Source organism: Ixodes scapularis, unplaced genomic scaffold (genome assembly GCF_016920785.2).
Source record: "Ixodes scapularis isolate PalLabHiFi unplaced genomic scaffold, ASM1692078v2 PGA_scaffold0__279_contigs__length_252992795, whole genome shotgun sequence".
NCBI classification, from domain to species: Eukaryota; Metazoa; Arthropoda; class Arachnida; order Ixodida; family Ixodidae; genus Ixodes; species Ixodes scapularis.
Genome location: NW_024609835.1, coordinates 67,366,593 through 67,438,681, shown reverse-complemented (window position 1 = coordinate 67,438,681; position 72,089 = coordinate 67,366,593). Strand labels below are relative to the sequence as shown.

At 46.6% G+C, this 72,089-nt stretch overlaps 1 pseudogene; it reads right to left on the bottom strand.

The window, feature by feature from the left end:
* Positions 1 to 36,064: 36,064 nt before the first annotated feature.
* LOC120840057 lies at positions 36,065 to 56,442 on the bottom strand (annotated as a pseudogene).
* Positions 56,443 to 72,089: the final 15,647 nt, after the last annotated feature.

Genomic DNA, 72,089 nt, shown 5'->3' with positions numbered 1-72,089 from the left:
GCAGTTTGACGTCGTCATCAGATCATGCCATTATAAATTTATTAAAGACTACAATAAAGCTGACTATGATACAATTAATAGAAATCTTCAACAGTTTTATGATACCTTTCATATCAACTTTTATCAAAGAACAGTTGAGGAAAATTGGAATCTCTTTAAAAACAAGGTAACAACTCTGACTGACACGTACGTTCCAACCATCAGAATTAAAACAAACAATGCAATGCCTTGGTACAACAAGAAAATCTCTAAATTAAGTGCTCGGAAGAAACGACATTTCAAGCAAGCTAAAGAAAAGGACAATACTATTGCATGGGATAATTACAACGCGTCTGCTAAGGAATATAGAAGAGAAGTGAAAAATGCAAAGAACAAATTTTTTAACTTCGACCTTCTTAACATTTTAAAGAATAAGCCTAATAAGTTCTGGGAGATCATTCATCCTAAAGAGCATAAATCCATCCACCTGACTAATATGAATGGAACTCCCGCGTCTGATTGCGAAAGCGCCTCACTAATAAATACCTACTTTAGCTCAGTATTTACACTAGAAAACAATGACAATATTCCTCTCCTAAATCACCTCTCTCATTCTGCTATGCCTTCTATCGAAATAACATATTTGGGTATAGTGAAAGCAATAGAAAATCTAAAAAATTCTGCCAGCTCCGGTGATGACCAAATAAATTCTAAATTGCTGAAAAACACAAAACATATCTCATCCCAATTTTTAACCCTTATTTTTCAACAGTCACTTGATGTCGGCAAGCTTCCGTTTGATTGGAAAATTGGTAGAGTCATCCCTATTTTTAAAAGTGGGGATCGTAATGTTGTATCCAACTATCGCCCAATATCTCTCACCAGCATCTCATGTAAATTACTAGAGCACGTCATTTTCTCTTCTATCATGAAATATCTGGAAAATTACGATCTGCTTTTTAAAAATCAGCATGGTTTTCGTAAGACATATTCGTGTGATACCCAGCTAATACATTTCATTCATGAGCTTCACAGTAACCTTGACAAGAGATTACAGACCGATGTCATTTTCATAGACTTTTCTAAAGCATTCGATAAAGTTCCCCACCAACGTCTGCTACAAAAACTAACCCAACTGCGTATTCATAATTCAGTAATCACTTGGATAAAAAATTTCCTAACCGATCGTACACAATATACTGTTGTAAACGAGTCCCGTTCACCTCTTTCTCGTGTAACGTCCGGCGTACCCCAAGGTAGTGTTCTTGGCCCCTTGCTGTTTTTAATATACATTAACGACCTTCCTGCTAACTTAACATCTGAAATTCGCCTCTTTGCTGACGATTGTGCTCTATACAGACCGATAAGTAATAATAATGATCACCTACACTTACAGGCTGACTTACTAATAATAGAAGAATGGTGTCAAACATGGCAAATGACAGTTAATGCAAATAAAACGAAACTAGTGTCTTTCACCAGATCACAGTCCCCATCACTCTTTTCATATCAACTCAACGACACAATAATTGACCCCTGTACATCTTATAAATACCTCGGCGTTCATTTAACCTGTGATCTATCTTGGGCAACTCACATTAATTTTATTTTATCTAAGGCTAATTCATCATTAGGATATCTTCGGCGGAACCTCAAACTTGCCTCACCTGAAATTAAACAACTATCATACATAACATTTGTTAGATCTCGTCTAGAGTATGCGTCTTCTGTATGGTCCCCATGGCAGCATTACCTAGTTATGAAATTAGAGGCAATTCAAAACCGAGCTTTAAGGTTCATTTTTTCAGACTACTCTCGTTTCACTAGCGTAACAGGCCTAAGAAGCAAAGCTAACCTTCACGCACTCTCATTCAGGCGCATTCTTTCTCGACTAGCCCTGTTTCATAAATTATACTATAACAATGCCTCTATTAGAACATCCCTCTTCCTTCCACCCCACAGCATATCTCTCCGCCATGATAACTCCCGCAAAGTTCGCACGATTTTTAGTTCAACTGTATCATTTTATAATTCCTATCTGCCCATGACAATCAAGGACTGGAATAAATTACCCGATAGCGTTGTAACCGAAACTAACTCTGATAGATTTGCCGAAGAACTGATCAATTACCTGGAACTTACAAACATGTCTATCTTCTAATTTTTTTTCTTCCTTTTTACTTTTTACAGTGCATACGGTTAAAATATTAATAATATTGTGTAATGTTGATAACTTCTTGTATTTGTTGTTCTTTGATTCATCTGTATTGCTGACTTCCTCTCTTTGAGTGTTAATTTATTTTAATCTGTGATTATTAGTGTGTTATTGACCCCCCTTGTATAATGCCCTAACGGGCCCTCAAGGAATAATAAATGAATAATAAATGAAAGCGCATGTTCTCTCGCAGTAAGCCTTCCGACATTGCACCGGTGTATGCGGAAAGCACCAGCTCCCTTTTGGTAACCTTTCCCGCGCTGCGCCGGTGCACGCGGAGAAACGCCAGCGCTCTCGTGGTTAGCTTTCTTGTATTGCTCTGGTGCACGCAGAGAAGCGCTAGTGCTCACGTGGTAAGCCTTTCTACATTGCACCGGTGCATGCGGAAAGCACCAGCTCCCTTTTGGTAACCTACCCGACGCTACGCCGGTGCACGCGGAGGAACGCCAGCGCTCTCGCGGATAGCTTTCTTGCATTGCTCCGCTGCACGCAGAGAAGCGCTGGGCATTCTTTGTGGAATAGGTTCGTCGTTTGGCTTTCGAGGCGAGCAGACGTATCGCAATGAGCTCCGTCGGAGCGGTATCAACGGCCGCTGATAGCCGTGGTTTCAAGGATGAACGCAGCAGCGAGGACTACAGGATTATCATGCCCCCGATTCCGGCGGGCGAGCATCTGCTAAATTCTGTCTTTTTGCACGCCGATATCGGAGCAAGGCCGTACCGTATCGAAGATTTCAAGGCCGGGCTGGAGAACGCAGGAGTGCTCAAGGACATAGCTGCGTTTGGTTCATTTCAGATGAACCACGTATGGCTGGCGACCCTGAAGACACCCGCTGCCAAAAAGAAGTTGGCTGACGTCAAGGCCTTCGAAGTTAAAGGCAGGCAGTGCATCATCCTCGACCCGGACCGGGCGGAAGTGCGCCTCAAGTTGCATTGGATTCCGTTTTACCTGCCCGACGACTGTGTAAAGCGAGCCTTGGAACCTTTCGGCAAAGTCGAGGAAGTTTCCCGAGAGACCTGGCGCGTCGGCGGATTCGAGGGAGTCCAGTCGACCACGAGGACGGTGAGACTAACCCTAAAAGAGGGCGTCACCATTGAGCACCTGCCGCATCAGCTCCGGCTCGTTGGCTGCACTGCGCTGGTCCTGGCGCCAGGACGTTCGCCGCTCTGCCTTCGGTGCCGCAAGACCGGCCACATCCGGAAGGAGTGTCGTGTGCCCCGCTGTGAAGGCTGTCGACGCTTCGGGCACACTAGAAGCGAGTGTGTCAGGACATACGCTGACGTGGCTCACGCGGGGGCGGAAGAAGACCTGGCGGAACACATCATGGACCAGGTCGAGGCGGAAGCGGCGACGGCAGAAGCCGGAGGGACCACCATCAACCCGGAACCTCGGGGTCAGGGTGGAGCATCCGCAAGTACTTCTTCAGCCCAACCCCAAGTACCCCCAGCTGAGGTGAAAACCCAAGCGAACGTCACTCCAACGCAAGAAAAGGCAGGCAGCGGGCCTACTCACCCTCTGCCGCCCCAAGAACCTGACGGCAAAGAAGACGAACACTGGGCACACCGGGCGTCAGTAGCCCCCGCCCAAAAGGCGGACCGCGAGGATGACGGCGTCCAAATGGAGGCCGTGGACGGCTCTGCCAAGCGGCCTCTCCCGCCATCAGCTACACCGGACGACGAGCACCCAGCGGGGCTCCAGAACACGGTGCTCGAAAGGTGGAGAACGGTCATGTCCAAGAGGGGCAAATACCAAGGAGGAAGGCCTCGAACCTCGGTGGAGGTCAAGCCTCAGGAAGAACCGCGGTGAGGCGTCCAGAAAAAAGAACACTAGGGTCGTGAGTGGGTTTTTTCTTTGTCTGATTGACAGTGTAGTTGTACGGTTTTTGCTTTAATCTCCGCAAATTTTAATATAGCCCTCATATTTGCCACCCTCAATATACGTGGTTTAAATTCGAGGAAGAAGCAGTACCAGTTGCAACGCTTGTTATCTGACGCAAATCCGGATTTTCTTGCAGTGCAAGAAACTAAAATGGAAAGTGATAATGACATTGCGATTGCGCTAAAGCCTTTTCTTTTCAAATATGAAGTGTGCGTGAGTCAGGCGCTTGGTTTTTCGGCGGGATGTTTCCTTTTTCTGAAAAAATCCATCAATCTTTCGAACTTACATGTGACTACAGACGATCGCGGACGTTTTATTTTATGCGATTTTAATTTGGCAAGTGTTCAGTGGCGAGTTATATGTGTATACGCACCGAATAATGCGGGAGACAGAGAAACATTTTTTCAGTTTCTACATAGTTACGTATACTGTGACAGAACAGTTGTTCTGATGGGTGATTTTAACTGTGTTTGCGATGAGAGCGATAAGTCCTCGCAGACAGCGATAAGTGATAACAGCGTGAGCAAGAGACATGGTAATCTCTTGTGGCCTGGATGACGTAGGCAGATCGTGCGCACCAACGCATAGTCTGCGCTACACCCATTTTCAAGCTTCTTCCCACGCTCGTCTTGACCGTATTTATTTATCGTGTGACCTATTACAACAAGTGCGTGAGTATAGCGTCCAACCAGTTTTTTTCTCGGACCATTGCCTCGTAAGCTTTAAAATAGGGGAAAAAGAAAGCGCAGCCTCGAAGTTCAATTGGGGCCTCTGGAAAATCAACAGAACACTACTTAAGGACGAAACGTTCATTGATACTGTAGACGGACTACTGCGTGACGTTAGCAAAAGGGGCGGCGACTTAGGCGAAATGTGGGAAGTATTAAAAGAGGAAGTGAAATTGGTAGCGATCGAAAGATCGAGCAACATTCTTTTTCAACGCAGAGAGCGCGAAAAACAACTAAAACGGAACCTGGAAGCACTTCACCGCTTAGAGAGCCAAAAACCAGGAACAAGCATGGAAGATATACGAAACATTAAAGCAGAGCTAGACAAAATATACCAAGAAAAGTACAAAGGGGCAGTAATACGTTCACGGTCTGAGAAGTACCTATTGGGGGAGCAGCCCACCAAGCGAGCTTTGTCCGATGAAAAGAAATATGCGTTGTCAAAGGAAATCCGTGAAATTGAGGTCAATGGGGCAATAAGCAGGGATAAAGAGGTCATTCAGCAAGGCTTTGTCGACTATTATAATAAGCTCTTTGGCGAACGGTCGCCTCCTAAAGGTTTTCAAAATCTAGATGACTTCCTTGCTGTCATGCCCCAACTAAGCGAGGACGCGAAAACATGGCTAGAAGGAGACATAACTGTAGGAGAGATCGAGCTAGTTATTGATTCGTTAGCGCGACAGAAAACGCCGGGGCCCGATGGCCTGTGCGCGGAATTTTATCAATGTTTCAAAAAATCTGTCAGCCCCTTACTGCTTTCGATATTTCAAGAAGCCTACAAAAAGTATAAACAGCCACGTTCATTTTCTGAGGCCCATACAATTTTTATACCGAAGTCGGACGACGAAGTCAAAAAACGCAGTGTAACAGGATATAGGCCTATTTCGTTGTGCAACACAGACTATAAAATATTTACAAAAGTCCTCACGCGCCGCCTTCAGAAAGTCATCGTTGACCTTATTGGAGATCACCAAACTTGTGGCATACAAGGGAGGTCTATACAAACAAACATACACGTAGCAAGGAGTATTTTAGAAACAGTGGGGGGTAGCCGCGTGGCCATGATTCAGTTGGATTTCGAAAAAGCTTTCGATAGGGTTCGGCACGACGTGCTGAAGCGGATTTTATCACACGTAAATGTCGGGGACGTAATTTTGGAAGGCGTGACCATGGCTTATGATAACTGTGGTACAAGACTGGTAATAAACAATTCTTTATCAAGACGCATAGAAGTCAAGACATCGGTGCGACAGGGCTGTCCTTTGTCGCCTCTACTTTTCTCACCATACTTGGAACCTTTTCGCCTGAAAATTGCAGCCTGCAAAAGTATTCGAGGCTTCACCTTAAACACGGTGGAAGTTAAAGTATCAGCATATGCGGACGATGTTGCCGTTTTTTGCAGTGATAAAGAAAGCGTAGAGGAAACTGTGAAGATCACAAATGAGTATTGTGATGCCACAGGAGCCGCGGTCAACTGGGGGAAGTGTTGCGGGTTCTGGCACGGCAACTGGACCTCAAAGCCATTGTCTTTTGCAAGAATTGACTGGACAAGCACTCCAATCACCTATCTCGGAGTGCCGTTACAACACTACAAGGACAGCACACCCTATTGGACCGAAGTTTTGGAGAATTTAAAATCAAAGACCGCCACGTGGGTTACTCGAGATATATCTATTTTCACCCGTGCCACGGTATGCAACATCTTCCTCATAGCGAAGCTATGGTACGTTTTACAGGTTGTGGCATGTAAACGCATAAGCATCCAAAAGTTTCATAGAGTTTTTGCCACTTTTATATGGAAATCCAGCTGGGAGAGGATGCGAAGAGACAACCTCTTTCGCCGCGTCAAGACCGGGGGACTGGGACTCACGCACTTGTACGTTAGACAACTAGTTTCACGTTTCTGTTTTCTGCGTGATCAGAACCACCCGTTTCTGCGCACTGTTATCCAGATGAAACTAGCTAATTCCCTGCCCGCCATGTTAGTTACCAGTCATTGTGGTAAACCTCTGAGTCTGGTCGGATTTTTGAAAGAAGTGAAGGATGCTGTTTTATTTTTACAATTGCGATTTTCTCTGGAATACCTTAATAGCGTCAAGAAAAAGAAGTTGTCAAGGGATTTAGTTGAAATTCTTTTTCCCACGCCCCTGTATCGCTCAGTTTATAGCCATTGTCCGGGTCAAGATGTGTTGTGTCGCGTCAAAAAGATGGCTGTCCCGCCCGTTGTCAAATGTTTTTTCTTTAAACCTCATAGCGGTACTTTGCCTGTCAACCCATGGTCGGACGAAAAGGGTCTTTTTGTTCCTTGGTCGATTGATTGTCTCCTGTGCAAGACGCCAGAAACAATACAGCACATTTTCATTTATTGTTGGGACGCGGTCTTCTTTTGGGACATACTACAGAGAACGTTGAAAAAGGACTTGGTTATAACGCACGAAACAATTCGTTTCCTGCCAGTCGATAAAGGGGACACGGTTCCCTATGATATGTTTATAGTCCTGGGTCTGTTTAGTCTATAGAAAACCCGAATGGAACTGCGTCATGCAGACCCGCACGTTAAACAGGCACGTTTTCATTTTATTGATGTGGTAACTCAGGTCCAGTCTGTGTACTGCAGGACTCCTGACACAGCGCCTGACTGGGCACACTTGTTTGAATTGTGTAAACATATGAAGGACTTTTAGTTAGCCCATGAGTTTTTGGGCGGTTCGTATGAATATTGACATGGCATTTGTATGCTGCACATTGTGTCCAATAAAGAAAAAAAAAGCATTCTTTGTGGAGTACCAGAAAAAGGGTCCTATGTGCGCTAGCTATTGTTGGGGCAGGATTGATATCAGATGCAGTGTGTTAATGTTATTACTAAGGTATAGGACAAATTGGCACCCCACCAAATGTAAGTGAACGATATCAAAATTAATGTGTAATGTGAAACAATTTATTCATATTATAACACAAAATTCTGATTTCCCCGTCTCACTTCAGACTCGGAAAAAACCCTCGGACTGTACAGTATTGCTTAGTTGTTGGTTTCTTCAGAACTGATTTGCACAAGTAGCAACCTTCTCAGTCTTCGAGGCATCAAGCTTGCCTCGTTTTTGGAGCCTTCTTGTCACCAGATGTGAGGCCCGCAAACGTTTTGCTATAATTTCCCCAGCCGTCGCCTTGACACAAAATAAAGGCAATCTCTACAGAATAACTATGTGGTCAGGTTAACAAAACTCTGCTGGAAAGGTCTGAGAATTCTGAAGAGACAACTAGGTAGGCACCCTGAGATAATGCAGCAACATAACCTGTTCGGCATGAGAAAGATGATGCTATAATGTTTTTTTGATCAAGAATGTCACAATTGGGAAAGCAAATAAGCTTTTTTTTCATTTCACCATAATGGATGCTGAATCTATCAGCAAAAATGACACGTTAAGAATATGCAAACAAAGTGGAGAAATAGCCCATAGGCAAACACTGCAGGAGATCAGCCTGCATGGTGGCTCGCGTGCAAGAGGGTGAGACAATAAATCATAGCCAATATTGTGAGCTTAAAAAGCAGTCTCCTGTTCGAGACTTCAAACACGACAGAATCATTAGCCTCTGCGTAGGCGTGGTTCGCTGCTTCACACAACACTCTTCAATAAGTTCGTTCTAACACTAAAAAGCCTGGTGGTCCATAGGCACGAACGGTTATCCTGTGTTTGGAAGCTGCTTACACAGCTTCATTGGCACAATATGGCCCAAGCTTTTGTTGCACCATTAAACCCTAACTATCATCCTACACAACTTCCTAGCACAGAACATTTCTCTATCTGCCACCCGAGAATGCGCTCCCTAGCGCATTCTCGGGTGGCCGAGAACCTAGCCGAGAGACCTAAATTAAATAAAAAAAGAAGATTAAAAGCATCAAACATCAATAGTGAAAATTTAACACTATTAGAAGAAAGGGCCATGTTATGTTCCAGAGTTGAGAAGTAGTTGTAGAGCTAGTAATTAAAAGTTGACAAATTTTAGCTAATTAGCCAACTGACTGTGATGGATATTTCACCATTCAATATCTGCAGAGCTCAAGAAATGGACCAATTAACACGGCATCAATACAATGGTCATCTCAATTAAATCAAAATTAAAACATCTAGAGTCAACATCACAAAGGCCATGGTGGCGACTAGAAAAAATGCGAAATTAGGTAATTAGTTAGCTAAGAAACTAAAATTATTTAATTCAATTTGTAATTTTTTACTTGAGGACACATATTGCTTTGGGGAATGGACCTTTTTTTCAAGTAACGAGCGCCGTCTGGGTGGTTGTCTGTGAACTACAATAGAAGATCAGCCCAACATGCTTCCGCCCGTCAAAACGCATTAGCATTATGCCGTTGTGTCAGTTTTCAGTGCTTTTTATACCCCATACTACCGATACTAAAAAACAAAGCGTCAAAATATACTAAATACGCACGAAGATTGATGCTGACAATGTTGCTGTCGATTTTGCGGGGCACCGTGTACCGATGTCCCGTGAAAATGGCGACAGCGGGAGTGTACGCATGCGCAGAAACTTACTGGAAAAAAGGTCCATTGAAGCTTAACCTCAATAAGTTCTAACAGTGCAGTCAAATTTTGATAAAAAAAAAAATTTGTAGTAGGTGCTACTGGGTCCAGAAATGGCACCCTGACACACGGCATCCAAACTGAACCTGAAACACTGTGCAAGAGCGCCGGTGAAGTTATTGTTCCGCTCTTTCCTTTGCGTACCTGCGGCCTGGCACGTGGATTGGCGTTATCGCAGCCGGCTCCGCTCGAGCAAGTGGAGCCAGCTGTGGTAGCTCCGACCCACGTGCCTGCGCCGTAACATAAAGATGGTGTCACTGGTACTCTTGCCCTGGCATTGTCTCCTTGGGGTCCTGCTGGATCCTGGCCTTGGCCATCTTCTCCAGGATGTTCCGCACTTGCTTGCCCATGAACACAGCGAGGACTTGCACACAGTACTTGACATTAGCACCAAAGCTGACTGTCAGCCCAACCTTTTTAGCTGGAGCCACCTCAGTCGTTCAAATTATTAAGTAAGATTTCACAGATAAGGTGCTGTGCCTTTAAACTCTACAAGACACCCACGCGAAAATGTCTAACTGGGACAGGTTGGCATCTCAATTGGTTTAAACTAGTACTTGCTGGTCCCAAAACGGAATCACCTGGGAGGCTGGGACAAATAGGAGTCTAACTGGGACTAGCTGAAAAGTCAAATGGCTTGAACCATTCCCAATCGGGAGTCAACGGATTTGACTACGCCCAGCTGGGGATAGGGTAGGGCTGAACTGGGACCAGTTAGTCCCTGTTGAAACCAGTTGAGGTGCACCCGGTCCCAGTTAGACATATGGAGTTGGAGTGTAAATGGTTTTCCCATTCCTAGTTGGGGTACGTATAGGCACTTCGAGGACAGAAAGATGCATTTCAGCGATCGGAGGGCACCCAGGGAAAACCAAACGGAAAAGAAAACCGCGCGCAGGGCACAACAGTTAAAATGGCGGGAAGTCTACCTCGAAAATATTTGACTGCTGTGACTTGCTGGGTGGGTGTGCTGCCGCGTCCGGTCAGGACTTCACCTGTGCAACGCGGAAACAAGGTTGAGCACCTTTCTTCACGCGAAGGGGAAAAAATCTGAGAACTTCCCTGATGCTGACAGACGCCAGCGGCTAATCTTTCACCTTGCACAAATGCTAGCTCTGAAAGGGCGATTAAATCGTCGCAACTGGCTCACAAGACAGCTGAAGCGCATGGGCGTACCAACCGAGGAAGCAAGGGCGAGCTTGTCCCGCTCCCCAGTTTTCAGAGGGGAGTGGGGGCAAGGTATCGTTTTGCCCCTCCTGAAACAGCAGCCACTGGGCAGGGCAAACACTGGCCGGCTGCACCCAAGGGATGCCAAGGGCACCGCCCCCGGCCCTGGGGGGAGGGGGGGGGGGGGCGTCTGGTTTGCTTTCCCACTCAAAAACAAGTTGGTACGCCACTGCTGAAGCGTTCCTCACCGAGCTGCACTAAGTTTTCTTCAACGCGGAAACGTGGACTTCACCGAACCTATTATTTATTTTTATCCTCATTTTTTGATAATAAAGACTGGTCAACCTTCCATTTTGTGCAGTTTTGGATCCAACCAACATTCTAGCTCGCCACGTCCTCGGGTCAATTTTTAGGTCACCCTTTACGGCCATCCTGGCCGTTGCCGTCCTATATTCGCGCTCTTTAGTGCAGCGGCATAATGCACGTTCGTACCTTGTCGCCCATCCGGCTTGGGTGGACGTCGTCGCGGCCGATCCACTGGCGCCACTCGTCAGCCAGCCCGTCGAGGAACCTGAACCCTTCCCTGCGACACGACTCTCGTAGCAGCGAGTTCACCTCTTGGTATCGATTATTCAAAGCCTGGATCTCTGCAGCGTGACTACACTGCCATTTCAATTAGCAGGACCTATTCTTCCGTCTCGAAAAAACGGCAGAAAAGGCGATCGCCTCATTGGGTCGCGTTTACAGATCTGAACAGCTAGACGGCGATATCTGTCGATGTACACGCTTGCACTAATATTGGGGTTAGTAGTGCCAACGTGCAGAATGACAAGAAAAAAATCGGGTCGCCTCTTAGACGCCTGGGAAAACAACTGCTCGATCCTAATGCCACTACACGCCGCAACCGCAACAGCCATCCGGTTATTCAATGGGAAGTTGAACTCGAGAACTCGAGGTATAAATGCTAAACAAAACGCTTCAAATAGTGCGAAAATCAGTCAAAATAGCTTGCGTGACTGGAGCCGACGGCAGCGCGGGCATGAAGGAATGGTACGTGCAGTACGGGTAGTACGGGGCAGGCGGAACCAATGGTCTCAATTGTCATTGAGATCAGTGGGCGGAACTACCATAGAGTAATATAGTAAACGTAAAGAGAGGACACAGAAGCCGATTCGCGGCCCTGATAGAGCGTTTAATACTGCTACGTGGCGCTTTTCTGTAATTTGGTTAAAATTAGTTAGAACTCTTTCTATGAGAAGCATTCATTTTTTAAATTGTTATGCTTTAGAATTATTTAAAGAACTTAAAACGACATAATACTTTTAATCTAATACGTCACAAAAATCACGTGAGGAATGACGCCTGTCATGGAATGCCGTGGGCCAGCCCGCCTGCTTTCCTGCACGCTGTCGCCTCAGCATCATTCTGCATAGCCTCTGCTCGTTCGTGCGTCGTTCGTCCGGCAAGCGCGTGCCGTCCGTCTGTGCATTCTGCTACAGTGTGGAGGGTCTTGCAACGAGTTCGGTCGGCTTTGCATCAAACAAGGTGACGCATGACTGCCCGCGTGCTCGCATACTCGGGTGAGTTTGTGGAGCCGAGCGGCTTGAGCTTTTAGCAATGTTGTTTCCGTTAGGCTGTCGGGCTGCAATCGTATGTGACCTTGATTTTCGATGAGATTTCTTTGAAAAAGGACGTGACTTTTGACCCCGCGAACGACATCGTCCATGGATTTACAGATGACGGTGTTGAACCGTTGAACGTTGTTGCATATAGCGCCTTGGTTGTTGTGCTCTCCGGAATTTCCAGGAGGCGGGTTCAGCACCGTGCATTCGCTGTTGTGCACACTTCAACCACTTCAACGCCGTCGTCTCTTATCCGCAGTCTCCTCATTTCTCTCACTGCCGGAGCTTAAGACTGCTGGCTTCGCAGTAAAAGCTTTAGTCGGTGATCGGGGGCTTCATACATAAGCTTGAACAACCAACTTGGTGCGCCTGTGGGTAAGCCATTTTTGAAGTTGACAACAAATATGTTTAATTTATCTTTGATGTCCCGCACCTCATCAAAACAACCAGGAACAATTTCCAAGCACACAAATTTTGCATTGCAAATGAGGTCATTGAGTCGTTCCATACTGTTAAACTTTATCGTCCTGCCCATGAGATGAGGTTTAGATTGGCTCCGAAACTTACTGAAAGACACATCTTTCAAAGCCCTTTCAGTAACATGAAAGTAAAGCGTGCCGCACAGGTAATGAGTGTCTCAGTCTGTCTTGCAATCCTATTCCTTGTTTAGGCCAAGGAGCTTCCTGAGGCAGATATGGCTACAGCCAATTTCTGCGATAGGATATACATACTTTCTAAATAGCTCACAATTCGAGAAGACAGCGCAGAAGTTCCGTCATGCCATTCTGAAAGGAGAATCCGAGGTACTCGATTTCCTTCACCTGCAACTTGGATGAATTTCAGCATGGAAGTTCCCAAGTTGAAGGCAGCCACAAACCACCATAGAGGCAAGTTACTATAAAGAGTGTCCTCATGCTCTGGGAGGAGCTTTCCAACAGCCATGACTTGTAAGCTCTTACTTTCACGACGCCTGCAACAAGACCCACTTGAGAACGTTATTGAAGTTATATGACAAATGCTGGGCTGCAATACAAACCCAAAAATGTATCAGTTCACCTTAGGACTAAAACACAGGGATAAAGAAACTGTCCAAACTGTCGATGAGAGGATGACAAGGCTGACCTCCTCAAGGAGTTGCCAATATTTTTGCACCATGAAAGTTCAATTGCAGATAATGTGGAATGTCTTCCGATTAGTGCGGGGAATGTCCCCGCACTAGAGGATATTTCTGAGCTGACATCAGCCATCAGGTCTAACATATTTGATAACTCGTCCACTTCTTACATTTGGGGCTATTTGATGAAGCGTTTCTTTGAACTGACAGCCCACAGCTGTGGCTGTTCTCAGCTGTTGAGGGAAAAGTCTGACAGCTTGACCAGGCCTCACCAGTACTTCCCTGTGCTTAAAGCATACCACGTGCCTGGAAAACTTTTCTGGAATCTAGTATACCATCCCAGGCTGCCTTTAATTTCATTCAGCTACTAGAAAATCGCTTTCTTGCCGTCCTGGAGACTGTGGCGAATGTTCGAGGAGTGTGCGCTGTCTTGTATCGCACACTTTCAGGTCTGGGTAGTTTTAGCTTTGCTCAGAGTACCACAAATGGTTTTTGAATATGTTTTGCAGAATACACTTGTGTTGGCATGTTCGAGTTCTTAACCGGAACTTGGACACAGTTTGGTTGCACTCTTCAGTTGCTGTAAAACAACTAGACAAGTTTAACTGTTAATAGTGTAATGATGGAGGTGGTTGCCAAATCAAAAACAGAAAGTGATTATTAATTGAGCGGTGCAACTTGCACTCCAAACATTTCCAGCAAATGTGTATCACGGCCCTTTTGCAAAAGTATTTATTTACTTTCTACAGAATTTCTATAGAAAATAGTGTATAGAGGCTTTAGATATTAGAAAGAAAATGTATCCATTTTTATTTCCACTGCCTATAGTTTTTTAGCAGCTTATTTTTAAGCCATACTTCCTTTCTGATCAAATGTATTTTGGAGAATGTTTAGCGACGCTGAATCTTCTCAGATTCCGAATGGAGTTCTCATTGTTTGGTAATGACTCGCCCGCAGTATGTTTCAGGCTATGCCAATTCGTGTGTTTTATATTAGCCTGTAATTTGGAATTTGTACTCTTCGATGTGTGTTTTGCACTCTTATACTCCTATGGCTGGAAATGATAGCGAAGTATCGTTCTGTTAAGAACGACAAATGAAGCAGTCCGTACACTTGGATGGGATTAGATCAACTGCCGTCGTCGTCGTCTTTATTGGTGTTGCTCGTGCATCGTTCATACCGATACATCCTCTTTTCTCCAGCTCTTTTTTTTTTTTTAATGGGGATACAAAGAAACAAACAAAAACATTAGAGAAGGAAGAACGGAAGGAAACAGAAAACAAAAGAAAAGGAAAAAAAAAACTACGCAATCTGCTGAAATGTTTCATCATAGCTTAGTCTACGTGGAGGTCGTCTTGTTCTGCGTGACGTGCCTGAGGTGCGCTCATTGAGCCTTTGATTTTGCTCGACGTACTCATGCGGCGTCCAAGCTTCGTGCTCATCTGTATTGTCTGGTCGAAGTGATTCCGATAGTCCCTCATCTTCCACTTCTGAGTCGTCGTCATGGTCACCGTCATTTGTTCCTTGAACGTATTTTTCACATGTTTTCAAGAGATGTAGCCTGTTGCGGCGGAACGTCCTGCCATCTTCTGTGATGACGCTGTATGACCTTGGGGCTACGTATGATTGCACCCTGGCTTTTGTGACCCATTTTCCGTTATTTAGAATCCGCACAGTGTCTCCTGGCTGCAACCGTCCTAGATGTCGTCCTTTTTGAAGGTTCTGTGCATGTTTTTGCACAGGCGGTGCTGGTTCACTGGAGAAGTCTGGCACAAGTGTTCGAATTCCGCGACCCATAAGAAGCTCTGATGGTGAGCGACCGCCCTCCAGCGGAGCCGTGCGGTAGCTGAGAAGACCCAGCCAGAAATCCTCCCTGGTAGCCTGCGCCTTTTGGAGCAGCCGCTTGACCACCTGGACGCCCTTCTCCGCTAGGCCGTTGGAACGGGGATACCGAGGGCTAGACACTGTATGGATAAAGTCATACCGCACAGCAAAGTCTTTAAATTCTTTCGCAGAAAACTGTGGGCCTCCGTCAGTGCAGACCTCTAACGGTATTCCATGACGCGAAAAAATCGCAGAAAGTTTGGCTATCACGCAATTAGCAGTTACGTCCTGTAGCTCCTCCACTTCCGGAAAATTGGAGTACGCATCATAAACAACTAGGTAATGTCTTCGAGCCAGTTCGAACAAATCTGCCCCAACTCGGCCCCAAGGATTTTTCGGTACCTCACGTGTATGCAAAGGTTCATTTTGCTGTCTGTATGCGAAGACTTGGCAAGTCTCACATTGCCTGATTAGTTCAGTGATGTCCGCATTCATTCCTGGCCAATAAACAAGGCTTCTTGCCCTTGCTCTGCACTTGTTGAGACCTAGGTGACCGTGATGTATTCGTTTAAGTATTTCTTTGCGCATTGCCGTAGGAATTACCACTTTGCTTCCTTTCAACAAGACTCCGTTGACCACGGAAAGCTCTGTCATGACGGCCTTTAACTCACCTAGGATTGGTTTTCCCGCTTCCAAACAGTTGATCGCCTCTTGCAGGACCGGATCATTTGATGTGGCGGTCTTTAGGCTGCCCAAAGTCCGGCTGCCTACCAGTGTTGAAAGCACCGCATTTGCATGTATCTCAACGTCGGTGGAGCTTTCTTCGAGTTGTGACTCGCAAGAGATGCGAGAAAGTGTGTCCGCGATCACCAGCTTCTTTCCCGGGACAAACTGCAAATCAAATTCAAACTTCAGCAAACGAAGAAATAGTCTTTGCAACCTTGGTGGCAATTCACCCAAGTTTTTTTTTGCAAGAGCGATTAAAGGTTGATGGTCGGTTTCAACTAATATTTTCCTTCCTAGCACAAACTCGTTAAATTTCTCGCACCCAAATACAATTCCTAATGCCTCCTTCTCAATCTGGGCATATCTACGCTCTGTGTCTGTAAGCACTCTTGAAGAATATGCCACCACTTTCCAATCTTGTCCATCATGCTGGAACAATGCAGCACCCAGAGCAAAGGCAGAAGCGTCTGTTGAAACCTTGGTAGGCCGAGCGGGATCAAAAATTGTCAACACCGGCGCTTCAGTCAGCATTTTTCGTAACTGCCGCCACTCGCTTTCGTGGACCCCCAACCATTCAAAAACAGTGTCCTGCCTAATGAGTATACGCAGGGACTCGGTCTGCGTTGACAGATGAGGCAAGTATTTGCCAAAGTAGTTGACAGCCCCTAGCAACCTCTGAACTTCTTTTTTACTTGACGGTGTAGGGAGCGCTGCCACACACTTTACAAGGTCTGGATTTGGCTCAATGCCAGCAGCACTAATCTTATCCCCTAGATAGGTGATTTCTTTTACCCCAAAGACACACTTTTCGAAGTTAAGGGTTAGTCCTTCAGCTTGTATGGCGGTGAGCACCCCCCGCAAGCGTTAATCATGTTCAGCTCGTGTTGCACCCCAAATCAAGACATCGTCAATATACACCCGGACGCCTGGAAGGCCATCCAGAAGGTAGCTCATGGTACGGTGAAACACTTCTGGAGCTGAAGCGAGTCCAAAAGGTAGTCGTAAAAATCGGTATCGCCCAAAAGGCGTACTAAAGGTGCATATTCGAGAAGTGCCGTCATCTAGCGGTATTTGATGAAAACCGCTGTTGGCGTCAAGCCTGCTGAAATATGCGGCGTGCGCCAAGTCCGCTTCAATTTCCTCTCTTCGCGGAAGTTGAAAATGCTCTCTCTTGAGTGCTTCATTTATATGACGGGGATCCATGCATATCCTCAACTTATTGTCCTTTTTGCGTACTATCACTAAAGGACTCACCCAGTCTGAAGGTTCTTGCGCTTTCACGATGACACCGGCTTCCTCCATTCGATCCAGCTCTGCCTTGAGAGGCGCTCTGAGTGCGTGCGGTACCCTACGAGCTGGTTGTACCACCGGGGTAGAGTTTTCACGAAGAACCATTTTGATGGTCTCTTTGCGCATCCTAGACCACGAAAGAGAGATGGAAACTCGCTTTCTACTTTCCGACGCAGTTGGTCTTCGTGCCCCACAGCGTTGACCCTGTTGATGAGGTCAAAGTACTCGCACGCCTTCAGGCCCATAATGGCCTGCCGTCCTTTCTTGACAACGAAGAAATTCATAAGTCCTTGCTTGTTTCCGATGGACACGGACAACCGGACCTTTCCCAGATGTTGGATGACTCCACCGCCATAGCTGCGTAGAATTGCAGCGGTTGGTTTAGGCTGTTGTTTGGCTCTAATCTTCAGAAACAATGTGCGCGGAAGTAGATTAGCCTGAGCACCGGTGTCTACCTTGAGCTCCACTTTTTTTCCTTCTATCAACGTGGTGATTGTCCAGTCACGGCTGCCTTCGGGCCGCGAGCTGCTGGCTGTTAGAATTTCGAGGGCATCAAATTCGCTGTCTCCCTCACTGGCTTCTTCGACCTCGTGGATACCAGTCGGCTTGGTCTTACAGCATGCTGCAGAATGGTTCTTTTTTGCGCACTTCGAGCACGTCTTCCAATAAGCTGGGCACTGTCGAGGATGGTGAACATAGTTGCAAAAGCCACACTTCCTCTTACCACCGAGCCTTCCCCCGACCTTACTTCCGTGCTTGTTTCTCTCAACGTGTTCCACCTCCAGCGTTGCTTCCCTCTTCTCCTTGACGGGTGTTGCGGCACTCCATGCTTTACTGTGCATATCGGCTATTTCTTCAGCCTTGCAACATTCGACTGCCATTTCCAAGGTTAAATCCTTCTTTCGCAGGAGCTTCTCTCGCAGCTTTCTACTTGACCATGTTGAATATACCTGAGACTGGGGTAGAAAAACATAAAAGTCGAAGAAACAGAACGGGACAGGACGACGTCGTCCTGTCCCGTTCTGTTTCTTCGACTTTTATGTTTTAAAAGTCCCCCCCCCCCCCCCCGGTTGCCACCATGTTTTATGCAAATGTGACTACTCGTCACGTGACCTCTCAAGAGCCGTGACGTAACATGCAAGATGGCAGCGCCCAGAGCTGGCGGATGCGAGTTTGTTTGGTGCGCGGTAGCCGTGATGTGCAGCGGCTTTCCGACGACTTCGGGCTTTTTCGTTCTTGCTGACGCAGGCGTAATGTGAAAATATGAAGGAATGATACTTTATACCCTTTTTGCGCAAGATCGCTCTGGATCATCTGGATATTAACACCTGTGAGGCAGCATCAGCCGTATCGCCGTACCGGAGCTCGGATTTGGGATCTGTTCGAGGATCGATAGAACTTTGAGTGCTTTTAGCATAAACTTTTCGCATTCTCTTAGCTTTGTTTGAGCGTTGGAATGTCTGAAAATCGGCGCGAAATGTATGCGTCGGATGTAGGGCCTACGGGTTTTTGTTTCAGCTCTAGGAAACTGCATAGTCACAGCAAATTTTAGCGAGGAAGCTCCTGCGACCGTTACGTTTTGCACTTATCAACAATTTTACGATATTGCTTCAAGCATAAAATATTCGCATTTTTCTAGCTTCGCTTGAACGTTGGAATGTCTGAGAATCGAAGCCAAAGGTATACGTCGCGTTAGGGCCTAGGGGAAGTTGTTTCAGCCCTGCGTCACCGAATAACCATAACAACTTTTAGCGAGGAAACTCCTGCGATCTTTAACCTTCTGTGCTAATCGACGGTCCTACATTCGATCGCTTTTCTTCCTTTTTTTTTGTAAATGCGAAGTGCACAGTTATTTTCAGCTAGGAGGATGACGTTTTATTGAGTGTGGGTATGAATAAATCGTTGCAGGCACCTGCTTTAAAGCTTGTGACTTGCTATAAGAACAACTGTTTTGGTGTATGCATACATTAACTGCACCCTTTTTCTCTTTTGTAATATTTATTGCAGCAATACTTTTTTCATCAAGAGTGTATTGCATTAGTCGGTCAATTATTTACTTGTTCTAATTACCTGGATAAGATTATTCACGTTTGTGTTCATCCCTTGCCTGAAGAGCAGTCTTGTTGAAAAATGTTGAGCATTCCTTTCGGTCTCTTCAATAGACTTTTTTGAAAAGTGTGGGCGGCCTATACTTCGTATCATTGTAACTTGAAAAAGAGCAACCGCCACAGCCCCCTCGAGCCAATCAGAGAGACGGAGCGAAGGTGTGTGACATATCTGTGCAGACGAGCATTCTGAATGACATGTTGTCATGTGTCTCTCTCCAACGTGCGAATTGGCTCATCGAGACTGTAGCCTTTGCCGTTTGCCAAATTTTGATGAACCGAATTACAGTAGCTACTATTTTAATTACCCAGGCTTTCATACTTTGGGCATTTGTTCGACAATAATGTTATGTCCGCCATCACTGTGAACTCGGCTCAGCGCCTATTGGACTGGAATGCTGCATTAGCATTCGACGTGAACTGGGGCCCAGTCGTGTGCTTTACGCCGAAAAAAAATGGTGACAGTTGCGTTGCTTGATGGGGTTCTGCAAAGGGTCTAGTGTGTCATACGTATAGAAAGTGTCCTGGTATACAACAATGCATCCATACTATTAAACTAGATCCTCAGAGGTTTGTTTGTTTTTGCACTCAACAAGTTGCAGCAATAATTATATCTTACTAGTGTAATATTTATTATCGGTAGCTGGGCCTGGTTTGTGCTCATTAATGTCCGTGTGCTTTGATGTTATCACGTGTGTAGCTTGAAGTAGCCTCTCTGCAATGCCTACAGAGGCCCTTGGAGGGAGTAAAGTAATAAACATCATTTTCACATCACTGGAGTTGGTTTTCGGACGCGCCACATGTTCAGGAGAAGCGGAACGTGTGCAGCCCAATGCAACCAGTCTGCCAGTCTGGTATGTCCCATTAATTAATATTGAGGGGTCAGAGATGCGGGTGTCCTTGAAAGGTCCAGCACGTGCCGTGAAAATAATTCTTTGTGTATAGACTCTGAAGGTGCAAAGGCGAGCGGAAATATGTTTATCTGGTTAGTGTATCAAATATGTTTATTTCCACTTAATTACATAATTATTGATTCTTAGAAAATGGTTCCATAACGAGTTCTTTCTGCGACAGTCTCGTGTCAGGCGTCCGGTCGTAGTACCTGTGCTCCTTGTTGTCGGATGACGCTCCTGGCACGTCGGTGTTCAGTTTGGTCGAGTGGCAGCTTTGACCGACAGATTCGGTCTTGTAATCATACGTCGTGTGCGGCCACTGACATTTGATGCACTGAAGCTGCAGCGCTGGCTTCTAATCCGCAAATTTTCCTGGTAGTTCTCTGTGCCAATGCAGCAAGCTCGGGCATGTAGTGCTTACGTGGCTGTGCCTTTTGCTGTAGTGTTGACTTGATGGCTGGCAACAGGCAACAGTGTTTGTTTGCTATCCAAGCCATTTCACTCCAATTTCGTAATGGCGGTTTTTTTCTGCATCCCGCGACCACTGCAACTTGTGTAAGTCTCGTGTGGCAAAGTGAAGTCGGGTGATGCTTGGTGTCTACTTTTGAGAACAACCAACCATCCTATTTCTTCAAGTCACTCAGCGGCATTCTTCGTCAAAGTTGGAAATTGTGTGCTTCATTGCATGGACACAGAGAAATGGTGTCGGCAAATTATTAAGTATTGTCCTTGGACAACAACCAGCACCAAATCTACTGTCCTTGCATTGCCGCTCACCTGCTTTGTCGTCCTTACCTCCTGTGGAGGTGATGGGGATCAGGAGCTTCGGGGTAATGTCAGCACCAGGGGCAAAGGTCGCCGAAGATAATCCTCAATGTCCCCGCAGGGGGCACCTGTGAAAGCAGGTGTTTGGAGAGTGGCGTCTCCACGGACCCCGAGCCATGCGGGTTCGCCCGCCCACGTCTGGCTGTGCGTGGCTTTCCCGTGTCCGGGGAAAAGGGCATCCTGGTGGTTGAGCCGAGCCCGGGGTAGGTTTGGACCCTTCGGGGCCCCCCGGGTGAGGCAATACACCACTTCGGCCCCCGCTTCTCGTAGACGGGAGTCCTGGTAAGGCCCGGCCAGGATGATTCAGTCTAGTCGCCTTTTCTTCTACTGTCCCCTCCGATCTTTCGCTTTTACCTTTCCTGTTTCTTTTACTTCCTTCTCATTTCTTTTGCTCCTTTTTCACCCCTCTTTGGCGGCAAGGGCTAACCTTGGGTGGCAATAGACCTCTGTCTTGACCCACACTTGGGTATAGTTTCCCGGCAGCATTGTTAGCGTAACGTCTCCAGCCAAGCCCATCTTGTTATGGTGCGTTACCTAACCCCTTGTTGGGCTCGGTGGTGGGCGATGCACCGCGGATTCTGAAGACTCTTTGCCCTCTTATGGCGCCCCACCCCTCCAAACCCCGTTCAGGACACGCCCTTAAAAGGCGCTGCCCTGAACAAAAAACCATCGACAAAGAATGTGAAATAGAAACTTTTGCTAAGTTTTTCATAGTTCATTCGCTGGATGAACAAAAACCTGTTACAAAGATCTCACCTTTTATTGCAGCAAAGGTGCTAGAAAACCTTGTAGGGTTTTCCTACAAGGCTAAAAAACAGCACACTGGAGACCTTCTTGTGGAAGTGAACACAAAAAACAAAGTGACGCACTCCTCAAACTGACTACCATCGTTGATGTGAAAGTGTCGGTGAGCCCTCATCGCACACTAAATACTGTCCGTGGAGTCCTCTCTGAGGACGACTTCTTGCATACCAGTGAGGAAGAACTCCTCGAGGGACTCCAAGGTGCTGGTGTCGTCGCCGTAAAACGCATCATGTTTAGGAAAGATGGCGAACAAATTCCTTCGAGACATGTCATTCTGACTTTTGAAAGGCACACTCTCCCTGAGACAATCAAGGCAGGATACTTGAACTGCCGCATCCGCCCGTACGTCCCCAACCCCCAGCGGTGCTTCCGTTGCCAGCGTTTTGGTCATGGAACACGCAGCTGTCGTGGGAAGGAGACGTGTGCGAGGTGCGGTAGTCAAGGTCATGTTTCCGATACTTGCGAGGCGGCTGTGGCCCACTGCGCTAATTGCGGTGGACCACATCCTGCTTATTATCGGGCATGTCCCTCTTGGAAGTTAGAAAAGGACATCCTTACCATCAAAGCACAAGAAAACATACCGTACCCAGAAGCCAAGAAGCGGTTCTCCTTTTTATCAAAGGGGAGTTTTGCCGAGGTGGTGCGCAGGGGCCCTGCACCACGCTCGGAGTCGAGGGCCACTCAGGTCTCTCCCGAGATCCTGGCGGCCGACTTCAGGGCCCCAGCTCCCCGACAGGGGCAGCAGCTGCTTCCTCCAATCCCTGGCGGTAGCACGCGTGCTGCTCCTCTTTCCAAGGACAGGCCGGCAAAAGCCACGCCTGCCCCCTCTCCTAGGTCCCCCGCTGGGGAGACGGAGCGAGCTTCTCGCTCTTGCTCGCTAGAGAGGGCCCCCCTACCGAAGGAGCAGCATGGTGCCCATGCAGCTCCTGTGAAAGGAGGGGACCGGACGAGGTCAGACGACTCGTCGCCCAGCTCGTCTGCAACCCCCTCAGCCGGTCGTGGCCGGGGTTTGCCCCCCCCCCCCCCCCCCCCCCCCCCCCCCCCACACCTGGCCGGACAAATGCTGCTCATAAAACAACGGATTCCTCTCAGGAGGTGGAGATGTTGACGGACGCTGACAATCTGTCCACTCCTGGGTCCGACCAGGACAATATGGAGGGGGAAACGCCCTCCAGTAAACATAAAAAGAATAAGAAGCCTGTAGTCCCGCCCAAATGATGATCCCAATGTCTTCCACCTAGTTTGTGTTGACTCTACAATCTTACTCATTTTATTAGGTTTATTTTTTCAGCAGATTATTTACATACCTTTTATAGATGATTAAGTTACATTTTATGCAATGGAACTGTCGCGGTATTTTAAGAAATATTGATGATGTGAACTATTTCATGGTTCAGCTTCGGCCCATCGCTCTCGCCTTGCAAGAAACTCATCTTCACACTAATTCCTTTAATATTTTAAGACATCATCAGGTTTTTAGAAAAGATCGCCCCTCTTCCACCCCTTCTGGTGGTGTTGCAGTGGTCGTGCAGAGTGGAGTTGCTTGCTCTCAAGTTCCGCTCTGCACGCCGCTGGAAGCTGTTGCAGTACGTCTCCTTCTGGACCGCCTTATAACAATTGTTTCTTTATACTTACCACCTAACATTCCTTTAAACCTTCAAGACCTGCAGGGACTTATAGGACAGCTCCCGCAACCTTTTTTTAATTTTGGGTGATTTTAACGCCCATCATCCTATGTGGGGTAGTACCCGTCAAGACTCCCGTGGTGGTGTGATTGAACGTCTTTTATTGTCTTCGGGGCTGTGCCTTCTTAACGAGAGAGAGCCAACCTTTTTTAGTGCGGCACACAACTCATTCACATCCATTGATCTTTCTATTGCTTCATCTTCATTACTTCCTTGCTTCTCTTGGAAGGTTCTTCATAACCCTTTTGGAAGTGATCATTATCCAGTTGTTTTAGAGAGTACCGTTCCATTGCCTAATCTTTTAAAGCGGGTCCCTAGGTGGAAGTTAGACAAGGCAGACTGGGCGCTTTTTAATCTTCACTCCACTTTAGATCCTTCGCTTCTTTCGTCTATGTCCCCCGAGAACGCTACACTTTATGTTACTGAGCAGATACTAAAGGCTGCTCAACAGTCCATTCCACAGACATCTGGTAATATACCCAAAAAATGTAAACCTTGGTGGAATAAGGAGTGTGCCACAGCCCGGGCGGACCAAAATAGGGCGTGGGGCAGATTTCGCAGATACCCCACTTCAAGCAACCTTGCTGAGTTCAAGCGACGAAAAGCCAAGGCTCGTTGGACTAGGAAGCAGGCAAAGCGGAAGTCGTGGATGAAGTATCTCTCTTCTTTAACCAGCTTTGTCCCAGCCAAAGAGGCCTGGGACAGATACAGGAAAGTAAATGGGGATTACAGGTGCTTTGCCATTCCAACGTTTAATGCCCCTTCTTCATCACTAAAAGATATTGGCAACATACTTGGGGAACATTTTTATAATTCATCTAGTTCGGCCAACTACAGTGTTACTTTCGGACGGTTAAAAGCTCGTGCGGAACGACAAAAACTTGTAATGTCAGGAGGAAATTCAGCATCCTATAACCAGCCATTTACGCGATGCGAGCTTGAGATGGCTCTTAATGTGACAAAGCTTTCTGCCCCTGGTCCCGATGGAATTCATTATGAAATGCTGCACCGCCTTTCTCCAGAATCCCTTGAAAACCTTCTCCTGTTTTTTAATCTTTTGTGGGAAAAGGCATGTTTCCCTCGGGCTGGGAAACACGCACATATCATCCCCCTCCTAAAGCCTAACAAAGACCCCTCACAACCATCAAGCTACCGCCCCATTGCACTAACAAGCTGCCTTGGGAAAACATATGAAAGGCTTATAAACAGGCGACTGGTCTACATGTTAGAAAGCCAGAGGGTATTTGATAACAATCAATGTGGTTTTCGCCAAGGTCGATCTACCCTTGACCACTTAGTTCGCCTGGAGACTGTGATACGTGAGGCATTTGTAAACAGGCAGCACTGTGTAGCGGTTTTTTTCGACTTAGAAAGGGCATACGACACAGCGTGGAGGTTTGGGATTCTCCGAAACCTGTATGCCTGTAATATCCGGGGCCGTATGCTGCGAAGCATAAAGGAATATTTGACAGACAGGACTTTCCAAGTTTGTCTCGGCTCAGCCCTATCTGATTCCTTTGTTCAACAAAATGGAGTCCCTCAAGGGGGTGTTTTAAGTGTCACTTTGTTTTTGCTAACAATGAATTCACTCGCACAACTGCTGCCACCCTCTATTTCATATTCTCTTTATGCTGATGATATACAGGTTTCATCATCGTCTTGTAACCTTTCTAGTTGTGAGCGCCAGTTGCAGTTAGCCATAAAGAAACTGTCCAAGTGGGCCGACGAAAATGGGTTCAAGTTCTCTGCTTCAAAAACAGTGTATGTTCCCTTTTCTTTGCGACGTGGGCTCTCTTTGGATCCATCCCTGGAATTGAATGGAACTCCTATACCTGTTAGGAAAGAGCACAAATTTCTTGCTGTGATATTTGACAGAAAGCTTAATTTTATTTCCCACCTTAAAGCGCTGAAGCAAAAATGCCTTCAGTCGACAAACCTTCCGAAAGTATTATCTCACAAGTCTTGGGGGTCTGATAGAAAATGTATCCTGCAGCTATACAATGCCCTTGTACGATCCCGCCTTGACTATGGTGCAGTAGTGTATGGGTCGGCTCGGCCCTCTGCCCTTAAGATGTTGGACTCAGTTCACCATCTCGGCTTGCGACTGGCAACTGGAGCTTTCCGGACATCCCCCGTCCTCAGTTTGTATGCAGAATCCAATGAGCTGTCCCTGAACAAACGACGTACGTATCTTAGTCTAACATATGCTTACAAGATTCTGGCCGACCCTCAGCATCCAACTTACTCTTCCCTTACAAGGTCAAGGTTCTATCGCCTTTTTGAAAATAAATCAAGCATTGTAAGACCGCTAAGCTTCCGCATTGAACATCTTTGCTCCTCGCTGGACCTTTCTCTGGACCAGGTCGTCCTCGTTCGGAAAGTCAACGGTATTCCACCTTGGAGAACACAGCGAGTTGAATCCGACTGGTCTCTCGCAAAGTTCAACAAACACGGCATTTCCCATGCTGTAATTAAGCAAGAGTTTGGAGAACTGCGAAATAAGTATGATGGTTATCTTCATGTTTATACTGATGGTGCCAAGACCTCCTCTTTTGTCGGTTGTGCTGTGTATTCTGAAAGCTTCTCCAAGGTTCAACGACTTGATTGTATCGCCAGCATTTTTACTGTGGAGCTCTATGCGGTATCAATGGCGATTGAATATATTATCAATAGTAAAATACTGAGGGCAGTCCTGTTTGTTGACTCTCAAAGTGTGATTCTTGCAGTTTGCTCTCTTAAAGATACTAAAAATATGCTTGTACAACAAATTCGATATAAACCTAACTCTGCTTTGCATGGGGGTCAAAATATAAAATTTTGTTGGGTGCCCAGTCACATTGGCATTCATGGCAATGAAGAAGCCGACAAACTTGCAGGGTCTGCTGGGAACCTTCCACAATCGCTCTCCTGTCTACCCTATCAAGATATTAAGCCCTTGGTGAAGTCCTCAATTCTTCATTCTTGGCAATTGGAATGGGACATGGAGTGCGATAACAAGCTTCATGTTACCAAACCTACATTAGGAGTTTGGGAAAGCTCTTCATGCAAGAGCCGACTTCATGAAACGTTGTTGTGCCGCCTAAGAATTGGACACTCATTTATGACTCATAGGTATCTGCTTTCGGGAGAAGATCCACCTGTGTGTGATCAGTGTGGTGACAGGCTCACTGTTTTGCATATCTTGTGGCTGTGTCCCGGCCTTCAGCCCAAACGGCGCATTCATTTCCCTGAATTTTTCCAATATCAGATCCCATTTCATCCTGCTCTCCTTGTGGGAGAGAATCCTCTAGTCTCTTTTGAACGGGTAATGGAATTTCTTAGCAGTATTGGCCTTTTACACCGACTCTAGCCTTTTGGTCCATCTTTTGTAAAACCTTTCCTTTAGTAAAATGATCCTTACAACTAGTTTGGCGCAGATGGCCTCGTAGCTTTTGCGCCATTAAACCCCAAAATCTCTCTCAATCCTCAATGTCCCGCGGACGCTCCTCGAGACGTGGTCGAAGGTCGTTCGGCACAAACTCTTGCAGGCCAGTTCATTGGTACCGGCACCTCCAGTAGACATGGTTGGCCTCATGCAGTGGTAGCAGAGTGGTGTTCGGTCGACCATTCGCAGCACCTCCGTTTTCCTCGGTGTACTTTGTTCAGCAAGAACCTACACTGGTTCTTTCCGTTGTTGGGAATGCTTCCGCGTTGGGGTGTATCGTTGAATTGGCATTGAATATTAACTGGTAGCCGGTGGTGGACGTCGTGACTTTGTGGCATAAGTCGCCCTCGGTTCGTCAGATGACCCTTTGCTTGAAAAAGTTTTCCGTTGAAATGCCTGTCGAACTTGTTCCGAAACAATCTTAGCAATAAAAATAAAAGCTGGGCAACTGCATGATGGTAGAAAGTAGCTTCCTGATCTCCTCCTGGACAACAATGTGGATGATGTTGCGGATTCCTGGGAGTCTGGCGTCGAAGTTGCAGCTGGATGACTCGAGTGTCAAAACGCTGGGGAGTTGTTGATAGTGACAGGCTCGGGCCTGCAGTGTACATTCAATGTTGGAAGTTTCGGTAATATGAACCCTTTGACTCTTGTCGTGGGGTTGTGGAGAAGGCTGCCGAAGGTGCTGTCCCTAACATTAGGGGCATGGGATTCTTAGCTTCTCGTCTTCTGTAGCACCAGGGTTGGCGTGGGTGCTCGATCAGGCGCAAAACATCCTCCACGAAGGCAACGACGCTCTTGTTGGGGCCGTGTCCTGGACAGGATCTGGAATTCGGCTCTCCCTCGTCAATGTTGCCTGATGAACGTGCACTTCAGCTTGATCTTGCAAACTTCCCATGACGTTGAGGAGGATTCGTGGTTCTCAAACAAGTGCCTGGCAGTTTTTTCCACGAGAAGTATAGGTTCTGCAGGAGCTGGTTGTCTGTCCACCCACTGTGGCAGGCAACACGGTCATATTGTTCTATCCAACCCTCGACATCTTTATATACCATGCGTGAAAAGGCGTCGGAGTGTGAGGTGCGACGGACATACAAACAATGGTGGGAGTGGACGTGGTTCACTGCTACAGGTTTGTCATTGTTGGCTTAGTCAGCTTCGGATTTTTCTGACACAAGACCGAATTCCGGTGGTTCCTGCTGGTAGCAGCGACCGATTCGGATTTCAGGTTCTTCTTCGAGTATTTTCGAGGTTCGTCCTTGTGGTACTTGCTCGTCTTGCGGTCTTTCTGCTGGGCTCGGGATAGTTATTGGTTCACGGCTCGCCAAGGGTTTAAGACGCGGGATAGTCCGCCACCCGTGTCCCGTTATCGGGCAACTCGGCTGAGGAGCCGCCAAGGTGTGCACAGGGTGAAGGGCTATGGGCAAAGTATCCAGCACCTCCACCAGAACATACGATGACAGCTGAGGATGGCCTGGAACTTTTCAGAATAGTAAATATTGATAGAAGATAGGACTGGAGCAAGCGTCCGTGACAATATAACAAAACTTACAGAAGAGAGACTACCCTGGACCACTAAAGAAGCTGCATTGCTTTAGTGGCATTCTGTCCGAATAAATTCTCTCCCTCGGGCTTTGGCGATTGCCGTGGGCGAATTGAACTGAAATGGATGTGGGACCGGTTTTCTGGTAATGAGCCGCAGCAGGCTGTTGTCGCAAAGCGGCGTGAACGGGTGGACCGAGTAGGTAACACGCGCGAGGAAATGTCCATACAGCTTGCAATTCGCGTAACGAGTGTTGATGAAACTTTTGTGTCGACGAAGCTTGCGACAGACCAGCGGAATCAATATCAACTGCAACACTTGTGCTTCATGAAAGTGCACGTCCACGCCGGAACAATTTCGGGAGCAGCACAGCATCACCTAAAGCATCACCTCACAACCTAATTAGACGCTTCACCTGTAATGGTTTTAGATCATATTAAACACTTTTCAGAATAAAAAAAAAATGCACGAAGTTTAGGTTTATAAACAAGTTTTTTTGTTTGTTTTTTTCGCATTTCCACACACAAGACTGAACCCTGTAAGAACTCTAAAACACAGTGTGGATGCATGCAAACAAATGTGGCCATGAAGGAGGAAAATATTGAAGGTTAAAAAGCCTGGCAATTCGACCGAACTAAAATGGCCCGACCGTTACCACTTCATTATAAGGGAAGAAAATGTTAAAAGCTTGCAATTACGAAGCCCGGTTCTTCGGCAGGAACTTCGGGGTTGCTTTGTAGCCGACTCTTCTTCGCCCAGCTCACCTGACAGAAGCTCTTTATTAGCTGCACGGTCTACACATCTTTAAAAGAAAGCCTCTGGGAAGTACCATCTAGAAAGCTTGTGCGTAGCGTATGGCGCGTGTTTTCCTCGCTTTCTCAGGCGACGCACACGCGCGTGCCGGGCTGTGGAGCAGCACACGCTGGGCTGTTGCTTGGAACGCCTTCGTGTGCGCTTTGCTTAGGGTGATGACATGTGACCATTTTGCTCCTGACGCTTTTGTTTCTCTTCTGTTCCCGAGCAAGAGCGTGTCTCGGCCGGCACGAGCGGTGGGCATTGAGTGCTACGGCGGCAGTTTGTAACCGGCTATTTGTATTTTTCTCGAGAGCGCGCGTGCTGGCGGCATCGGGTACTACAATCTTTCTATCCGTAGCTCTTGGCTTCCAATAAACGCTTTCTACCTACCTGCCCACCTACAATGTCATCAGTCATCACCCTAAGTAAAGTGCACACGAAAAAAAAATAGCCAGACTGATGATGCGCTACAGAAAGAGGTCCTGCTGTGGCTACAGCAGCAGCCCAGTTTTTTCTACGCCAAAGGCATCAGGGGGCTGCCGAAACTATGCATGTGGTGCCTGGACACTCACGGGGAATATTATTTTGTAAAGCTGAGTTAGTTTAATGCTTGTCGAATTTTCCATTTCCTCTATAGGAATAAAAGACCTGCTTAATAAGAAGTCAGAATTTTTTTTACGTGCTAGAGGTCTTCAGGTAAAGCTTTCTGAAACGCAAACTTTATGTCTACGATTACAAAAACAAATAAATAATGACACACAAAATCTCTGTACACAAATGTTTATTGATTCCGTAGTCATGACCAAAAGTAATTCTTACCATACAAAAAAAGAATTATGAAAGGGTAAGGTTCAACAAAGGACGTAGTTGAGCCAACAGACCAGTGTCAGCACACAATAGGCGAATAGTACAGTGGCCCAATTTTTTAATAATACCAAGCGAGCGTCGACCGCGGGACGGTCAGTGCCGCGGAAAAATGCGGCGTCACGGGAGAGATTAAGCGCGTGCGCACAAAGCCCTTTCTGGTGGGAACGTCGTCTGCTAGGCTATTCCGGTGACCGCACACAGCCCCTGCTCCGTAGCGAAGGAGGGCAGGGCGCTCGCAACGTCGAAGTGCATCGCCGATACGCCCCTGCTCTTGGAATGCGTTCACAATCCTATTGACGTTAGCCTGTGTAACCCCGACTGTTGTTTCTATATCCCTTTGCGTCATGCCGCCCATCGACATTCTCACAACACGTTCCCGCGTTTTTATGGGACCACGAGGAGGCATAAAAATGCCTGCGCGCGCCCGCTGGTCAAAGAAAACTGACTACCCGGCTACACAGGCTAGATGACAGCAACACCGCAGTTGATAATACGAAATACCAAGCCCCCCAAGCTGAAACCCTGTCTATACTCCGTTTCACTTTGTGCTGTACCGAAGCCGACGCTACGAGTTATCTTAGCCAGTCCATCGCTAAAAGTGAGTCACGTGGCCTTCCCGTTGAGTACAACACGTGGCAGGGTCAAAGCACTGGATTATTTTTGATGCCTCGTAGCGTTGTCTGAGGTATATAGTTTAATGCATCGTTGCATTGTCGCGTCACCGTATTTTTTATTTTTGTTAGTGTTCACAAAAGTGAACGCAAACATGAAATGAACAAAAAAAAAAGTAAATTAAATTCAAGATGACACGCGGTTTTTGCCACGGCCACGCCAGAGCACTATCACGAAAGCAAGCGCTGTTCCTGTTCAGATCTTTGCTTAAAGGGGCGGTGCAACGATATTCAATTGGAATGTTTTTCACTTTACACGAGCTTACTGGCACTAGTGGGACTCAAGGATACTCGCACGCAACGCCACCGACCAAGAAACTCCTTCGTTCCACTGTAATTTCGAGGACAAAATCGAGCGTTTTCATTCAATCTCTCCTTCGCAAAACCTGATGACGTAGCTGGGCGGTAGCAGTACCGCCCAGTGACGATATTTGAACGCGGCTCATAGATTGGACCCGAGCATTACGTGGGCACTCGATTTGGGCTCGTGACAATCTATAGCTCGAGAAGCATTCGGGTAGTGTCCTGTGTCCAATCGCTGCAATGACGAAAACAGCCGAACCATAACAATTTGTCTAGAACGCAGCGCGTGTCCTGTGCCTTGCCAACCCCAGCGCGTGGCTATGACCAACGTTGGCGGCATATAATCGGCTCCAGATCACGTGGCCGCTTGTTCTGGCTGCGAGTTGAGGGAGTGAACTTTGCTCTTTTTTCTTTTTGTTTCTGCAACTTCGATTGCGTGTGGTGAAAAACGAACGGGTATTTTGCAGGTCATTAACGTCAGGGATCTGTGCTAAGCGGTATTTGCGCAAAATACAAAAATCGTTGCATCGCCCCTTTAAAGGCGGTTAGCTACTCCGGCAGATAATGAACAGGGGCTGTGTGCGGTCCACGGAATAGCCTAGTAGACGACGTTCGCAACAGAAAGAGCTTTATGCGCACACGCTTAATCTCTCCGGCGACGCGCATTTTTCTGCGGTATAGCGCTGACTGTCCCGGCGGTCGACGCTCGCTCGATATTATTAAAAAATTGGGCCACTGTACATGCACCACACAATTAAAGGGAAGATGGGGCACTTCTGCATTTGAGAAAAAAAAAAACACTTGTATGGCGTTCATTTGGCCTTTAGAATAACAGATATCACAATTATGTTTCCATGCGACGCGCCGGAGAGCCATCGGAGCAATTCCAAAATAGGGCTGAAGCCCCGCCTCTCTTGCCTTGGCTAGCCTTAAGATCCGTCGATGACGTCACGTACAGCGACCGTCTTTCGCATTTTCTCGCGTGCGTCTATAGTTGCGCAGCAAATGGTTTGGGTATTCGGGTTCACGGGGTAAAATACATCAGAATTCACTTTTTACTCATTTTTTTTTCAAGAACCTCCATAACTTCCATTTAATGATACAAACTCCCTTTTAGAGACAGTCAGATGCAACAACCTCGGTTTCAGTAAAGGTAATAAGCAAGCCGCATCTCCTACGCCTTGAGGAATGTCATAGCAGGCACTCACGGTCACAGATTTGATGCAGCCAAAATCTATCAAAAATGATGTCTGGCTTAATGGTTACATATCTCACGTGCGCACTAAATAAACACTAATCCAGTCCTCAGCGCGGTTACGGCGCTAACGCTTGCAGTTCTAAGCACGCAGTGCTGTCTAGGTCCGAGCGAGTCAAAGGCAAAACAATAAAAGCTAACAATGTAGCGCTGCGCATTGAAACTTGCTACCCAACTCGATGAAACACCACCACCACTCCGATTTACTCTGACCCCGCCACTCTGTGGATGTCCCCCGAACTGTTAAGTAAGAAAAAAAAAAACTTATAAATTGAATATTTCATTCATTTGTATGAATAAACTGTCGTGGATCCTTCAAAGCATGCAAAATAAGCCAAGAGCACAACGGTCCTCCGTTGAAAATCCGCGAGAAACCCCTCTCGGTCAGTTTAGCCAGTCGCCCTCCGGGAGGAAAAGTTCGCGGCGCTCCACATAGATGGCGCCATAGAAAGAGAAAAGCTATGGATAAAACCGAGGAAGGACGCTATAGGATCTTAAACACTGGTTGTAAGTAACCTCGTAGTCGAAGTGTACCACGAAATTGCCAAGTTTCAAAATACTAAAATATTTGTTTCGGTATTTTGAAGCTATGGCAGATTGAACCTTCCCTATGCACAATTTGTTTATCACTTGTCTAGAGAGGTGTTCCGTGTTCGGGAGACTCCTGCCATTACGAAGCTTTCCCTCAAAGACTGCTTTCGAAAGCTGAACACAATCCAATAAATCTGAAATAAAGGATTAAAAATCTCACTAAGCTGCCTTTAGAAGACACGACTTGAGAAACATCACAACCGCCAATGCACACGACTTAACACAGTATCGGAATTTACAATACCAAAGCGATTTTCCTTGTAAAATTTTACCACAGGGTAGAAACGAATGTGCAAGCACAGTCCCTCTCTCGAAGGTTGCTTCTTCCCAAGCACACGGGTGTGCTGCGGCGAAGCTGGATTGTAATGTTTACCGTCTTAGGCGAATTTCAATCGCACAATTCGAAGCCAAACTGTCAAGTATTGTTAATGTTTTATGCAATGATCGAACCGGATAGTACGCTATTTGAAGCAATATTGAGCTCAAAGATTCGAACAGGCCTACCGCAACATGAAAGGAAGAGGTCTGACAAGGTCCTGAACGAGTCATTGGTATAACAATCAAGAAATAAATCGGATTTCTCACATTTTTAAAAATTATGTTAAATCAGCCTCAGCGGGCGTCTGTTCTCTGCTGTAGACGAGAAATTTAGCTAGTGAAGTACCGCTGCCAGCCTGGGATGTTCAATGTGCCCCATACTGTGGCGATACACGACAGCATGCCGGTGGCAAGCTCATCCAAATGGAAACGGGCAGGGGATTGGACCCACGGTCCCCAGGTTCCACAGTGCAAGTTTACGGCCCACATACTCCGAGCTACATCACGTTTTTGGCGAAATGCAACACAGTGTACGGAGGTAACCACTTGGCAGAGACCTTCGTCCGACATTTGAGAACCAATTTAACGCAGCTAACACCTGGACATTCTTGAGGCAGAGCAGGTCGGCCGCAAAAAGTGACAAAGCCAAGGTACGAATGAACAAACTTTTAATTGCGAATCTATACAGTAAAAATGAAGGACGACAGTTCGAGATTGCCGAATAATTTGCAAGGATCACATACCAGTACGAGACTTATAAAAAAGGTACCCCGAAAAAGTGATACTTTCAACAAAAGCGAGGTCAACGTCGGCCGGGGACACGTGAAAACTGGGCAGCTAGGCACTTTTTTTTTTTTTTTTTTTTTTTTGAGGAGCGCAAACACATCTTGCGAGACTAAAAATATTAAATACTCCGGGAAACTAATAAAATAAGCAACTCGATGTAGCGGGTCCATGCACGATTAAATAAGACTCAAGTGCAGGCTAGGGTGAGGCTTGACAGTGGAAACTGGCACTATAGGTTTAGCTTTCTATTAAAAAAATGCTGCCCACACAAAACAAAAATACCAAGCAGCACATTTTAACACAAACGAGTTTGGAAGTAGTGAACACTTCCGCTGGGATCCAAGACAAAGGTAAAGAGCGCTTGCCGAGGCTACACAACTAAACAAAGACAAACCCAATACAAATTATGAGCTCTTACTCTACACCTTCGAAGCATGCACTGCAATCATAGATTGCAGTGTATGATACGAAAAATCCCAGCCAATCCAGCACTGGATTTTCTCCGATGGATCGTAGCAGCTGCTGTGGTCCACCTCAGGATGGAAAGGAGAGAAAAAACTGCACATTCCATGTCAAACAGAGAAAGTAAATGGGGCTCTACGTCCAACAGTCGAAAAAGGTTTCTGTTGAAGGACTTCGACAGTTACGCTGTATCAAGAAGCTTGTAGAAAAATCTAGCGGGCAAAACATCAAGCAGTTTACACAGAGTGTAACCAGAAACTTTAAAAAAATATTTAGAATCTAAACTCACTGCCATGATTGCGGAGCAGGTGAAATGTTATTTGTGTTAGCAGTGCAATTACCTTGGCAATTATCAACATCAATGACTGCGTACAAGTGTGCACACCCGAGAACACTGCAACTGCTAAAATCGCGAGTGGAGGGAAATGATTGACAAGATCCATATTCTCTTGACAAAGGAAATCTAGACTAACCCCAAACAACACGTTAGCCTTGCCTGCGACGTTTTGGATTAGCATATATCATTCAACAACCAGTGCAACCACTAAACTGTCCAAACGCAGCAATTTCAGCTGGGCCGTTTAAAAACCAAGCATAAATATGGTGCTCCGATGTAACACGATAAATTCAAACACAATTGTGAAGAAAAAAAAAGTTTTTTTGTTTGAGAGGTCAAACAAACAGACATTTCCGAACACAACGATCAAAGTCAAAACATCCATAATCAAGTGCTCCAAATCACTCTGCCAGCATTTGAATAAAGTGCAGGACAAAGTCGCGTGTGCCGTGGAACAAATTAACACCCGTGTCGCCCACGTAAAAAAAAAAAAAAAAAAAGCAACCTGCTTTGGCACTTATGTTGATCTTGGTACGACCTGCGCTTTCAATTGCAACACACAGGAGTCGGCTTGCCCAAAAAACCGGTCAAAAATTCTTAGCGCAACCAGAGCTTCAGAAACTGCTGCCAGGGCTGCAGAATGATGTCCTCCTGAAACCTATTGCAGTGATGTTGCAACAACACCCATTTTCTAAAACGATAAAGGTTTAAAAACTGAACGTTTCATCTCAAACACAGAAAAAAAGTTTGGAAAAACCATAGCAAACACCACGCAGGGTTTGCTGCAAGTAATATGGTTCCCCTGTCCACAAAACTAAACTAACAAACACTACGCTACGAACAAGACAGGCACTTTAATCTAACAGGATGTAGGTTACATACGTCATGAATCGACAGCAACAGAAGCACGCACACAAAGGGGTTAGAATATGAAGTTAACAAGTTACAGAAATACTTTAGACAGGTGATGTGGGGACACGTTAAGCTATTTTTTCTTTCTTCCTACCTATGATAAATGCAAAGACGAAGATGACGAAAAAATATGCCGGCAAAAAATGCGCCTGCAAAATAGGTTCGGGACAATGCCGATGTCTTGAAATTTTGATGTCCGATAAAGAGAAAAAAGGATAAAAAAATTGCAGTCACAAACACATGGGTCAAGAAAGAGGTACAGAGAAAGGCAAAAGGAATATAACCAATAAAATAAATGGCATCAAGTTTCCGCCACTCGAACGACTTTTTTTCATTTTTTTCTTGCCGCTTTACATCACGCAGCAGCGGTTGGGGTCGTTGGGATCCTGCAAAGGCCGCAAAAAAGCAAACGTCAATATGCGAAAAAACCCAAAAAAACTCACGCAGCATTTTTTTACGACAAACTGCCATGGCTAGAGTTCCTCAGTATTCCTGGGCTAGTGGCAGTATATAACCGGAAGCAAAGTGCCAGCAGAACACGGGCCAAAGTAACACCTACCGAGAAGAAATGCATGCCCTCATGCACATTAAAGCAATCAAAAAGTTTAAAACATGTTGCAATGAACTATGTCCAACATCGCTGTACCAACACCAACACCATAGCCACTCGTAGCCCAAGAAATGCAGAATATGGCTTATTATATTCAAAGCTTTCGCTAAAACAATATCTTGAAGGGAAAAAAGAAGCATCTGTGCTAGGTACCAGTAACAATGCAGCTAACCCTGGTTTGACGAGCACTGTCGGGTATGACAGGCCCTACAAAGTTCGTGAACGTCACGGCGTGCAACGAGCCTTCTCAACACCAATGCGTTTTCACAGCAAGGACAACCGTAACAGACCGATCTCGCCAAGTGTTCGGCGCATGCGCGACGTTGTCAGAACTTAAGTTCGCGGGAGGCAGACGGCGGTGCAGGGGAGGGCTCGGGCCGTCTCGACGCTGCGCACGTGCAGAGTTCCGGCGAAGCTGTCGTCTGCGCTGCCAAAGTTCACTCGATGCTGTAAAGGCATACCGTCCGGCGAGATCGGTCTATTACAGTAAAAGCTCGTTAATCCGAATTTCGAGGGGGCTGCTGAAACAGTCCGAACGATACAAACTTCCAATTGATGAAAGTCGTCGAAGAGAAACGAGCCCCGTCCGGCGTTGGGTATACTAGAATGCTCTCAACCGCCAGAGGCGTGCAAGTCCGCTGCTGCAGAGACCGAAATGCCAGTTTAGCCAGCACGAACCAAAATAATCAAGGCCTGCCAACAGCCTCCACGCAAAGTTATCGCGCCCGGATAGCGCCCGCTCGGCAACTGGACCCGAGCAAATAGCTCGGTGCGACGTCGAAATACTAGCACACGGGCTTTGAACACTACAGGTTGTGTTGCTTTATTCCTCCGAAACTGGACGTATCAAACATCCTAAACTTGACAAACCCCTCTTGGTTCTGGCATTAAAGGGGCGCTAAACCACTTTCTACGGTAGTCTTTGTGCCAACTCAATCTACAGGCACTAAAGATACTTAAAAATAAATTACATTTATATGTAGTAGGTTAAAAAAAATTAAAATAGGATCCAAAAGTCATTTGCCTCAGAACTATCACACGCCGGAGGCACAGTCGGAGGAAAATAAGCTGTTGTCCGACGGCGGCCTCTGGTTTTGGCGATAGTTCCGGGGTAATCAACCTTTAATACCGATCTCATTAGAGGAAGCGCCACGCATGAATGTGATGTTTGGTTTCTTAGTACGCTTAGAGCCCATAGATTGAGGTAGGGTCATAGACCATCGCGGAACATGATTTAGTGCCCCTGGAATGCGATGAAGCAGTAAACAAGCGTACAATGTAAACAATACATATATAAGCGAGCGTTCACCTCATTGTCACACGTTAATTAGTTGCTTGGGTCTGCCACGACAAGTCTTAAAAGGGAGAACAACTACCTTGCGCGCTTTCACGTGCTGTACCATCAAGGGCATCTGTCACGCCCCTGCGGAGAATTGAGGATTAATTTCGAGCACCGGGGAAGCTTTCAAAGTGGAACCACCCCTACCGGAATTCAAACTTGCTGGGGCACTCTCTGGAAATCCTCCTGGGTCCCCGGAACCCAGTTCAAATTTTTATATATATATATGTGCTCTTAGAAAAAAGTTTCCAATTGTTTTAATTCATTTTTGTTTCCTGCATAGCTTAAGAAGTCGTGCCCCATTGAAGAAACCGAAGAAAAGAAGAGGCAGGGTACTCACGTGCTCGTGGAGAAGGTGCTCACGCCCCGTCGAACATCCTCCCGCGCCGGACGACCTTTCTGAGAGGCGCGTGAACTGACGCCGCCGGTTTTCCCGAAAGGCCACCTGGGGGCGCAACGAAAGTGAGCGTCAACTCGTCAGCCGTAACATGCCGCAAAAGCACTAGAGTTGCGGTTACACTGCTAATCCATTGTTCAAAATAGACTCTGCAGACAACGTCCGAGGCACTTGCTGTCTCGTCACGTGGGTCATAAAAAATCGTCTGCGGACACGTTCGAAGCATGCATATGTGTTAAACAAATGTGCTTCGAACGTGCCCGAGACGTGCCTGCAGATAATTTGTCAAAATGGTGTGCAGCAGACAGTGTCATTCGTATTGTGCACGAGCAACGAGACTGCGGCCAAGGGCTTCAATGCGGTCAAGGGCTTCAATGCGGTCAAGGGCTTCAATGCGGTCAAGGGCTTCAATGCGGTCAAGGGCTTCAATGCGGTCAAGGGCTTCAACATGACAGCAAAAGACATTTGAGGGTCATTTCCATACGATTACCGCAGCAAAAAAGCCGCCCCGCAAGGCCACCGCCGCATGTGTACGACCGTGAGTACACCTACGAAACCTCATCCCCTAAATGCAGAATCGCGTACGCAGGTGCTGATATCGAGGTTTTTTTTTTTTTACAACTATAGAGGTTTTATTTGCAGCGCTTCACTTTGCTGGAACGTAAACTAGGTTTGTACTGCAAGTGCTGGGAAGTATTGAATACAGGGTGTCTAGCAAATTATTTTGAAATTCAACTTTTTCAGGTTTTTTCCGACAAATTCAGGTGAAATTCCCTGACCACTGTAGAGGCGATTACATATTTAGGATTATTACAACACGAGGTATTGAGCATTGAGCACAGAGGATAATTTTGCACGGGCTTCATCCAACTTTCATATTCAAAAATATTTGGGTCCGTCCAGTCTGGATTAAATGAGACCTTTCTTGCCGCGGACATAGTCAGTGAAGAGCCCACTTCCAGAAACACGATGAAAACACGACGCTCAACCACACAAGCCTTGTTACTAACAGAATGGCAGCACGGCCGCCAAATCCGCCAAATGGACACTTTTGGATACTTTCGGCTTGGATTATATTGGGGTCTGCGGCTTTCCCCATTTGTTACTAAATCAAGTAGCTCTAACTGTATTTAGCCTAGTGTCGTGCCCTCAATATAATACAACCCAATCCAAGGCTTCGACTGGGTTTGTCGGCTGTTCCCTTTGCATCGGGTAGCACACTCTACATCGGGTGAGCAGAGACCGCGTTCCGCTCTAAGCAGAATTTATTGCCCATTTTTCTGCACCCAAGTCTTCAAGTCTTTGCTCAGGGCACTCGATGGCGTTTTCGGCTCGTTTTCCCCGACTGGGCTCGATTTTTGACAGTATTCCTAAAGCTTCTCCAAGTTGTCCTGGTAATTAAAACTTCCCTGACAATTCCCGGTTTTCCCAGTCGCTGGACTACCCGTGAGTAGAACTTTACTGTGCAATACCTGAAATTGCACAGGGAGATTTTTTTTATTTTGGGAACAAATTTTTATTAAAACTAAAGTGGCACGACTCTCGATCAATAATGTTGTTACATGCACCATACATCATAGCATGTCTGATGCAACGACAGGATGGTTAGGATTTATGGATGTGTACATTGAATTCATCGGATGGATGGATAAATGGGCAGATACGGCTGAACCAAGGAGTCTGGCAGCAGCTTGCGCCACATGGTATATGAAATAGCCAAGGTTGTCGACAGAGTTCGCTTTCTGCTAAATCTAGCGCCACCGTGATCTTTAGCAGAGCGTAGCGTAGTTTGTCAGTTTCACGCTTTTGGTGCCGCCAGGCGCCGGAAATTTGAATGCATCAAAATGGCACAATTGGTGCAGCTGTCCCGCCCCTGCAATTATAAAGCCCAGGGACAACAAGAAAAGTTTTAAAGCAATAGATGGAGATAGATAGAATCACAGCAACTGTCAGCCCCTCAGAGCACCAACCAGACACTGCTAGAGAAATGTCGGGAAGAGCTGAGTGTAAAAGCCACTTCTGAACTACAAGCCGACTGAAGAAAAACGGAGCATGAGCACGTGCAAATGGTCATTCTGGGTGTGGAATCAAAGATAAATCAAGCAGTGTTCACCAAAAAAGGACACAATACCACAATTCAGTGGGAAAAACAAAGATTGTACCCTTTAATTTCACACGCAGATGACAGCTTACATGCAAGTGTGTTATGAATAACTATTTTCCCTTCTGGTACCGTGAAACCCTTCATTTTCGCGGCCCCGAGTTTTCGACAATTGGCCTGCGGGGTCATATTCGCGACCATTCAATTTCGCGATTTCTGAAGGCTGGAATTTACCTATAGAAACCACTAAACTAAAACCACTAAACCAATTTTACAATTCGCGTATTTCGCAAAAATTAGAGGCTCCCAAACATTAAGGGTTGAACTGGTTAGGAATGACAAAGCAAAAAGCTGCTTAACGGGTTTTCACACAAAATCAACGGGCGGGCAATACAAAGGCTTTTCTAAAGAAAGCTCTAGATGACTTCCTTTAATTTTAACTTTCCTGGCTATCAGAGGTAGTAACTGAACGAGAAATTTCACAATAAAATTACACCTATAGTGCAGCCCAGCTACAATGGCAAAACACTACACCGAAGGCGCTCACCTCCTCCCCATCAGCGCTGAGCAAGGCTGTGCGCATCTGTTCACCGTGGGGCCACTGCTGGTTGCGCATGACCAGGTCCGACGGAGGGCTGTGAGCTGCCCCGGCGTCGGAGCTCCATACCTGCACAGCATCCCAACTTCAGATGAGTCGTGGTCATCTCACCGCAAAGGAGGTATATACTCCAGCAAGAATGTGGGCAAGCTAAAACTCAACGTTTTAATGCAGGCATTTTAAAAAAATGATGTCCATGTTTCCTTTCGACCTTCTTACTAAGAGTGTCAACATCGCTAATTAATATTTCGACGTAGCCCTGCCCGTCGTTGCATGCCAGAGCAGAAAAACGCAAAAGCGAATAGTAAAAAAAAAAAAAAAAAAAAAAAAAAATCAGGAGTCCCGCGTTGATTTACAGTAGAGTCGCAGTGACAGCCGCGAAACGACATGGCGAAGTTGTTGGGCACAGGCGTCGCGTTCACACACCGTGGGGTGCGTGAACAAAAAAGCACAAAACGAAATAGGCATCCGATTATTTTGTTTCGAAAAACGCTCGTTTCCTTTTTGTTCCAGATAGCGTAAAAACGCTTTCCCCGGCACGAGCTCTTGGCATTGACAGTGCTACAACGGCCTTCTGTTATCGGCATTTTTTTTATTTTCCAGAGAGCGCGTGCGGTGGGCGTTGGGTGCTACATAAGCCTCCGGCATAGAGCGGGTTGTAGATGCTGTGGCATCAACAACTCCGCTCCGCACGGAACGGACCCGGGTATGATGACTGTGGGCGGCGAGCAATCTTTTTTGAAGATTTTGCATTACTGGCAACTGAAGTCCTACATTGCCAACAACAACTGAGATTATTTCAAGCGGTGGCAAGAACCCATAACAGTTATCGTTGCGAGACTGACAAAAGTGACCTCATCGAAAGGGTCAAATGACTCTGCTCGGCTCTGTGCAGGCGCAGGGAGGACGACTATAACGTCGCAATGTCTTCGACGGATAACAGCTGGCGGCAAGGCTCGACACATGCCCTACAGCAATCGCTGCACGTACGTTTCAAAATATATGTGGTTTACGTTTACTTTTGCCCAAAAGCGCGATGACTGAATTCGTGATACAAAAAGCTCCGCTCCAAACTTTTTTTTCAAGGCGCTTCAGCTTTTTTGAGAAGAGCATAATAAATCCTGGTGCGAGGGAAAGGACGGACAAAGGACACACTAAATGTCACGATCTTTCTCGAACGTGGACGAAGGGGCCGAAGCACCCGCCGAGAAGAGACGACACGCAGCCTGGTTGTGAGGGTGGACGATGTCTGGCTGGAGCACGTAGATTTGCTATAGGAATATCTACACATACAAAACAGATTTTACTTTCCTCGATCCAGGCCTATGTAAAGCAGGCACACACATAAAGAATTGGTGAAGTTCAAAGCCAATAGCGGTTTTGGCAGAATAAAATTTCTAACCGATTATCCGATAGTTTCTTCGAGCCTTTTACTAGTGATGGACCGAATCTGCTGAACTTCAGATTCGGCAAAGTTCGGCAAAACTTCGGAAAATGTCTGCGCACGCGCGAGAAAGCGACGGAGCCTTGGATTGCAAATGAACGCTGTGCGGTCGTGCGGTTACCATCGTGCAGTGTAGTACAACCAGCGGTTACGCCGCGGTGTGGGGTAGGCAACACGGTAACTGTGCGTTTGTGAGCGAGTGTGGTTCTTTTCAATATTTTCTGCCTCAAGAATAGAAGATCGACCAGTAATTTACGCAGTCCACTGCGCAAGTGACGAATGATGCGGTGCATTCTGAAACATAGAGACGTTGTCCGACAATTACTTTAAAGCACTCCTCGCAATTATAACAATTTTTTTCGGCTAAGGAGTAGCGTGTTGCAAAACAAAATATTGCTTCTTCAATTAGTGTTATTTCGCAATTTTCCTGTATCTGCATAAAACTAAACACAGAACTATAATGCTCGACGTTGCACATCCGACATTCACTCTCCCTATCTTCCGAAACGTTCGCGTCTTCCTAAACACCAGAAGCCTGTATTTTAAAGGTTAAAAGCGATACGTTGTGAATATGGGACGCACACTTTCATGCAAGACTTCAAGTGACTCAGCAACCGTTGCATTCGTTTTCCCGCACAAAACGGTGGCTCCCAGAGAAAGCAAGAACGCAGCGTTGTTGCCTTTTTTTTAGCAATGTACACACACATGCAGGCTTGCGCTGATGATACCTTAAAACCGAAACTCACAGCGTGATTCGTGACTGCGCCACGCTCGCTTCTACCCAACCTCGATGTCACGCCACTCCTGCAAGCAGTCACTAAAATTGCCAGTAAACGCACAAATACAACATATAATGCATATAAGCCCAGTTATTACTAAATAAGATGATATTCTACAAGATTGTTGTATGGGTGTCGTTTTTAAGTTAAGAAAAACAAAACAAACTTTTTTTTTTTTTTTGCCAAGAACTAAATATCAACGTTAAGCCTGGTAACAATGTATCAATCGAAAGTTCGGCACCGAACTTTCGATTCGGCAAAAGTTTAGCCCATCACTACCTTTTAGGCAACAAGTGCAGGGACAACGCGCCTCGGGCGCTGGTTGACCGGCACTGTAGGACGGTAGTGCAGGCTGTGGTCGGACTTGAAGAGAAACTGAGTATATCTTCGAAAGATGTCGCGACTGGAGCTGTCCACAGGAAGTGGGCACGCCATGAAAAAGCAAGCCAGGGACGAAAGTAGACGAAAGCCTCGTTCTACTTTTATGAAACAAATGGAATTAGTGCCTTCGACGAAGGAAAACAATTCAAGAACTGCAACGCACCGTGATGGTGGTTCCCGGTTGGATGACGTGGGTCCGGTGGAACCGGAAGGTGAACTCATCGTTGCCGGACTTCCGGTCGATCCGCCAGCCAGCCAATGAAACCTCCTGAAAAAAAAAAATATATATATATATATATCGAAGGCGCACTTGCAAGGATCAGCAAATGCGCGGTTGGACCGTCGCTTACGGGGAGTGGAGCCTGTTCCTTGGAGTATCGAGCCCGAAAATGAAAGCATCCCAAAAATTTCTCGCAAACCATGTGGCCAGCTGAGCTGGCAATCTTGTACCGCAATTCGAAAAGCAAAGTCGAGCTCGAAATTGTTCACCGGAAACTTTCACAGGTTTCTATTTCACTTAGAGATTTTAAAATGCTGTGGAATGTACCCAGTCTTCGAAGTTAACCGAAAGTGAAGCTTCTGTTTCATTTCCACCACATACTAGCCTGCTCCAATTTGTCAAGATTCGAGAAAAAACTTTGCCTTGGTGAAGCTAACTGCGAATGTGTTCAATCGTTGCAGACGTCTGCCAGTAACGCAAACGAGAATTGAAATGCAATTTCAAACACTGAAAGTAAACGACAACACAATCTACAGATAATGCCCCTGCTTCTTAGGATAGGGGAGGGGAACGGTAGCACAGAGTATTAAAGTACTGCAGCTTGTGCAGCGAAAATTCGTGCCGCAGAGCTCAAGGATCACGTGCTCAATCCACTCTTGTCCGTTCTAATGTGAATGAGCATCATACCGGCGTGCAGCCTTGTGTCACTACTGCGTGATTCACGTTAAAAAAACCCAGGCTGGTGGCCGTACTGCACTGGCTAAATTTCCTGTCTACGGACCGACTACTTCCCACTGTATAGACATACGAACACGACAATTAATTTGGCTTGGGAAAGAATGCAGAAGAAATGAACTATGTGGTAAACTTTGTTTTACTTGAAGTCCTAATGTAGCTCTGCCACGAGCCAATAGGGTCAATCAAGCGGCTTTAAGTACATAGCGCGACAATATTCGAGCGCCTATTTTATCGTCGAAATGTCACCCACGTTTCCGCCAGATCAGAGACACCAACTTTCTGCTCTTAAAGGCACCAAAATATCACGTCACTCTGTGAAATTAAAAGCAGCGCCGCTCTGCGAAAATACTGCGGCAAGCTACAAGCGCACACATTCTGTCCAACTTTGCCTGAACCGGATTTCCCTTTACTCTCGCACCTATAAAACTCCTGCGGGGGCAACTAAAAGGATCAGGTTTGTAACGAGTCCCTCTGCGTTAGTGATGTCGCGTTTTTCTGGACGGCGTGTTTGCGAGTTTCGCCAGTTGGTGGTAGCAACGGATCACAACCTGACCGTTTCAGTTGCCCCGCTCTCCACAGGCGTTGAATAGGCACGGGAGAACAAGGAAACCCGGATCGGTCCAGTTTGACAGGGCTCGCGTCATGGTGCGAGCCCAGTCTTTTTGGCCCTATGTTTTGGAGTCTTTTCGAGCAAACAATTGGCGTCTCCGCGGTGTCGCCAAGACGTGGTTGATGTTTAGACAATCAAACTGGCGCTAGAATTCCGTTGCAGTATTGCATCAAATCTGCCGTGACCTCACACTTCCGAGTATATCAGCTTGAGTTTGTTTCAGCCTTTGGTTGTGTTCAGACTTCCAACAAGACAATGTTAGGCTTTGTGCGACTCAAACATGATTTCCCTTTCATGTCACAGGTTTCCAAGCATTGACCTTACAGCTCCTAGATAACAAGGCTGCAGTGATGAATTCTAAACGCCGCCTAAGAAGGCAATCAAGTGCCACATCAGCGTCTGACGAAGACTTCTCTAATCGACGAGAACTTGAGAGTCAGCTAAACGCCGTCGCAGCACTTGGGTACACCCTACGCCCCCGCGTTTGCCCCTTGAGAAGACGTCGAAAATTCGGCACCACGGCCTTACCCAGGAGACGTCTAGGGCGCTTTAGATGGCAGAAGAGAGCGACGTTTACCAACCTTCGTGTCCTTGTTCTTTACGATGACGTATTTTCCGTCTGGGCAGTGGTCAGAGATCTCCAGGTCCCCCTTGGCGGATGCGGAGACCTGGACGTCGGAGTTTGACTGTTCCTCCCGGTGGGAGAGGAAGGTCCGCTTGCGCTTGGTGCCTCGGAGCAGCGGGCTGGTGTATATCTCAGCCCCGCTGGTAGATGCGCCTGAGAGGGACGAAATATCGTTCGCATCTCGCACGGTGTATCGCCTGTGGGAGGCACGGTTAACGCATCGCTCGCCTCCATTGCCCGCCCTTGACTGCGCTCGCTACACGACGAGCGAGTCTGACAAAATCCGTCCCTTCGCACGAAAGGGGAGGGGCATAAAAGCGAGGAGTCTCACTGCACACAAGAAAGGAGGCGCAAAAAAAAATTAAAGGCAGCGTCCTCTGTATGGAGTTCGGTTTTGCGCCGTTAATGCGCGCTGAGCAATGTCGTCGGAACGACCACGACAATGCTGCTTTTTCGCAGTTTACTTTTCACGGACGCTACTGGTCATTGCGTTTTACAGTTCACGTTGTTTCCCCAAATATGTGTATTCTACACTAGCAGTTTTGACGACAGCACTTTTGAAAAAAAAAAAAGGAGGACGGGTTCTCTTTACGCAATGCGTAAAGAGAACCCGTGGTGGTTTTCTTTACGCATTGCGTAAAGAGAACCACGAAGGGCGAGGTTTCCCTGCTCATTTTGAAGAAGTTCTTTGTAACAAAGCGTCACCAGCAACGTGGCCTTATCGGGACCACCACATTTCAAAGTGGCCAAAATGCATGGAACCTTTTCCTCTAGATCATTTTTTTAACAGTTAATATAATATTCCACGGGGAAAAGTCGCATGCATTTGGGCCGCCTTGGAATGGCTGTTCCCCAAGGGCCCAGATCACTGGCAATGCTTTCAGACAAACAAGAAAGCATCAGTTGCAAGGTCTGCACCTACTTCAGGTTTGTTTCGTACTTGTACAAAGGAAAACACAGACGTATGACATTGTATAAAACAAAAAGTTTACAAGCGCCCTAACGATTGTACTGGCAAAGCTCGGCCAACCTATTGTCTGCTCTCATTTTCCGCCCTTCTGTAGTTTTTTTTCTCAATTCACTCGGGATTACTTACGCGAGCGCTTACGCTATTCGCCGCGTTCTGCTCCCATCGCAAACCCCCTCCCCGAGATCCTCACATCAACTCTACGGACTCACTGGGCGTAATGTGCAGCCGGGACTCTTCGCCCTCCAGGAGCTTGCGGTACGCGGCAATCTCGAGGTCCAGAGCCACCTTGATGTCCAGCAGGTCCTGGTACTCCCGCAGCTGGTCCTCGACCTCCGCCCGCAACCGGGAGATCTCTTCCTCCTTGGCCATCAGGGCCCGGCCGTGCCACTCCCGCTCCTGGTCCAGCAGACGCTCCAGGTCTCGCACACGGGCCGTCAGGGACTGGTTCTGCGGCGGGAAGACTCAAGTCACGGTCTCTTCCCAATCTTCCTACCGGGAGTCGTCCTGCGATTCCTGCCCTGGCCTGATCCGGCCTGGGGAGCTCCTCGGTCACAACAGCGTGCAAAGTCCACGACATCATGAAATGGTCTCACTCCACCTTAACGTGATGGTCAAGCCGATTTACCTCTCCTCCACAGGCTCGAAATGCCGAGAACAAACGAGTGCAAACAAGGTGACTACCAACTAAATCGCATCTCGCACCGTCAAAATTGCACTAAAAAAAATTTTCGCAAAAAAAAAATTTTTTTTTACAGGCATGTTATAAATTTATTTAAAGGAGCTCTGCAACAGTTTCAGTGCTTTGCTTAAATAATTTGGGAGTTGGTGTCTTGACCCGTCTGAAGTAAAGAAGAAAAACCGATTTTGCCTGCATGTCCTAGTTTTTATTTTAAAAATGGACAAAGATTGAGGTTTTCGGCACCTCTCGACTCCTTCACCATCTTCCGAGTCACGTGCGCTGTGACGTCAATGGGGTTTGAGCGGGGTTCCGGTGAAGCTTCCTCTTTAGAGCCATCAGTGAGCAGCGAGAACTCATCCGGTCGCGACCGCGTGTCCACGTGCTGGCGGATGCAGCCAGCGCAACGCGAACAATATGGTGAAAGGAGGAAAGTTTTATCCGGGTACGGCCATCCCCGTTCGGTTCTGTTCCCCTCCCCCTCCGGCTTCTGGTGGCTGTTCGCGGTAGCAGATGGAGCTGACGATTTTTGTGGAACTAGGATAGATGGCGCCACTAAAACTCCATATAATAAAAGATTCGTCGATGATACCAGGTTTTTGACACATTTATATTTATGTTGAAACAACAAGATTTATAAAAAAAAAGTTACTTTTTATTGAACAGGTATTCGCAGAACTTGCCATCTTTCTAGAAGACACCCCACTGACGTCATGCCACGTGCTTCTCATGGCTGCCGCTCGCGGCTACAGGTCGGGGGATATTATAATTTTTACCTCGCGATTACGCGGCGGAACCGCAACATTTCGAAGGAAGGAGGTCTGTTTTCTGTTCTTTCTGACAAGATGAAGAATCTGAAAAGTAGAAGATGCCAATTCTTTCAACGTTAAAAATCGTTGCACAACTCCTTGGGAAAAAAAAAAACAACGACAAAAAAACTATTTTCAGTTGCCCTTTAAGGTAATAAAATTAAATTAAACTTTAACAAAGCATATCAGCCAGTTGTACACGAGTTCAATTTAAACCAATGACGTTGGTACTACAAGTGTTGGAAAGAATTGCATTAAACTTTAGTGCGAAATATATCTCAAATCGCACATAGAAAGATATTTATTTTAGGAAAAACAATTAATGAAAACCGAAGAGGCACGACTCGGCAACACATTTCAGAGGCTACATTTTATACGTACATTATAGATGTATAATGTATGACGCAACAGTACGATGGCCAGGATGTATGATACATCGAATCCATCGGATGGATGGATTGACAGATATGGCTGAACCAAGGAATCGGGTGGTGGCTTGCAGCACCTGGCAACGAAATAGCCAAGGTTGTCGACGGAGGTTTCGCCATCCACTAAACGTAGCGTCGCCGTAATCTTCGGAGCAGCGCGGCACAATTACTGTACATTTCACGCTTTTGGCACCGCCAGGCACAGGAAGTTTTGAATGTATCCGAATGGCACCGCTGTGCCACCCCTGGCAAGCTTCCGTGAACTGAAAAACTGGACAGCGACCTGCTGCACAACAGGAGTCTGCCACATCCACTGCTGCGACACCGCCACGACCGTGGAGGGCGACGATGATACACTTCTACGACGTCATCGCGTGGAAATAGAGGCCATTTGTTAGGACCTTGTAAAAAAACCGGTTAGAGATGACTGAGAAGAGAAGAAAGGGACAGGACGGAGGGCTTACTTACAACTGTCAATTTAATAGAGCATGTAGAAAACGACAAGGTGGAAGTGAAAAAGGAGAAGAGAAAGATAGAAATAACCTCTCAGCCGCCACCAAGACAAAATATTTAGTTTTAATGGCATGGATGCCGAGAGCACCATATCCCATGTCGGCACCTAGAGGAGAAGAAAATACGTGCTACAGTCCATGCCAGGCGTCATGAGCAGTTGATTCAATGTGCAGTTAGAAAGTCTATCTTGAAGGCAAGAGTGAATCAACTGCAATGCTTATTACGCCTGGCATGGACTGTAGCGCGCCGACGTAGGATATGGTACTCTCAGCATCCATGTCATTACAACTTTGTCTTAAAGTATAAAAAATGAGTATGAAAATGAAATGAAAAGTATGAAAATAAATAAATAAATAAATATTCTTAGAATAATGTTTATTTCTATTTTTAACCTAACCCGTCAACCCGGAGTTGTCCCCCAAACTGCTCAGTACGAGTGCAGCTCATCTGCCTCACCCACTGATCACGCACTACGCATCTCTACATCGTAAAGTGCAGTACACCTCAGAGCTACAACTATGCAGAGTTTCCCACACAGAATTTGTTTGTGTTAGAAACTCTACATGGCTGTAACTCTGAGGTGTAGCGCGCTCAAGAAACCCCACGAAAAAATTCTTGAGAAACTGTTGCGGAGGACTGGCACGCAAATTTCCCCGCTAAATTTATGTGAAGAAATTTTCGACATGCAACACAGATTTCTCCAAATTCAGCAGAGAAACTGAGGTCGCACGATTGTCGTGATTTGACCCGACGTCCATCTTTCCGCCAAACATAGTGTGGAAAGTGATGCAGTGTCGTGTCAATTACCTCACTCAATTTACCAAGAAGATTTTAATGCAATGCAGTTTCAATTTCTTTGCGCTGGAAGTTTGCGCTCGATGCAATCTGTGACCCCAGGTCTTTGCCTGCACGATGGAGCCTGCGAAATCTATTCTAAGTCCCTAACCCCAACGAATTCTGCCCAAAAAGGAAGACGTCCCTCACCTGCGACTCGAGCTCCGTGATCTTGGAGTTGAGTCCCTCGAGGCGGGACTTGTACGCCCGCATCTCCTCCATCTTGCTGGAGCTGTCGCTGGAGCTCTGCTCGAGCAGGCTCTGCAGGTCACGCATCTTGTTCTCGTATATGTTCTGCGTTTCCTCCCGGTTCAGCTGCATCTGCGATTCGTACTGTTCTCGCAGCTTCATCAGCGTGTCCACCAGGCGCAGCTCGTAGCCCTCCTTCAGCCGCCCGTCGATCTCAGTGACCTCCGTCTGCTTGACCACGCGCACCTCCTGGAGCTGCTGCATTAAGCAATGGCACCCACGCCAGGGCAAGGGCAGGTTTAGGGGGGGGGGGGGGGGCATGGATGTCGTTCCCTTGAAGGGGTCCTCTAGCATTTTCGTCGTAATGCCATATTTGCCTGGAAATTTGTTAAATACATCAACAAGCATAACTGAAAAAGTAACCCAAATATTGTGCCAAAAAAAAAAAAAAAGAATTCCGCTATTGAACTTGCAATTTTGATCCCCCCCCTTGTTTTTCAAAGCGAGTCTACTGGTAACAATGAAGAGGTGACCTCAGGGGAAGGCAGGTGTTTGCTCTTTGGGCTGTAGACTATTTACAACAGATTAGTTTCATGGTGTCAAATGAATGCTTTGGAAGCTTGCTCCAGTCCTTGCCCAGCAGCACAGAACGAACGCTGGGCACAGTCAATTCCTAGACTGCCCGCTCAACCTGCAAGCCTGCTTTCCCCCCGATGTCACGGCATTGAAAAGCGAGGGTATATTTGAATCTTGGTTTTGGAGTTATTTTTATTTGTTGATTTAACAATAGCTAGTAGGGGCGAAGCTCCTGAGGGTCCAGCCTTGTCCGTCTGCCCGGCCGGCGTCTGTGCTCACAAAAAAAAAAAAAAAAAAAAAAAAAACAGCGTTTGCGCAGTCGTTAGGATTCGTGCCTGTGTGGGGAGACCCTAGTGGATTTCTAGTCCATCGCCTTAACCACTCGGCCACGACTACGGGACGAGTAGGGGGCTCAGAGATGTGGTAGTAACAGAAGACCTGGGGTTTATCATGGATGAAACGTTGCATGTAGCCGCTCAACGTCTATACAGGAGAGGGCGCTGCGGTCAGATGCGTCTATAATCGCGTTAAACTTTGCATGCATTGGCTCAACGTTTATAGACGAGAGGGCGATGTGGTAAAATGCTGAAATACATATATAACCACGTTCCATACCAGATATTCTCCTTCTGACATGGACCGTCACCACGAACCACGGATGCGGCAAGTTTGCGCTTCGCGATGCAATAAAAGCGCGAGAATTCGCTACAAACTTTCTATCGCGGGAAAGGATACCGTAGATTGTGGATGCAGCAGATTTGAGTTTCATAGTGCAATGACATGCAGTAGTCTGCTACAAACTTGCCCGCCACGGAAACCGGTGTCGTGATGAACACTTGTCTTTGTGTTTTTCTTTGCAGATTGCAGACAAAAAACGAAAAAACGCATTACAAATGCGCTTGCCACACGTGCTAATCCCACAGATCGCGCAGTTGATGAGATTCTTGTCAACGGAAATTGCATCGACCGCGCGATCCGCGTGCGGTCGATGGAGTTTTTCCGACTATGAATATTTAGCTAGAAAAATTGGATGGGCTACCCCTCGAAAAAAGGGTATCTTCCAGGATTTTATGGAATCGCATCACTAACATTAAAAATGAGAAGGTTTTTGAAATTAGTTTCTTGCATACTTTATTCACTAAATTCACGAGGTTGCCCATCAGGCTGAATTTTTGAAATTCACATGCAACGAAATTTTAAGAGCAATTTCGGGTCCTCCTTCCATATGCTCCCGATTGTCTGGAAATTTTAGAAACGTCCTAGGGAAGCACGCTTTCTCTGCGGAGTTTCATTCTTATGCTCACCTTCTCGTAGAGGGACTTCTGGAAATCGAGGTCTTCGGAGAGGGTCTTGGCCCCGTTCCGCAGCTCGACGTTCCGCAGAATCTCCGCCTCCAGCTCTTTGCGGAGCTTCTCAAGCTCCTTCGCCATGGCGTCCCGCTCTGCCTCCGCATCCTAAAAAGTAAACCAACAAAACACATTTAAAGGGCCTTGCATCCGTTCTGGACAGTGGGCCGGAATATGGCACTGACTGTGGTCAAAAACAAAGACGAGTGCTGCCGTTGCCATCTGGTCAGCAACTGTACTCTTTTATTTAAAAGTATACTTTTAAGTTCCAGTTAGGCTTCGTCTTTCTTGGAATGTACAATATCTATGTCTGCACAACCCGGAGTCTAGAAAACTACACATAGCTTTGTAATTTGCGAAGAAGATTGCAGAAAGATGAATATATACATACTGTCACAAAGCTTACGCTTGAAAACTAAGACCATAAAAAAAAGAGGATATAGCTTGGTTTAGATGCTTTGTTCAAGGCAACGAGCGTGCATTAGCACTAATACGCAGGTCCTACCTCAATGAGCAGCCCCACTCTTACACATTAGAGGTGGTAGTGGGTGGGGTGTTACTACACTACTTACTGCTCTACTCCATTTCGAGGGAGGGGGTTGTTACTGCATTAATTACTCCTTCCACTTTTTGAGTAGAGGTGGGGTGTTACCACACCATTTACTCCATCTACTCCATACTATTGCATCAAACCGAAAGCTGCACTCTGCCGAGACATTTTCTACCACAACCATGCTACCGTGTGACCAATGCCAACACCAGCGACCAAGGTCCGTGCAGGGTTTCCACGCAAGGCTGCCGCTCCAAAAGTTTAACAAAATCAAAGGTCACTCCAGAAGAGTGGTAGACGCAGCGCCAGTTACCTCCCACCACAACGAAAAGTAAGCCGTCGGAAAACTCGGCAAGCCGACCACGCAGAAGACAAACGACGGTTAACGTAAAAACAAGCGTTTGGCAGATTTCCTTACCTTGAGTTGTCCAAGGGCCTGATTCAGACGTCCCTGGAGGTCAACGTTTTGAGACTCGAGCGATGTGACCCGTCGCTCAGCTGCGGACCACTCGCGTTCTCGTTTGGCGAGTCTGACGGGGTTAAAAAGTTGCAAGCAGATGCACGTCAGTGAACGGTGTTAGGCAAAAGGCTGCTTCGCACATTTATGTGTGAAGGCCCGTTCACACACTTGCGCTTGACTCCGAAAAGACCGGTGTTCAAGCCTTTTCCGACGGCTCACGATCGGCTGCATTGCTGCGCATCCGGTCGTAAGCCGTTCCAAGAGGCTTAATTAAAACCCGGTCTTGTCTCAGTCGGTCCAAGCCAAGCGCAAGTGTCTGAACGGGCCTTGAGTGCAATCAACTGCGTATAACTAGACTGAAGGCTTGAAAGTGTTTGCGTGACCAGACCTACCCCAACTACGAGAAGTGGCTGCTCGCAGGATTGTCGGGATTCCCTCAAACACACGGTTAAAGATGGCTCTAAATAGCGGGCTTCCAAAAAGTATTAATCTGAAATCGGTCATCTTATGCGAGAAAAACCGAAGGATAGGTGACCACAGTACACAACTCAAAGCTAGTCCAATAAGCACTCAATAGCGTTTGTCTCAGTTTCGCTTCAGATCAATAGGGCTCATAAAAAAAAACTCAAGTTAATTATGTATACCCAATAAAATGCAAGTCATCAGCAAGCCCCGACTGCAAGAAGGGCGTCTACAGTTACATATGCCGTTACACTTCAATTATGAAGAAAGGTGTCAGGGTGTCTAGCAAGTTATATTTTGAAATTCCCCGACTTCTCCGGATTTTCCCTGACAATTTCAGGTGAAATTCCCTGACCAATGTAGAGGCGAGTAAATATAAAAGATCCTTACAACACAAGGCATTGAGCAATGAACACCGAGGATCATTTTGCACGGGCTCAACACAACTTGCATATTCCGAAATATTTGGGCTCGTCCAGTCCAGATTAAACGAGCACTTTCTTGCCGCCGACAAGGTCACTGAAGGGGCCACTTCCGGAAACACTATGAACACGAGGCTCAACGACACACATAAATAACCGAATGGCAGCATGACGGCATAGCCGCCAGATAAACACTTTCGGATACTTTCAGCTTAGATTGGATTGGGGTCTGCGGCTTTCCCATTTTTTACTAAATCTAGTAGCTATAACTGGATCTAGCCTAGTTTCGTGCCCTCAGTTTAATCCAATCCAAGGCTTGGAGTGGATTAGTCGGCTGTTCCCTTTGCATTGGGTAGCACACTCTACATGGGGTGAGCAGAGCCCGCGCTCCACTCTAAGCAGAATTCATTGCCTATTTTTCTTCGCCCAAGTCCTCAAGTCTATGCTCAGGACACTCGATGGCATTTCTGGCACATTTTCCCTGACCGGGCTCGCGTTTTTACAATATCTTTGACACTTCCCCGATTTTTTCAGTAACTAAAATTTTTCCGACAATTCCCGGTCGCTAGACACCCGGAAGTTGTCCATTAAATGCTGTAAACAGTAACAAGTGCAGGAACGCTAAGGAAGATTAGGTAAATATATGAGAATAAAAACGTTGAAACGGGGCTGTTCAATATCCCTCATATCTTTTTTTATTTGGGTAATAATTCACTATTGTAATGTTGTGCACGACAAAACTTTTTGGGTGAAATTACAATGTTAATTAGAGAGCCTAGTACGAGTACACTTACATGCTTCATTACGAAGAGAACTGGAACACTACAAATGAATTCTGAAAGACCATTGAAAGATCAGCCCTCTACTGCATTGCCACATCTGTCGTTGTTAGGGGTAGATGCAATGGCAAGGAATCAACCCCGTTTGTAAGCTGGTTGATCGCAGGTGTTCGAAATGTCAAAGCTAAAGTTGAACAAAGGTCAGAAACTAAATAAAAAAAGGACAAAGAATCATTGTTGGGACCTCCCAAAACTGGTTTCCATAGATCGAGCAACAGGTTTTGAATTTGTTTTACTTGGTTACGAAAGAGGCTGGCAGACTCAGGCCGAGCGAACGATCGAAGCCACCATAACCGCTTCACGGCCAGTGTAGGAACAACCTTACCCAGGCAGATAACTTATCGCTAACTGCTAACAAAAGGAATGTCTTGTGATGAATAGCACAAAGGGAAGTGCCAATGCGGACATGACACAAGTCCAGATAATAGCTTCTTTTATTACTCTTTTGTACGCAGTATGCAATGTGTCATGTACTATTTCAGTTTTCCGACAAGTAGGAATTCCACCCACTTCACACGGACATTGCTCCGGACAAGTTCATCTCAAAACTGCTAGCCAGTCTAGCTATTTCGCAAGCGTGGCTGCTACGTAATGGAAATAAATAAAAATGTACAAAGAAACCTAGAGCAACCACTATTATGTTTCTTGCGCGCAGTGCGAAGCAGACAAGCACACAAGAAAAGAAAACAGAGCGTGCTACGCTGAAAAGAGGCGTAGCGGAAAGGACACTGACGCCATATCCGGTCGAACCCCCGCCACCTATCAGTCAAGGTCGGCGAAAACCGTCATTCCACAGCCGGCGACTGAATCATCAATGAAACCTGCACTTTTTTAAGTGGAGTTGTTACGCTTCTACTCATTCCGTTTGTAACTGACACTACCCGAGGTGTGTGGGCTACAACGGATTCTTTCCAAGGTAAAAGCTGTCAGGTCATCACAGCTTTTGCACTTGGCTCAAAAGCGGCTTCGAAGAAGCAATTACACAAAACCCGCGATGAACAAAGAAAAAAAAAAAAAAAGAGGGGGGGTGGGGGAGAGAACACGACAAGTTGTGACAAATCGTTTATGCCCCGCTCTTTCTTTTTTTTCTTTCTTTCTTTTCTCTAGTTGCTTTAAAGTTCTAACATGTCTAGCTTTAACTAGCTAGCTTGTCATGACTCTGCCTCCAGGGCTCACGAAGCCGGTTAAAGATTTCGCAGTCACACCAACCGCCCCGCTTCGAAAAGACAGCTCGAGCGACGGACGCCTATAAGCCAGACAACGAAAGACCACGAGCCACAGCCGCTCGCCGAAGTGCATGGTTTAGAAATAGCCTCAAGAAAAAGAAATATGGCTGGCTATTTACTTCGTTTGCAGTGTCTCGGCCTCTGTCTGCCACTTCTTGGCGTCGAGCTCCAGTTTGGCCTTTTCGTTTGCGGTCTGGTCGACGGTGCGGCGTGTGTCGGCAAGCTCACGGTCGTACAGGATTTTAACGCTGGCGACTTCCCGGGTGCGGGTCTCCTAGCTCATCTGTTTGGTCAACTTGCTGTTTTCGGACTCTAGGTGACGCACGCGGTCGATGTACGCTGCCAGCCGGTCGTTGAGGTGGACCAGCTCGTTCTTCTCCTGAATTCTCGAAACCCTGGACGCCGAGAGCGGCGAGCGCGAGCGTTCCCGGCTCCCGCCGGTGTTGGTGTCCGACGAGGGAGATGTCCGAGGCGACGCCGGGTTCGCCGGGCTGTCCGCACGGTCTTGCTGTGAAACGTTCTGGGACGACGACGTCGTGGTCGTCGTGGTCATCATGACTTGTTTGCGGACGCTCCGCGACGCCATTTCGGAGTTTCTGCGGACGTGCGAGATGCCAACTGTTCCTACAAACTTCATCAGTTGAAGTGCTGTCCCCCGCAATATGTTCGCCGATGCCTCGCCTAATATAAACCGAGATGGCGGAGTGCCGCCGAAAAGGGCCACGTGACCTGTTACGCCAATCAATGGGTTAGTTTCGTATTCCGTGTATGCTCCATTTGCTGATTGGCTCTCAGTTTTTAGGACATCATTTTAGGGGTGTGCGGATCGAATCGAATGGCGCTGCGATTTGAACGGCACATGTATCGTATCTGGTATACCGAATAGCGCAGTGTCATTCGCAGCTTCAACATGCTGCATGTTAACAGAAACGGTTCTCCGGGTTTTTTTGTCTTGCGCCGTGAAAGATACGAATGATGCAGCGCTATTCGATTTGATACCAGCTTCTTGCACCACCACCGCCTCCGCTGCCGTGGTTGTATCGGTGAGGCAGATTCAAAATGACCTACTATACTTCGTCTCACCCTACGATGGAATAAAGGCAGAAGCTACGAACCACCAGATCCAATCACGATCCACTTAGAAATTGCCTGATATTTCGCTTCGATGAACGTTACTGAGTGACTCATCAGTTTTACATTTCAAAGAAAGCCACGACATACAGGCTCTTTGCAGTGCCGAAGCTATAGAAATCATGCACCGCATTTTGATAAGGAATATTATTCGTACATTCTTAATCAATGTTAGGCATCTCATAGTTTAGCATGGAACGTGATTGGACCTTGTGGCACGTAGCTTTGGCCTTTAGTCCATCGTTGGATGAGACGAAGTATAACCTCAAACCGGAACGCAATTATGCACGTAACTTGCGGCTCGACTTTCAATGCAGCAATGGGCCTTTGGATGGATGGATGGATGAATCCGGCTGAGCCCTTTGGATCGGGCGGTAGCTTATGCCACCTAGCCATTTTGTTTTACCATTTAAGCTTAGAATATTTAAATGTGAAATCTATATTCACTCAGCACTGCAAAAAAAGTGGGGCTATAAAACCCCCTTGCCATCAGTTAATAAGAAAATACCTAGTTTTCTCTCACTTTCTGCCACCATTCACTTAATCTTTGCCTGGTAATCTCTACAGTCTTGAAATCCACTCTCCCTTCGCTGTCTCTAAAACCCAGTGACTTTATTAAATCCATGTTGTCTTCCGTAGGCATAGGGTGAAGCCCTTTATAGTAGAGTATCAAGTGCTCAGCCGTCTCGTCCTCCTCTCCACAAGCAGTGCACACTATATCCATTTCCTGGTACCTCGCTCGGTATGTTCTGGTTCGCAGAACACCCGTCCTCGCCTCAAACAACAATGAGCTTCCCCTAGAATTGTCATAGATGCTTTCTTTGGCAATAACTGTTTTGTTTAATCTATAGCTTTCCAGAGCCGTCTTTGTCTGCATTCCGTCTAGCCACCGATCTCTTTCTGTGGCCTTAACTTTCTTCTTAACGGAGACCTGCTCTTCCGTATCTCCACTATAGCCTAAAAACTTTCCTCTTAATTTCCTACTGCGCTGTCTCCAATTTGTGTCTATGCTCCTCATGTATAAATAGCTGAAAACATTTTGTGCCCATTTGTCCCCACCCATTTGCCTCGACCAATCCTCAAATTCAATCTCGCTCACCGCTTCCCAGCTCTCAAAAGACGCCCATCCCACGTCTGCTTGTACTCCCTGGTTCGGCGTTTTGCAATGTGCCCCCAAAGCCAGCCTACCTACTCCGCGCTGTTTTATTTCTAGCCTTGCATGCACTTTGGATTTCATGCATAGCACTGCGTTTCCAAAAGTCAAGCCAGGCATCATGACCCCTTTCCAAATCTCTCTCACCACCTCATACCTGTTGTAACTCCAAAGTGCTCTATTTTTCATTACAGCTGCATTTCTGTTGCCCTTACCTGTCATATACTTTTCATGCTCACTGAAATATTCTGCACCGTCACATATCCATACTCCTAGAAACTTGTATTTACTAGCTCTCTCAACTGCAATGAGTAGGGTTCCGTGTTTTCGGAGTTTTTTCGTCAAGTTCTGAGGCTGTTTTTTCTGAGTTTATTTTTGTTTGATTCCGAATTCTCCGAAATTTGGAGCTCAAATTCGCAGTGTTTCTTACTAAAAATAAACAAATAATATTCAAATTTAAACATATGCTGGGCAAAAAAAAATAAAAAAAACGCGATTGTATCAATTGATATTTTCTTCAGTTGGATTTGGCGTTAGTGCCATTACTACTGGCAATACTAATTGTCCTAGAACAAAATTGGCACACAAGTGTTATTTCGATAAGCGTCGATACCTTAAAATCAATAACCTACTGGAGGTGGTCGCTGGGCAGCCAGTATTCATTCCATGCTATTCCATCAACCTACCGCGCGGCCGCAAGAGATAGAGTGGAAAAGGATGTAATAGAGAAGTTTCAAGTGTCCTCTTTTCCACTTTATGTAATATCTATGGTCCATAGCTTTTGCGGTTACAAAAACGCAACCTCTCCTTCCTCTCAGGCACAAATAGTATGAACCAAACCGGAAACATAAACAGTGACTTTTGTCTTGACCCGATAGTACAATGACCTGTTGTCTTGACCGAAATTCGAAAGATATGTGTGGTGGCATTTTCCCAGGACATTTTCTCTATGCGCTGATTAAACCATTAATTGTAAAATGTATTTGTGTGTGTGTGTGTGTGTGAGTGTGGGGGGTGGGGGCGGGGAGGGGGTGGAGGTTGGCATATCGGAATTCAGAGTTTATCAGATAAATCGGAATAGACGAAACTTTTACCGGCGGTTGTTTTCCGAATTTATCCAAAAACTCGAAACCGTAGTTATGAGTCACACCCCCCCCCCCCGTCACACACACACACCACTCCGAACGCCCTAAAAAATACTGAACTTTTTCAGTTAAGACCGAATGTGGAAAAAGTAATTCGGCGTACTTTTACCGGTTATATTAGGTTTAACCCGAAAACGCTGAACCCTAAACATAGCGTTTAAAGTTAAAAAAAAAAAAAAAAAAAACGCACGTCTCAAATAAGGCACTGTAAAGGAATTGAGGGTCTAGGCCAATTCGTCGAAAGCCAACTCGTCGATGGCCAATTTTTTTAATCTGTTTTTTTGGAAGCAAGTTCGGAGTGGGGATACTCGATGCGCGCATGACGATTCCCTGGGCAGTACCGAAGCTCCCGCTGGTCCGTATTTTGGCTATTTTGTCGCGTGAGCTACACAGGGCGAGGTTCAGCAGTTTCGCGTAGTTCGCATAATGAGCCGTGCTACGTGCTGCGCATGTGCGAGGAGCAGTGACGTCACATAGCGCACAGCTGGCGCGCCGGAGCCGCCGCCGCCGCGCCCGCCTCGCCGGTCTGCGCATTCCAGAGGAGTGACGTCATAGCCGCGGTAGGCGCACTGGCACCACCGCGTGCCCAGCTATCCGGCTCCGTTGCGCAGTAGCCAAGTCTGACGCTTCACCGGAGCCGCTTGATAGCGCCTCTCATTTTGTGCGCATAAGCTCACGCTACGTATATCCTGGCATAGACGAGCTAAGCCACCGCAATTTTTTTCGAGCAGTTTTGCTCATTTTGACGCGCAAGTTTGCTGGTGATATCGTCTACAATAAATAATTCAATCGCACGGCAATGTGCTGTCGTTAGTTGTTAAAAGAAAAGAACAGAAAGCGTGTGCGGCAACGGTGCGTTCAGCCTCTGCTGCAGTGTAAGGCCACAGCATTGAGGCTGCGGCATGTTACTGCTTCACCGGTTTCCACTCGATCAAGGCCTTCCTTCGTCGGCAATAATCTGCGAATTTAACTCAAAACGTACAACTTCTCGCCTGAAAGCCCTAGCCGCGTGTTTCCAGGAGATTTTATTCACGGCGAATGAACCCCGCAGAATCGGTGCCCCTGGTGCACCTTGAATACGCTCCACATTAAAGTCACCTTATCTTACCGGTTCTATCAATGCATTTGTAATCGGCGCATCCCCCGCTTTTTTTTTTTTTTTTGGGGGGGGGGGGGGGGAGGGGACGTTTTACACTTAGGTGGTACTACGGAACCTCACCGGACCGCCACAAACCAGGCAGTTCATAACTTGAACTTATAGATATCTTTTTCCGAATAACTTTTTCTCTTTCTCTGATACATAAAAAAAGAACCAGACAACGCAGCCAACTCTAACTACCCAGCCTATTCAGAGATTAGCGCAGTTAAGTAGTAGTAACTACTGCTAACTTTATTTGTTTTTAGCAATCACACAGCAGCAGCACTCGGGACACTGACTTGAGTGCGATCCCGTCGCCGCCAGAGTACATTTTTTTTTATTGTTTCTCCCCTAGCTGTTAAAAAATTCCATGCAATGTCCAACCCTTTTTCTTTACGTTCTGTTTCGTTTTCATAAAACGCTACCTATTACAGCCTTTTGACATGCATGCTGTTTCGTTGTTGTGCTGTTTTGACACCGTGCTGTTTTGGCACGTGCTCTTCTGTCGCTGTGCCGTTTTGACGCCGTGCTGTTTTGTCGCGTGCTATTTTGACGCGTGCTGTTTTGTCGCCGTGCTGTTTTGACGCTGTGCTGATTTGACGCGTGCTATTTTGACCGTGCTGTTTTGTCGCGTGCTGTCTTGTCGTGTGCTGTTCTGTCGCGTTCCCTGTTCCCACACATAGTCAGGGTTGCAAGGAGGCTGCTCCATGTCTCTGAGATGTGTTTCCACAAACCCATACACCATTAAATCCTCTTTTCTTAGTTGCTCCTCAACCTCTTCCCATTTTAACCTATTTCTACCACCCTGCATGTTAATATACCTGATTGTGCTGTTTGTTTATACCTGTTCTTATGTTTTCTCCTCTTTTTAACCCTGGGTACCTCTCCTGACTTTGTTGGGTTTTCAGTTACTTCAGTGCCCCCAGGGCCCTCGGTCCACCGTGCGGCCCATCCTATCCCCCAGCCTGTAACCCGTGGTCTCACTGTAGTGAATGCCATCTGCAAAAGGGCGGGAGCCAGCCTTGTACACTTCCCTGTTTACTTCCATTACGTCGTACCGAAGCTGTCGACTCATGCCCTTAATTACTCTGTTGGCTACGGCAACCCTCCTCTCCGTTGCCCCGGACTGCCCCCAAACTTCTGGAATCGTGCACACAACCACGTGCACATTCTCAGACACGTCCCTCAGCTTACGCATTTCCACGTTTAGCTGCTTTCCAAGGTTCTGGCTCCTACCCTTGAGCACATCATTAAGCCCCGCATGAACTATTACTAGGTTCCTTCCCTCCCGGTTATCCCACACCCCCTCACGTGCTGTGGTCATAGCATCCACCATACACTTCACTGGCTGGACCTCTACGGTTACCCTCTGGTCTCCCTTCACCCTGTTATGTACTCCCCTCTTGACCCGTGCTATGTTAGAGCTCCCCACTACCAGTACCCTGGTGCCCCTGGTACCTGTACGCCTTTGTCCTGCGACTTATCTCCTGTCACCTGACTGCCCGACGCCTGCTGCTCGAAGGCGCCATTGAGCTGAGTGTCACTCAGCTGTCCAGCGTCGTCGAGCCCGCCAGCCAACAGGCTGGACTTCCGACCACCAGTGACCCCAGCCTGCAGACTGGGGGTTCGTCCCGCTAGAACTGACACTTCCTCCTTTCTTCCCTCGCTACTCTCACTCGCTTGAATTACCCCTTCCAGGCGCTCTACCCTACTGTCACACTCCCTCTTACGCTCTTCTAAACCCGCCTTCCATAGTTCCCCCAGCTCTTCCGCCTGCTTCTCGAGGCCGACCCGCTGCTACCTCTCATGATTGAGCTGCTTAGTCAGCTCCTCAACCTGGGCCTCGAGACCCACCCGCTTCTCTCCTTCTACCTTAAGCTGGGCCTCAATCTCCCGAACTCTACCCTCACATTCCCCAGTTACCTGCTGAAGCTTCACACAAAGCCGACACTCGAAACTCATCCCCGCCGCCTCCTCCAGACTCCCCAAACCCATCTCCTCTAGGTAACACCACCTCCCACACCCCTCGCACTGCAACTCGTCCCCACCCTTGTCATGCCGACCCAAATTTAGACCTTTGTTCAGACCGGGAAAGAGACATCCCTTCCCGCCAAAAATTCAAACAGAGCCTACTTTGCGAAACTAACTTCAACTGCTGCTGTTCAAACCGGTTCAAACCTAATACTGCTACCGCATAGTCACGTCCAGTCAACTCTCAATAAAGAGAGAAAAAAGAACAAAAACTGGCACTTAGCTTTGGATGCTCGAGGAGAACCAGGAAACACAACAACAACCTTTTCTGCAACAACCTTTGATGATGATGATGATGATGGTTATGATACTGCGGCTGCTCCCTTTATAACCGGCGGGCTCAAATAATCGTGCACATACCTGGGGGTGAGTTCAGCGCCCCCTGTGTTGTGTATGATGCCACCAATCCGCCAGTCGTCTTTTTGTCTGCTCGATGGTCTTCCAAAAGGCTTCAGTAGTATTGGCTGTCTCGCTTGTTGACGAGAAGCCCAACGCTGTCGGTAGAGGCGGGACACCTTTGTGTAGTCGGTTCGCCTCTTCGGTGGCAGAATTGGCAGAAGGTCAGATTCCGCCACAACGGAGTATGATGTGCTCCGCGGTTTCGCTCTCACCCTCGCATACTCGGCATAGAGTCGACTGCACACTATTGTCGAAGCGCTGTTTGTACACCAGTGTGCGCAGGGCTCCAGCACGAGCTTCAAACAATAGGCGGCTGCCCAAACTGTTGTCGTACAGCCGCGTCACTGCCGTGATTTTCTGTTTTAACTCCGCGTACATGGTAAGGGTTGACTTTGTCCGTGCAGCCTCCAGCCATTGCACATTCTCCAGTTCGCGGACCCTCTTCCGCACCACAGACTCCCATTCTTTCTCTGCGGTCGCCTCCACCGGTTCTGTGAAGAAGCCGAACTTTTTCTCAAGCTGGTAAAGGCACTTTCGCCAACGACTCTGCAGAGAAGTCATATGTGTGTATATGAACAGCCTCTTGGCCCAGCGGTCCCGGTCCATGAGTCGAAGCCGCTCGTCATAGGAAACCTTGCTTGTCGCCTCCCTCGCTTCGAAAGACGACCAGCCCAGATCCCCCGGCACTGCCTCAATCGCCACCGTGCCATGGCTGCCCAGCGCTTGGCGTCCCCCTTCTCGTTGTCTGCGCTCCAAGGCGGTTCTTGTGTCACCTGGTACACACACCACTGCGTTGGCGAACGTCAAACCTGGCACCACCACCGCCTTCCACATTTCGCGGCTCACTATTAATCTATTACAGCTCCATAGGCTGCCCTTACGGAGGATGTTAGCTCCCCGTGTGGCGGATTGACGGAGGTGGACGTAATGATCTTTCAGATAGTCTGCCTCGTTGGACAACTCAACGCCTAGGTACTTATACTTGTTCAGTACCGGTAATACGTCAAGACCCAATCTGAGGCTATCGAGCTTTTCTTTCTCAGTGCCCGCGAATTGTATCATGGCGGACTTGGATGTGTTGTACTTGAGACCAAGCACGGCAGCCTCATCAGCCCATATGTTGAGAAGTTGCTGCATCGCCGTTGCACAGCCCGCCGTCAGCACAATGTCGTCCGCGAAGGTCAGACCCGGTAGCACCCAGTTTACGGCCTCTCCATTTTCAACGTGCAGTAGCGAGAAGCCCAGTCCTGAGTTTGTCAAGCGCTCGTCTAGTCTCGCGACATACAACATGTAGAGAAGCGGCGAGAGTGGGCATCCTTGGCGCAATCCACGTGTTACGACGATTTCTTCTGATCTGACCTCTCCCACCTGGGTTGTCACCATGTTGCGTGTGTATAAGCGATTAATAAGCTCGGTCCACTGTGTCGGCATTTCGAGCTGCTCCAGCCTTGATAGAGGCTTGTCGTGTGGAACGCTGTCATAAGCCTTGGCGACGTCTAAGAAGGTGCATATTAGTCTTCTCTCCTCTTTTCGAGCCACTTCATTGCACTGTGTAAGGGTGTACACGTTGTCCTCCAGTCGCCGGCCTTCTCACGAAGAGCAACGAGAGTATCCACAATAAAACTGGAACGAAAAGTCATCGACTCTCAAAGCAACAGTGTTCAGGAACGGACAACCAAGACAGACAGTGAAAAAGAAAAGAGGTTGATCTCTTATTGCAGCCCCTCAAGACCGATCACCAACAACCAACAACGTACGAAAAGAAAAGTAATACTGATAAAAACGACTAAATATTTAGTGTCTGTTTCAAGACATAACCTCATTCCTTCCAATCTCAAAAAAAAAGAAAAAGATTAATAGCAACACACGATAAGAATACAGGATGCACACATGAAGTTTTATAAGTGTGATCCTTCTCCTTCAGGGGAAAATGTAAATATGTAAATAGGTAAATACCAGGGCATGTATAGCTATAATAATAATCTCTTGCTGTAAAATATAATCATAAAAAAAATCAAAAACAGCGAAAAATTACAATGCTCTCTGCTCCCTCCTCCCACTCCCCCCCCCCCCCCTCAAAGACAATAATTAAGGCGACAGACAAATAAGAAATAAAATGAAAAGATACATGAGAACGCCAAGATACGTAGAAATACATAACTAATTTTAAAAAGAGAATCATTAAAAGAGAATAAAATTTTAAAATTGTTTCCAATTCATTTTCTTAGATATTCCAGTACGAAAATTTTAAAGAAGACAACTTCCTCGTCGTCAAGAACACAGAAGACAAGAGGCAGGACCAAGCGGAACAACAATTAATAACTTAATACCAAAGGAAAAAAAAACGAAACACAAATACTCATAATTGCTCGCAAGATTCTCCAAGTTCGTTCCAATGCCAACGTTCAGCTGTCTCCCTGTTTTTCTTTTTAATTGGCTTTCAGGACTAAAGAAACGTTTGGTCAATTACGGCCCTCATTTTTTATATTATATTGGATCAAACCTGTTATACCGTGAGGTGGTGCAGGTAGAGAGAAACAGTTTATTTCCTTTTTTTATCTCTCAATTAGAAATTGAGTAATTTTGTCGCCGGCCACGACGAAACCCTCCATGGAGCTCGGTGAGAATACCCTCTTTCTCCGCCCATGTTGTCATGCGCCCTTTCAGGATGCTTGCGAAAACCCTGTACACAATGTTGTTGACTGTTAGTGTTAGAGGCCTGTAGTTCCGAAGGCAGCGCCGATCTCCTCCTTTCTTCGGAACAAGCACAACCTTACCTCGCCGTCAGTCTCTAGGTACAGGCTGTCTTCCGATGAGAATGTCCGTGAAGATCTCAACCAGGTGTTCTCTCGAATCCTTTTGTAGTGTTTTGAGGACGCATGCTGGTATCTCGTCTAAGCCTGGAGCCGTGCTTCTTTTGACGTGGGCCAGAGCACGTACAATTGACACCAGGCCAATCTTTTCGTCGGAACTTGCGAGAGTACATTCCGTGCTGTTCTCTGTGGTGATTGTTTGGAGCAGCGCCGTTTCCTGCGGTGCGAACACTTCCATCAAATGCTCTGTGAGACACTGGTCAAGCGCGTCCACCTCCAATCCTGTGCGCTCGTCTATGATGACTGGAGTTTGATCCCTGCCGTCCAGAATTCCCAGGTATTTCCAAAACTTCCTGGGCGCATCGTTCCCATTTGACCGTATTTCCCTAATTTTATCTACAGGTCTGCAGCAGGCAGCTTCTGTTGTACCAGTTGTTTGGTGGCGTTCTTTTGTTCCTGGTACATTTTCCACTTTTCTGCGATCTCGTGGCTGGACCCCGTGTGGAGTGCGAAACGGTGCTGCCGATTCACCTCTTTTCGCAATTGGATTGCAGCTTGGACCTCTCCATCCCACCATCGCTTCCGTCGCCTCCGGCCACCATGACTCTTTGTTGAACGCTGTCTTATCAGTTGTTTTAGTGTATCTACGTATTCCACGTACCCTGATACGTTCTTCCTCTGGTCGCTCTTCTCAAACATTTCAACTACATTAGCTGCAGCTGCGTGGGAAAGACACGGCCGACTTGTATCATGCCGCTTGTTTCTCTCTTTATTCCACACTCCTTTAGACAGCTGAAGAGTAATTCTATTGCGATCACTGCCTAGACTATTCTCCCCCACCTCGTCAATTTGGACGCGTAACAGGTATCGTCCCAAATGATGTGAGATCAAGGCATAGTCAATGCAAGATTTGCTGTCGCGTGCATTCCATGTATATTGACCTTCACAATAGACCGATCTCACAGCTAGTTTGAGTACGCCACCGCTGCCGACATGCATCGTGGGCAGGGTGTCGAACCGGAACCGAACCGAACCGAAAACCGGAACCGAACCGTTATTTTTAGCCGAACCGGAACTGAACCGAACCGAAATGTTCGCCGCCATCTTGGAACTGAACCGGAACCGAACCGAAAAAAAATATAACGGTAACCGGTTCAAAACGGTTCAAGGTATTCTTTTTTCGTTTTTGTTAGTATCACAAAACGAACATATGGGAATATGAAATTGGCGGCTGTATTTCTATCTATTGTTCGAATTGTCACATACAGAATTGCAATGTATGGTAAACTGTGGGTTTTCGTGGCGCTTTTGTACTGGCACTCTGATTAACCATGTGTCACGTTGTCACGTGACGTCATGGTGTCAATACATGCTGTCAAGTAGTGTCACGTGACCCTGTGACGTCACGTGACTCACTGCGTCAAGTCGATTTAATTTGAGAAAGTCACTAGATGTATTAACCTTGTTGACAGCGTGACGTAACATGACATCACGATTTTGCACCGAGTCACGTGACACCGTGACGTAAACAATTTTCATAGCCCCGAATCCAGTGCTCAAGTTCATGCCAATCAGCATCGCTGAACATTCGGGCAACGGCTTGTGTTCAATTAAAGATGATAATAGCCCAACTCTAACAACATCTGAAGCTCCAGCCCAAGCTTTTGCTTTCTAAACCCTAGCGCTTGACTATGATGAACACTGACGGTAAATAATTAGCGTCAGATCACGTGGCTGCTTGTTCAAATTGCGAGTTGAGGAGGGGATCGACAGCTATTTGTTCCTTTATTTTCTTTTGCATCTGCTATTTTTTTTTTCGTTTCGCAAGCTATCAACGTCAGGGGTTACTTCGTAACAGTATTTATTGAAAGTACAAAAACAAATGTTGCACGACCAATTTTACATTATTGAAGCACTCAAAAATGTTTTCGTTATTGGGGAGGAGGAGCGACCGTGACGCCCCAAGCGGTTAACTTTAGAACTACACGGATGGGGACAATAAATACAATGACTCAGCGCTCGGCCGACATAACCGAACGCGGCGTCAGCGTTCGGCTGGAGTTCGTGTTCTCCGGTGAGGAAGAGGACAAGCACCACGGAATTTGGCCAAGCAATGGCCAATGTCTGGCGATGGTCTTTTGGCCAGTGGCCAGAGAGTGGCCATTCATTGGCCAATGCTTGGCCGATGGCTGATGGCCAGTGGCCATTGGCCAATGGCCAGATAAAGGCCAGTCACCGGCCAGTCTCTGGCCACTGTCTGGCCACTTGGCCAAGGACCACAGCCAGCCACTGGCCGATGACTGGCCAACTCTGTGCTGCTTGGGGGGGGGGGCTCTTTTGTTTCCACTCCGGCCTGCATGAACAATGCAGCATGCATGGTCCCAGCTCAGCACAAAAGCCGAAGTGGGCCCAGCTCGCATTCTCTGAGGATAGATCCGACACTTAACGTCGCTTCGTCGATTGTTAGTATTTTTTACATTAAACTGTGCCTTGCGCTTTATTGTAGAAGATGACATGGACATGCACATAAGGCCTGTGTGCACGTGCAGAGGCCTTGTGTTGAGTAAACACCTAGTTGTGTGGAAACAAACGGGTAAGAACGCCCCCTATAGTTCGATCGCCTGCCCAATTTTTGAACTGGACAGAAAAAAATACTTGAAAGAAAAACAGAAAAAAAAAAATATTGACCTCAGAGGGAGAGCCGAACATTGGCAGTCGCTTTAAGGCTGTGTTCCAAATCTTACCCAAATGGATCCGAGTTACTCCCGCGGGTCATGTCACGTGACATCACAGATTGAAAAGTGCTGGACGCGGCTAGGTTTTGGAACGCCAGAAAACAAAACCCTTACTCTGGAGTAAGATCATGTAAATTTTAAAACACGGCCTAAGTCTCACACGAGCGTCGTTCTCAAGGTTTCTACCACCTCTGTATTTTGGTTAAAGGAACAATACAAATATTTCTATACATTCACATAACGCTGCTTAAAATCACTTCCTAACGTTAATAACTAAATAAACTTGGCTTTGCTCTTTTTTTTTTTAGGCAATGGCAGTGGCAAAAAAATTAGAGAAATATGAGCATCGTTGATCCCCTCAACTCAGAGCCAGAAGCGGCCTCCTGGCCTGGTACCTATCTGAGGCCGCCAACGTTAATCATGCCCCCTGGTGGGGTTGGAAAGGAAGAAAACGCCTGCTGGAGCTTCAGGCATTTTTAGAGTTCGGCTAATCTCATCACCGCAGTGGTTGGACACAAGCCACTGCCCGAGTGTCCGCCGAGGCATTGATTGTTACGAGCTGATGTACAGTGCTCACGCAGTTCTCGTGTCTCATCCATGAGCCGCGCTCGACTGTCGTCAGGCGGGTGGTTTCGATCCCCCAATTACGTCGTCAAGCTTTGCGAAGACAATACTGAAAGATATAGTTCCCTTTTAATCTCGTAATTCCACCGTGACAAGGGAACTTCTGAATCAGTGGCGGCCTGTGCGAGTATACTTGGGTCAGACTAGGACGAATACGCCTCTGAAAATGCATGAATATTCCAACCCGATATCATTTGATGACCGCTTTAAACTTCGCGGGGTGCAAAATAATACAAAAAAAAAAAACAATGGAGGGTTGCTGTTTACAAGTGACAAATAAAATTGTGGATTTAGCACACACAAACGGAGGAGGCAATTCCTCAGGAATACTTTCAGCCTTTCCACCTTGGTGAAGAAGGAACTCCAGCGAAGCTGTACTATGGTGGGAATGAAGTAATGGGCCGGCCGCAAGTCGGCAAGCCAGAGTGCAAAGACTGGAGAGGTTGTCGCCATCAATGCGCGACAGCGGCAACCAGACAACCGGGAAGCCGGTTGTCTGGTTGCCGCCGTCAATTATAGATGGCGGTAGCTGTCAAGAGTTTTGTGTCATTATTTGTTTGCTGACTGACATGATGGGAAACTGACCCTTAATAGCTCCGCTGTAAAAATCAGCGCGTGTGTGTGCGTGAGTGTGTGTGTGGGTGAGGGGGTAGTTTTAAAAACATACTCTGTTGTAAAGAGGTTCCTCCTTCCCTCATCTTTGGCGGAGACCAAAAAGCGTGGGCCCGGAAACTACTTTGTTTGCAAAAACACTCTTGCCAAAAAGCACGTTTTTGTCGTGCCAGACGGTTGCGCAGTTCCTCGCGAAGATGCACTACGAATAATAATACGTGCCTTTCAAATACTTGGCTTTCACTGAGCTTGAACCTCCTGCAGCGTGCATTTTGCGTCATCGAATTTGATTTTCTTAGCAAGAAGCCACAATGAATACTAGCATATAGTATGATGACGTCACGTGCATGCCATGCTAAACAGTTCAGCTTTCTGGTGAAATGTGATGTTCGCAACACTAGCAATAGACGTCCTACTTGTAAAGTTTTCCAGTATTTATTGCAGTCTCGCGATGATAGATGGCAGCCCAGAAAAATGTTAGAGCGCATGATTATTGAAGCACAGTGTTGTAAAGCGAGGGCCCAAAACAAGTGCAGGTAAAACCGAATGTAACATTAGCCTCGCGAGGTAGTATTTTGCGAAGTTTCGAGCTCATGCAAGCTGATGAAATCAGATTTATATTAAGATTTTAAGAATTTCATCGGTCCTTCGCGCTATTCGTGCAAAATTATTAATTTCATTGCGTGCACGTTTACGCATCTCTTCTTGCAGTAAGGCGTTCTGTAAGAGATTATTTAGGAAAATACCATTATTTTCTCTTTTTTTAACATTTCGAGTATTTGCTTTCAGATCTGTCATGTGAACACAGAGTCCTTTTTAGCGTACCCTGCAACCCGATGTTTCACACTGCCAATCAGCAAACAGAAAAACACTTTTACGCAGACTCAACAGCTCGCGTAGTTTCGAGTATCTTCCTTCCGTGTCGGTCTCAAGCGGTTATGTGAACTTTTAAGGTAATATTTATTGATCATTATAAAAATATATTGCAGTGCTAAGTGAATATTTGACAACATAAATAAATGGCCGACCACCCAAAAGCTATGCCCCCCAAAATTATTTGAACTGTGTTCTGCCAATCTTTTCCGGCGTTTGTATCCTCGACAGGCACGTTGAAGGTTATTTGGGACAGCTTTACATACATTTCTGATTTTGAAGCTAATTTAAACAACAATTTGTTCCTCACAAATATAACTTCTTAAACATATAGAAGCCTGTTATTGCCTCTTCTATATGGTAAACATTGCTTTAATGTGTCTCTGGGCTGGACAAAAACAAAGTAAACAGGGGCGCGCGCGGCTGAGCCATGACGATTACGCACGCAAACTGTAAGAAAATATCCAATTAAGTAGCTGCCATGCCGAGAAAAACTTTAAATACTACTTCGTTTTACTTAATAAAGAAGGTACTTTGGGGGACGCTTAAGCTTCGGCTTTAAAATCGCCTCCTTACTTGCCGCGCAAGCGTGCCGCGGTTGCCTAGTCGGGAGCGTCTGACTCGCAACCGAAGGGGGATCGAATCCCTCCTAAAATTCTTTTTTTTCTTTAAGGCAAAGAGAAATTATTAGAGACATACGGCGACCTGCAATTCACGTTACATGTCATGTTTTAATCACTTTCATTTTATGTGTGATGTCACGTTTCACGTGAGCATTGTGAGTTGTTTGAAATTCTTGAGCGAGGGCATGTAGCTCTGACGTCATGACCTTATCGACCATTCAGGATTTTCCAGTCACGTCACCGAAATCGGCTTTTCTGCGACATGAGCTTCTCAGTGCTATTGCGTTAAAATAATCAATTAGCAAGGGTGATGTTCATTTGCAAATTAAATTGACCGGCCTCTTGTCAAGAGCAAACCTCAATAGCCAGGCTATGCCAGCTTATCCTGTATGAGAAAATGTGAACTAACGTGGGCAAGCGCTATTTTGGGCAAGATTCGATCTGAGTGCGAATGTGCATATAGATTAGACTGAACAATTTTGATTGCTCCTTGCTGCATGATTAGCCGCATGCATTGCGGTGCTGAGTGTAAGCAATGTTTGGTTAAAACAACAAGCATTTTGATTGACGCTCGGCATTTCTTTAAAAAATAGACTGAAAGGGATTATCCTAGAACTTTCGTGACATTTTGAAAATTTCATTGCCTTTTGCTTAGTTGTGTCGTCATCATATGCATATATATATTGTGAAACATATTTAGTAAACAATATTTCACGATATATATGGCCACGAGGCCCCCATTTCATAATTTTGTGCAGTAATTAATTCCTTAGTTCGAGGACACAATCACGATTTAACTTTTAATACTGCGACACAAAGTTGTACCAATCAAGGGTATTTTTGGTGACCATGCCACACTTGGCGTCAACATTTTATACTGTGTGAATAAATCAGCTTGAATTTTAGAATTTTACTTAAACACAAAGAAAGGACAGGAAAAGACAGTATAGTACTAA